Here is a 65000-nt window from a genome sequence, read left to right as displayed (position 1 = left end):
CACGTCTGTGCTTTACACGCTAGACAGGAAAAAAGGTTTTAACAAGTTGGAGTACGATAAAAACTAATGACAGCTCGCAAAACAATTTGCTGTTACAACTTGGCATTAAAAGAGTTGACATTTACGGAGGCTAATTTAAATGACTGCAATTTAAACAGGTAGAGAGCATGAGTGGATTTGTGCGTGGGTCTGGGCTGGGTGAGCCTTTAACAGGCTTGTGGGAGGGCCATCCTGTAAATGAATGAACACCTTGGGTAATAGAGTCACAGACCACAGACATGCTAAGGAGGGAGAATCCCAGCCAAAGAAGCCCTTTTAATCCCATCTCCCAATGTTAGTGCAGTCGAGGAGATCACATTCAAGGTAAACGCTGCAGATGGCGTCTCAATCTGAAATGACCTTTAAATGTCAACCGCGCTACAACGTGGATCTTCCACGGTCCAGATTGAATCCTGGCCTAAGCAACAGCACATCTCAACACATTTGTCCTCCTCTGGTCCTGCTGGTCCTGCCTGCTGGTCCTGCCTGCTGGTCCTGCCTGCTGGTCCTGCCTGCTGGTCCTGCTGGTCTACAGGGGTGGCCGTTGGAGGGGCTACAAGCTTACAGATGGAAGAGGAGAGGAGGCATAGAACCTCTATTGTATTTCCTTTATTCCTGGCTTCCTACCTCCTCGCCTCCTTCTGAAAACCCATTGGATGAGAAGGTCAGAACATTGGATGATAAGTTCCGAGGTCCCTCCCTTCTGACCTTCTCATCCAATGGGTTTTGAATAGGTGGTGGGGGGGGGGGGGCGTGAGGAAATGCAATTGAGATTCTCCCTATGAATATTCTGGTCTCACATTCAAGGTGTCATTTACCTTTCAGAGAGAGAGAGAGAGAGAGACTGAGAGGGATCAAGACAAATAATGAAAATAAGATGAAATTGGTAACGCACACAGGCTTCCAAACACAGTGGTTGGGTAACCCAGCAGGAGAGAGTGATGAAGAGAGGGGTGTTAAGGAGAGAAGAAAGCCACTGTCCTCATTAGCTCATTGAGACCTTCATCTGCCAGCACTCTGGTCACAAACCCCACGGTGTATTAGAGCATTCCAGAAGTCAACAATACAACTTTATAGTACCACACACACACACACTTAGCCTACACACATATACACATGCACGCACACACACTCACACGTATGCATGCATACATGCTCAAACACACACACGCACACGGATGCACTCACACAGTGTGGTACTCAGGGCGACAAATAAAACAAACAGGTCATTCCCAAACTCCAGCTTAATTCTCCTTTCAGACACTGATCTAGGATCAGACAGCAGTAACAAGTACTTTTTATACCTGCAAACTTGACAGACAGCAAAGTTATTATGAATCATAATTGATCAGCAGTTATGATATGTAGTACTGTAGGAATGTAACATGCCTGTGGTCTGCCCCAAATTACACACACTTCACTTGAGTTGACCTCTGTGTTGATTGACATACCAAGGGATATTATTACACTGAATTCCCTTTAAAAGCATTTTAGACAGTAGGTATAGTGTATATGGAACTATGAGTGAGGTACTAGTCACCAAGAATATTCCTACATAGATCCAGAGGAGTAATGCATTTGAGAGCAGATATGCCATTTGTCCATTGCTTTGTTTTATTAATTCACAGGTGATATTTATGGATGATTCTATCATTGTTTGGGGATGAAATAAGTTTAAATTAAATATTCAATGACATCAGCACATAATTGGAGCTGTTATCCAAACGTAAAATCCAATAGATAATTCACTCATCCTTTACCTCCTTTTTAGAGAAAATGTTGTTATTGATCAATGAACTCACCAAATTGTCTCAACGATCTCATACCCCACAAGGGGCCAAAGCTACATGGATTTTCCTCAAAAGGATGGGAAACAATAGACAGCTAGTTGGGTGTGAAACTGTCTATGGATTGGTTGTTCATGCAATTCCCGCCCCTTTCAAAAGACTACAGTGAACCAAATTGATTTCATACACGTGTCGAACTCATTCCACGGAAGGCCGAGTGTCTGTGGGTTTTTGCTCCTCCCTTGTAATTGGTTGATGAATTAAGGTCACTAATTAGTAAGGAACTCCCCTCACCTGGTTGTCTAGGTCTTAATTGAAAGGAAAAAAGAAAAACCCACAGACACTCGACCCTCCGTGGATTGAGTTTGACACCCGATTTAACCTATGATTCTATACAGCAGGGGCATTCAAATCATACACTGGAGGTCTGCAGTACTGCTGGTTTCCTGTTCTACCTGATCATTAATGGCACCCACCTGGTATCCCAGGTCTAAATCAATACCTGATTAAAGGGGAACAATGAAAAATAAAGCAGTGGAACTGGCTTCCAGTCCAGATATGAATATGAGCGCTACACAGTATCAGTTCTAGGTACATGCAGCCACCAAAAAACATGTTGTAGACTAAGATCCCTAAGGGTTTAGATTAAACCACTGAGGTTCTCCCATGTTCAGTTAGCACCGTCTTCACTACCAGTGTAGCTCATGTTCAGTTAGTACCGTCTTCACTACCAGTGTAGGTCATGTTCAGTTAGCACCGTCTTCACTACCAGTGTAGGTCATGTTCAGTTAGCACCGTCTTCACTACCAGTGTAGGTCATGTTCAGTCAGCACCGTCTTCACTACCAGTGTAGGTCATGTTCAGTCAGCACCGTCTTCACTACCAGTGTAGGTCATGTGACAGCAGTACTGTCTTCACTACCAGTGTAGGTCATGTTCAGTTAGCACCGTCTTCACTACCAGTGTAGGTCATGTTCAGTTAGCACCGTCTTCACTACCAGTGTAGGTCATGTTCAGTCAGCACCGTCTTCACTACCAGTGTAGGTCATGTTCAGTTAGCACCGTCTTCACTACCAGTGTAGGTCATGTTCAGTCAGCACCGTCTTCACTACCAGTGTAGGTCATGTTCAGTCAGCACCGTCTTCACTACCAGTGTAGGTCATGTTCAGTTAGCACCGTCTTCACTACCAGTGTAGGTCATGTTCAGTTAGCACCGTCTTCACTACCAGTGTAGGTCATGTTCAGTTAGCACCGTCTTCACTACCAGTGTAGGTCATGTTCAGTTAGCACCGTCTTCACTACCAGTGTAGGTCATGTGACAGCAGTACTGTCTTCACTACCAGTGTAGGTCATGTGACAGCAGTACTGTCTTCACTACCAGTGTAGGTCATGTTCAGTTAGCACCGTCTTCACTACCAGTGTAGGTCATGTTCAGTTAGCACCGTCTTCACTACCAGTGTAGGTCATGTTCAGTTAGCACCGTCTTCACTACCAGTGTAGGTCATGTTCAGTTAGCACTGTCTTCACTACCAGTGTAGGTCATGCCCAGACAGCACCGTCTTCACTACCAGTGTAGGTCATGTTCAGTTAGCACCGTCTTCACTACCAGTGTAGGTCATGTTCAGTTAGCACCGTCTTCACTACCAGTGTAGGTCATGTTCAGTTAGCACCGTCTTCACTACCAGTGTAGGTCATGTTCAGTTAGCACCGTCTTCACTACCAGTGTAGGTCATGTTCAGTTAGCACCGTCTTCACTACCAGTGTAGGTCATGTTCAGTTAGCACCGTCTTCACTACCAGTGTAGGTCATTCCCAGACAGCACCGTCTTCACTACCAGTGTAGGTCATGCTCAGACAGTACTGTCTTCACTACCAGTGTAGGTCATGTGACAGCAGTACTGTCTTCACTACCAGTGTAGGTCATGTTCAGTTAGCACCGTCTTCACTACCAGTGTAGGTCATGTTCAGTTAGCACCGTCTTCACTACCAGTGTAGGTCATGTGACAGCAGTACTGTCTTCACTACCAGTGTAGGTCATGCTCAGACAGTACTGTCTTCACTACCAGTGTAGGTCATGCTCAGACAGTACTGTCTTCACTACCAGTGTAGGTCATGTGACAGCAGTACTGTCTTCACTACCAGTGTAGGTCATGTGACAGCAGTACCGTCTTCACTACCAGTGTAGGTCATGTGACAGCAGTACTGTCTTCACTACCAGTGTAGGTCATGTGACAGCAGTACCGTCTTCACTACCAGTGTAGGTCATGTGACAGCAGTACTGTCTTCACTACCAGTGTAGGTCATGCTCAGACAGTACTGTCTTCACTACCAGTGTAGGTCATGTGACAGCAGTACTGTCTTCACTACCAGTGTAGGTCATGTGACAGCAGTACTGTCTTCACTACCAGTGTAGGTCATGCTCAGACAGTACTGTCTTCACTACCAGTGTAGGTCATGTGACAGCAGTACCGTCTTCACTACCAGTGTAGGTCATGTGACAGCAGTACCGTCTTCACTACCAGTGTAGGTCATGTGACAGCAGTACTGTCTTCACTACCAGTGTAGGTCATGTGACAGCAGTACCGTCTTCACTACCAGTGTAGGTCATGTGACAGCAGTACTGTCTTCACTACCAGTGTCGGTCATGTGACAGCAGTACTGTCTTCACTACCAGTGTAGGTCATGCTCAGACAGTACAGTCTTCACTACCAGTGTAGGTCATGTGATAGCAGCACGTTCTCCACTTCCAAGAGTGAAGGTCATGTGACAGAATGTGAAGTCAGCACTGTCTTCACTACCAGTGTAGGTCATGTGACAGCAGTACCGTCTTCACTACCAGTGTAGGTCATGTGACAGCACCACTGTCTTCACTACCAGTGTAGGTCATGTGACAGCAGTACTGTCTTCACTACCAGTGTAGGTCATGTGACAGCACCACTGTCTTCACTACCAGTGTAGGTCATGTGACAGAATGTGAAGGCGTGAAGGCAGCACCGTCTTCACTACCAGTGTAGGTCATGTGACAGCAGCACTGTCTTCACTACCAGTGTAGGTCATGTGACAGCATCACTGTCTTCACTACCAGTGTAGGTCATGTGACAGCAGCACTGTCTTCACTACCAGTGTCGGTCATGTGACAGCAGCACTGGCTTCACTACCAGTGTAGGTCATGTGACAGCAGCACTGGCTTCACTACCAGTGTAGGTCATGTGACAGCAGCACTGTCTTCACTACCAGTGTAGGTCATGTGACAGAATGTGAAGGCAGCACTTTCACTATTAGTGTAGGTCATGTGACAGAATGTGAAGGCAGCACAGTCTTCACTACCAGTGTAGGTCATGTGACAGGATGTGAAGGCAGCACAGTCTTCACTACCAGTGTAGGTTATGTGACAGGATGTGAAGGCAGCACAGTCTTCACTACCAGTGTAGGTCATGTGACAGGATGTGAAGGCAGTACAGTCTTCACTACCAGTGTAGGTCATGTGACAGAATGTGAAGGCAGCACAGTCTTCACTACCAGTGTAGGTCATGTGACAGAATGTGAAGGCAGCACTGTCTTCACTACCAGTGTAGGTCATGTGACGCGATGTGAAGGCAGCACTGGCTGCGGTTCAAACTCATAAAAGACACACCCTCGTCTTATGCCCTTGGGTGAATCCCCATCACCCTCTTGGAGGGCGGTCCAAATGATTAGCCAAGCATGGGAAGTTTGTAACGTAAGCCCCTCAGCCCTCGTTTTTAGTCAAGGTTGCGAGTGTACAATTATGTTCACTCCGGGCCCTGAAGCTCCCCATAATTCAATTCACGACGATTGTGCATCCGCTAAGAAAAGTCCGCCAAAAATGTAAAAGTGAGCGCCAATATGGAGTCAACATACAAGTGTAAGTAAAAACAAATGTAAATCAGTTAGAAATTGTTCTACTAATGCACATGACGGCACAAACACGTCTCGTAAAAAGTAAATGTTTTTGAAATTGTAAAAATTAAACATTTCCCTCCAGAAGTTCCAGCTAGGCCAGATAACGTTATTTAGCTAATTAATTTGCTAGCTATCATACAGTAGGCGTATATTAATTATATATTTAATATAAGTAGACATGCACTCATAATTTACTCTAGCGCATTTAAAGCATCCACAAGCTACCGGTGGCGGAATAAACGAGTGACGAATTTTCAGGCAAGGGCGGTCCATTTAAAAACCATTCCTTCATCGCCCCTTAATGTGCAAGTGTATACTCAGACGTCATGACACATCAGAAGTGTCCACTTAATTTGAGGGCTGAGGGGATAGGGTGTGTCAAGTGTTTGGACCTCAAACTGTCTTCACTACCAGTGTAGGTCATGTGACAGAATGAGAAAGCAGCACCTGCTCCCTACCAGTGTAGTCATGTGACAGAATGAGAAAGCAGCACCTGCTCCCTACCAGTGTAGGTCATGTGACAGAATGAGAAGACTGCACTGCCATCTAGTGGACATGTGCATGTAAATCAGGGATCGCCAACTGTGGTTCTGGAGTCTGCAGGTTTTACTTCAGGACTAACCCTAGAGCTGTTCTATAGGATCATTAAATTGCACCCATCTGGTGTCCCAGGTCTAGATAATGATAATCAGTGGACCTGGTGTCGAGTTCAATTGAGATGTGCCTGCCGTATGAAGTACCACCCAGTTGACCAGCGTTACCTGTCAAAACAGGCTTTGGGTAAACTCACCTGCTTCAGTCTGGGATTTAATTAGTCAGGTGTTTTAGCACTGGTGAACACACCTGCAAAGCTTTATGACAAGACCCCCCTGATATAAAATTGTCCTCACTGATGTGATTAGAACAGCTACTTCTGTTATTAGCATGTACTCCTGTCAAAGACAGTGGGCTTTCAGTGTACATTATAGAAGTGGCTTCAACGTGCCTTCATCTATACTGAGATGAAAGAATGTCATACCTGGCCAGCACATCCCAAAGATCTGAGAGATGAAGCCATAAACGTGAGATTCACCAAGAGAATATAACAATGAGAAAACCGTTAGATTCACCCATTTGATTTCTAACCTGCAGTGGGTTCCAGTCAATGACAAATACATTAAGGCAGGGGTGTCAAACTCATTCCACGGAGGGCCTAGTGTCTGCAGGTTTTTGGTTTTTCCTTTCAATAAAGCCCTAGACAACCAGGTGTGGGGAGTTCCTAACTAATTAGTGATGTTAATTCATCAATCAAGTACAAGGGAGGAGCGAAAACCCGCAGACACTCGGCCCCCCGTGGAATGAGTTTGACACCTGTGCATTAAGGCATCATCTGCTGCCATGACAAGAAAGTCAAACATTTCACTTTCCAGTAGATAGATGAGGCAATAGTGCCACCCAGTGGACAAAGTCAGAATCTCAAACCACATCATTCCATGAAATGATCAGTAAATAACAACAAAAAAGAAGTGACAAATGTGTTCTGAACATTTATAACAAGCCTTAATGTTGTAAATACAGACTACACAGAGTATCAGGTTACTGTGGACATTTATTCAATGGCCCAGGAGCAGCTGTTACCTGGTACTGCACGACTAATAGTAACAAATACAACACAGAATGCCACAGCCCTAACACTGCGCCTACCCAGAAACCACCCTGTCACTCCCCCCCCAGGACACAATGTAGAACTGAAACAATATGGCTTTATCTCTACCGTTTAGGATAGGTGGAATTCACTTCTACTCATCTGATCATTTTAGAGCCACACAAATGCTTAGGGGATAGGGGCAAGGTGTTCGCTTCTGGACAGGAGAGCCATCTGAAATAACAGACTCCCTGAAAGGAGTAACACTGAGGTTAAGAGTCGAGGCGTTAGAAACATTTGCGGTGGACAATAGACGGGCCGGATTCCTCATATTCCTGCTTGGAAATCCACATCTGTTGGAAGGTGGAGAGAGAGGCCAGGATGGAGCCGCCAATCCACACAGAGTATTTACGCTCGGGAGGGGCGATGATCTGGAGATGAGACATTCATTAGGAAAACAGGGAGGTCAACTAAAGTTGTTTTAGTGCAGAATACATTAATAAATGTGATTTCTGATCATGATTTCTTATGAGAGTATTTGGGAAGCCAAAAAGAGATCAACTGAGGGAAAAAAATAATAATTTGGGCTAGTCAAGAGATGCCACACTGAATGCCCATGGGCTGAAATTCACAGAATCACACATGAATGACCACCTTAATCTTCATAGTAGGGGGTGCCAAGCTACTGATCTCCTTCTGCATTCTATCGGCGATGCCAGGGAACATGGTGGTTCCACCAGAGAGAACAGTGTTGGCATACAGGTCTTTCCTGATGTCCACATCACACTTCATGATAGAGTTGTAGGTGGTCTCGTGCACTCCAGTGCTTTCCATTCCTACAAAAGCAAGCATGTACATGTTGATGGCAGCCCTAGGAACAGAAATGAACAGGCCTACAAGTACAGCTCTTTTAATAAGGTCAGTGAACACGCAACTGGCAAGAACCTCAGAGCTCCATAGGATTGTGAAAATGGTTTGTGTAGTGGTAAATGATGTCACTAATCTGAGTAACATTGTCTAGACAAGAACATTTGTACATGTATTAAAGAGCGACTCGTGGCCAAATGGAACCTTTGTCCGCTGATTTTCAAAAATTGACCCCCCCAAAAATTGGGTGTTTAGTACCTATGAATAGTCATATCAATACATAAATGAGGGTGCATCTTGTGTGTGACCTCTACCAAGAGGAAACATTCAGCCTCCATTTTAGTAGTGGATAGAAATGTGGATTTCAGGACTAGAATTACTATAGTTGCCAACCACAGACAAATGGCTTTTAACAAGGACATTTTTAGTTGAAGTTCCTCTTTAATACGCAGAAAACATCTCACCAATGAAGGACGGCTGGAACATGGTCTCAGGGCACCGGAAGCGCTCGTTGCCGATTGTGATGACCTGTCCGTCAGGCAGCTCGTAGCTCTTCTCCAGAGAGGAACTGGCAGCAGAGGTCCTCATCTCCTGCTCAAAGTCCAGAGCCACGTAGGCCAGCTTCTCCTTGATGTCCCGCACAATCTCCCTCTCGGCCGTGGTGGTGAAGCTGTACCCACGCTCAGTCAGGATCTTCATCAGGTAGTCCGTGAGGTCGCGTCCCGCCAGGTCCAGACGCAGGATGGCGTGGGGAAGAGCGTATCCCTCGTAGATGGGCACCGTGTGGCTAACGCCATCCCCAGAATCCATCACAATTCCTGTGGTGCGACCAGATGCGTACAAAGAAAGCACGGCCTGGATACCTACATACATGGCTGGGCTGTTGAAGGTCTCAAACATGATCTGGTAGAATAATAGAAGGTGGAAATTAGGACTTTGCGAGACCCTTTATAAAAAGGGTGTTTTAAACACCTACAAATACTGCTAAGAATGTGAGGCCCACCACTAATCAATACCTACCCTCAGGCAAGGTGAACAGAGTAACCCTGATGTCTACTGCTCTACATTCTGCTAGTGGATGAGGAGTCTTCACATGTAGTAAATAAAATGCCTGGGTTTATTTACTACTGCCACAGTGTTTAATTTGTAAAAGACACTAATGCCCCCACTTACCTGGGTCATCTTCTCCCTGTTGGCTTTGGGGTTGAGTGGGGCCTCTGTGAGCAGGACAGGATGCTCTTCGGGGGCCACACGCAGCTCATTGTAGAAGGTGTGATGCCAGATCTTCTCCATGTCGTCCCAGTTGGTAACAATGCCGTGCTCAATGGGGTACTTCAGAGTCAGGATGCCCCTCTTGCTCTGGGCCTCGTCGCCCACGTAGCTGTCCTTCTGTCCCATCCCCACCATCACACCCTGGGGAAAGAGACACTACCGTTACACTTTGTCCCTGCACTTTGCATAAACTCAAGTAACGATACACTACAGAAGTTGTCGTCATCAAATGTTGGCTTGAGTTGCCTGCATGTTTCATATACACATCTCAATCAATTTCTTAACTCATGAAATCACAATCTTTAGTTTTAGGCTACCAATACATTATGCTTTTGGGGAGGGGTGTCCCTTTCTTTTTAATAAGGCATTTTCTGGCCAATATTTGTCCATTTAGTGGACCTCTTGGCCCAAGAGCACCCCCAGAAGGAAGAGCTCTGTAAAGCCTCCTCAAACTATCCCAAAGTCAAATAGAGAAAGAGAACATTACCAAAAGTGGACACATGCTCGTCAATCTCAATTCCAAAATCATGGGTATTAATATGGAGTTGGTCTCCTCCTTTGCTGCTATAATAGCCTCCCCTCTTCCGAGAAGGCTTTTCACTAGATGTTTGAATGTTGCTGTGGGGAATTGGTTCCATTCAGCCACAAGAGCATTAGTGAGGTCAGGCACTGATGTTGAGCAAATAGGCCTGACTCGCAGTGTGTTCCATTTCATCACAAAAGTGTTCGATGGTAGAGATCCGGGCTCTGTGCAGGCCAGTCAAGTTCTTCCATACGATCCACAGACCATTTCTGTATGGACCTTGCTTTGTGCACAGGAGTATTGACATGCTGAAACAGGAAATGGTCTTCACCCAAACTGTTGCCACAAAGACAGGAGCACAGAATCATCCAGAATGTCATTGTATGCTGTAACGTTAAGATTTCCCATTATTGAAATTAAGTGGCCTAGCCTGAACCATGAATAACAGCCCCAGACCATTATTCCTCCACCAAACTTTAGTTGACACTACGCAGTCAGGCAGGTAGCGGTCTCCTGGCATCCGCCAAACCCAGAGTCATCTGTCGGACTGCAAGATGGTGAAGCGTGAGTCAGCACTCAAGAGAACGTGTTGCCACTGTGCCAGAGTCCAATGGCGGTGAGCTTTACACCACTCCAGCCAACGCTTGGCATTGCACATAGTGATCTTAGGCTTGTGTGCAACTGCTTGGCCACAGAAACTCATTTAATTAAGCTCCCAACGAACAGTTCTTGTGCTTATGTTGCTTCCAGGGGCAGTTTGAAACATGGTAGGGAGTGTTGCAACCGAGGTCAGACAATTTTTACATGCTTCAGCAGTCCCATTCTGTCAGCTTGTGTGGCCTATCAGTTCACAGCTGAGCCATTGTTGCTCCTAGATGTTTCCACTTCATAATACCAGCACTTACAGTTGACAAGGGCAGCTCTAGTAGGGCAGAAATTCAACAAACTGACTTGTTGGAAAGGTGGCATTCTAGGACAAACTATATAGCCTATATTAAGTGAATCCGATATCCAAGAGCCCAGTATGGTTCCAACCTGATGTCTGGGTCTTCCAACAATGGAGGGGAAGACAGCACGGGGAGCATCGTCTCCTGCAAAACCAGCCTTGCACATGCCTGAACCATTGTCAACCACCAGTGCAGCAATATCGTCTTCAGCCATTCTGTAAAAAACAAACGAGGATGAATGAATCAAGGCCTAAATAGCAAGAACAAAGCCATACCATTGCCTGGTGCAGGGTATATCGTCAATACAGACCACCAATTACTACAGTATAAATGTGACAAATTAGAAGTCCTCATTAGTAAGTGTAGACATAGGACCATAGTCAACTGTAATTCGTAACAATTATTTAAAATGTTTAACTAGTGACTTAAAGAGCGATAGTCTACTAGCAGAACTTGTAAAGACAGTGGAATTGAACCAAATACAATCATTTGGAACAAAGCGAACACTTCCAATCAGTCATTTATTTTCTCTCAATATACGGTTCCGATCCCAACAGCTCAAACACGTATTCACAGACAAATCCAAGCAAAGCTGTATTTCAAATCAAGTGATTTTAACCATAGCTAGAACACAAACACATTTAGCGATACAACTCGACATTTCAGATTGGCTTTCCCAAACGTCGGGACAGTGGCGTTTGCTTACCTGTCAGTTAGGATGCTTTCTCTTCAAGAATCCGGGAATGATTATATTTTCCACAGTTCAGCAGGAGACTATATACCCCCTTTTCTCCCCAACCGTGCATCATCCTCCGCCTTCGCGTTCACCTGCTCACACCAAATATGGGCATTGTTTTCAAAAAAAGACACCGGATTGGATTGGGAGATGTTTTACGGTGGAAGTGACTGACCGTTGTCATTCACAGGGTCGACGACATTAAAGAGACTGGATGGATTGGAAGGAAACAGGTGCATGTTGGGTTAGCCTACAGGTTTTGGGTCATTTAAATTCAGTAGAATTTGGAAATGTAAGAGACGTCGTTGAATGTGTTAGCAGGCTAACCCACTATCAAGGGAATCCACATTGTGGAAAAGACAATGGGAAAAGAGGTCTGGGGCGCTCATATTGTAGTAAGACAAAAGTAGCCGATAGGGCGCGATCAAATATAATACCTCTATGTGCGCGATCCAATCGTAATTTATGAACATGGCTTGATTATGTTTTGTTTAGTTAAATAAATGTTTGCCAACTATTATTTTGAAAGATCAGCTGCGTGTCATGCATTGCATTGTATTGCATCAGATCTGCCCACCCTGGACCAGTGTTGCATCGAAAGTTTGACGAGAGATAGGCATAGGTGGGCTATGCTGCCCTTCATAGTCGATACATTAATCAAATACATATTAGACCATGTCAAATACGTGACCTGTGCTTAGTTATTCAGTACTTTACAATGCAACCTCAAAGCACCTAGTATACACAGGCAGCCTAATTCTGATCTGATTGGTCAAAATACCAATAATTGGGCAAAATATCAGAATTTGGCTGCCTTTGGGTTTAAAATCTGGTATAATTGCTCCCGTAATACAGGCTAGCAGAAGGCAATTCTTGTAAAAAAAACAACTCAATGTGTGAGAGGCCTGTACTTGTCTGTGGGGCTATAATTGGCTATCAGGCAGTAGTGGTGTGGGTAAAATCACTGGGGAAGCCAAACCTATGTGTTGTGATAATTGCGCTGTTTGCTCTATAACATGTTAGTTCATATGCCTTGCGACCGTGATGTATAGGCCTAATACCCTGACTACCCCGATCGTGTCGCATGCGCGAGCGTTGCAAAATAAATTTAGAAATCTATGTTATTCAATTATTGCACACACACACTGCTCGCAAGCGTCAACGAGCGTCCTCGTTGCCAAGGGCTAAAATAGAAGTAATTCCTATTTCTGACGCAGATAGCGCTGCAAGTCCTGCCTCTCCCATCTCCTCATTGGTTTATAGAAGCAGGTACCCACGTGCCATCTCCTCATTGGTTATACCCACATGGGTGATTGAAAGACGAACTGTGTTGCTGGTTGTCATGGTAATACTATGAAAGTTTAGATGCCAATCACCATATACATTCAACGATGAAAAAGCCTGGAAGGAGGAGAGATGACTAGAAACGATTCGGTTGACTGTTTTTATGTGTGGATTAATTGTCGGAGTAGAGGACCTTGTGCATTTCAGGTAAAATAACAACCTAATGTTTATATCCCAGGACAAATTAGCTAGCAACAACAAGCTAGCTAAATAGGACAAATTAGCTGGCAAGTGCAAGCTAACTAGCTAAATTGCCATACATGTTTAATGTTTTTCGACCTGTCCCCAAATTAATGTCATTGGTTCAGAGTTTGTTTTGATATTTTAACCTGCGTGTCGTGATCGCGTTTGGTGTAGGGGGACAAAATACATTTATGCACAATGTCACACGATGGCGCACACGCGCAGCCGGTTTGGGTTCCGTGTAAGGTCGAGGCAATAAGAAGACACAGTGGCTGAATAAATTCAACAACACCTTTGTTTCATCACAAAACCGGAGAGCAACTTCTGTCCGGTGAAGTCCACAAAGCATATTTCATATAACAAACAGTTACATGATCTACAGCATGGTCAAGCAAGTTAATGTTTCCGACATTTTCGGACTACTAAACAACTGTTGATTTAGATTTAGAACCACAGAGACAGAGAGAGAAAGAGAGAGAGAGAGAGAGAGAGAGAGAGAGAGAGAGTGTGTGTGTGTGTGTGTGTGTGTGTGTGTGTGTGTGTGCATTTGTGCAAGTAGAAAAAAACATGTTGACGAAACAGTCTATGACTCTGTCATACAGTACACACTTTTAGTTTTTGTTTTCCTAGACTACCTGGCTAAAATGTTTGCTCGCAAGCCTAACTTCCTTTCATGGGCAACGATGTGCCGCTAGTTAACATTAGCCCACTACAGTACATTAGCTACATATTGAACTTCCATCCTCTCAGGCCAGGGGCACAATATATGAATTAATGGTTGGATCAAAATCACTGTTATAATCATTGGCCAGTAAGGAGAAATAAGTAAAACCACAAGTCCAAATCCCTATCTCCATCCATGGGTAATTTAGGAAAGGGCCAATTTTAGCTAGTTAGCTAACAAACGGAGGACAACAGCACAACAAGATACAATTCATGTTTCTGTCAATTATGTTTTGCTTTTGATGTGAAATCCAAACTGGCTTCCCTTTACACTTTTTTTGGGTGTGTCAGGACCATTCACAGTTTAGCTCGCTCAGTTTAGCTCTACGCTGATTGGCTATTATTTTATTTTAAAAGTTATCAAGGGAGGCCAAATGCTCGCTGGCTTCCCTTGCATTCAATGCTACGGGCGGCAATAATGTTGACTAGACAGCATCAGATAGATGGCAGCTGTTTCGCTCGCTCGGATGCTTTCTCCGGTGAGATTCGTTCAGCCTCTTGCGAACTGAAGGACACTTATGTATTTTTTTATTGGTCAATGTTTTGGGAAAGCCTGATTTCTCTTGCCATCCATAAATACACACCACTGCTAACAGGGGTAGTAAACTGCTCAACCTGCTTAGAATTCTAAACTCGTACAAACTAACTTCGCTATAGGCCTACAAATAAACTAGTTATTTACCAGTGAAATTGTATTTAATTGTATTGAACCTTTATATAAGCAGGGAGTCATGCTGAGACCATGTTGAGCCCTGCATGAACACATCAATCAACAACAATTACACTATACACACTAATTACACAATACATGAAAAGCAAACACAAAACAGGAAAAGCAAAACACAATCATATGAAACAAACACATTGTTCAGTAAAAAGGCCCTCTAACATCCACCTGAATTGCCTTAGAGGCACCAACTCAACTTTCAGGACTTTTGGAGGTCATTCCACATGCGCAAAAAAACTAAAAGCAGATTTACCTAACAAAGAGATGGAAGGGATCTCTTGGGTTAGCCATCCATGACTCCGGATCTAGTAACTTATACGTCTGAAGGTTAACAGTGAGGTCAGGTATGGTGTAAGTTTATGCAAGAGGGTCAGTAACTGGAATAAATGATTTGTTTTCTGCTATTTAACAAAATAAAGGACCTGTTCCTATAGAAGAAGCCTATTTTAATTCTTAATTTCTTAACTAACTCATCAACATGCTTTTTGAAACATAGCTTTTCGTCAATTCAGATTCCCAGATATTTATACTCGGGGACACGATCAACGAGGGCACCATCCAAAGCACATATGCATAAATGATCAGATACATATTTCTTTTTAATGAATTGAAACCAAACTTTTTGCAGCATAAATGTATCTTCTGCACCATTTCCTCTGCTGGATGTTCCTCATTATAATCCCTCAACAAATGTGAACATGCCATTCCTACTTGCTATGCTCTGATGAAAGAATGCTTTATGGTTCATTGCTATTGAGCAAATGGATGGATCACTGATATCTGAAACCATTTCCTTATATTAATTATAAACTGGGTGGTTCCAGCCCTGAATGATGATTGGCTGACAGCCATGGTATATCATACCGTATACCACGGGTATGACAAAACATGTATTTTTACTCCTCTAATCACGTTGGTATAGTTATAATAGCAGTAAGGCACCTCAGAGGTTTGTGATATACTGTATGGCCAATATACCGCGGCTAAGAGCTGTGTCCTGGTACTCCGCATTGTTAGCCGTGGTACAGTATATTGGTCATATACCACACCTCGTCAGGCCTTATTGCTTAATTAGAATAAATAAAACATAGGTGTACATAGCCCACAGGAGCTGTGTAGTAGAAACAGGAGATATTTATTCTGGTGCAATTAACATATAACCTTTAACCTAAGAGGAAGAAGCGGAAACTCTTTATCCAAGGGGTTATTTGTCACATAAATGGAATGTTTTTGTGACAGAAGAAGCCGTTTAGTAGTAAAGAGGATTAATGTCTGTGTACGTACTCTAATGGTCTTGCTGGAGACACTTTTACAGTTATAGTCAGTCTGTCTTCAGAAAAAATAGATCTATAGATCTGTGTCATATCTATGCAACAATTGAGGTTTCCCATTTTAACTTCCTTTTCTAAAATGCAGATATTTTCCTGTGTATGACCACTAAGGGGCAATGCAGTTCAATCTACCGCAGACCTGGCTACCTACCAGATGGTCGTCACTGTAGTTACCACAGCCACAAAGTCATAAACCACACCTATTTCTATAATTTTTTACGATAGACAATGTTGACTTTGTGGCTGTGCTATCTAGTGGAAACCCTACCAGACAGCGCTCATCTTACTGCTGTCCCCCACCCACTCAGCAACGATGGTAGTTAATGCCATTTTAGGTTTTCTGCTGTGTGCCTCTCCTCCATGTTCTGTGGTCAGTAGTAGCCTACTTGGGACTTCATTTCCCAAGTGCTCATCAATGTGATGGGTTGCTGCAGTGATGTATTACAGCATGTTCATAGACATCCAACAATCTGTTGCGCCACATATGGTGTTTGAGAGCTGGCGCGTTGTAGGCCTACATGCAGAGCAATCATTGTACAATTTCTCCATCCCGGCCGTCACGGTTTTGGCATCTAGTCTGGTTTGTATTGCCTTACAGGACTTCGCTGCTGTCGCTTCCCTATCTCACTCTCTGACATTTTTTAAACTGTTAACGAGGATGACGTGCTGGGCGCTATAAAAAAGTCATTTTAAAGATGCATATCTCCTACTAACATATCTCCTGCTAACATATCTCCTACTAACATATCTCCTGCTAACATATCTCCTACTAACATATCTCCTACTAACATATCTCCTACTAACATATATCCTACTAACATATCTCCTACTAACACATCTCCTACTAACATATCTCCTACTAACATATCTCCTACTAACATACCTCCTACTAACATATCTCCTACTAACATACAGTCTATTCAGAAAGTATTCAGACCCTTTGACTTTTTCCACATTTTGTTAGGTTTCAGCCTTATTCTAAAATTGATTAAATCGTTTACCCCCCCCCATCAATCTATACATAATACCCCATAATGACAAATCAAAAACGGAAATATCACAGTTATATAAGTATTTAAACCCTTTACTAAGTTCTTTGTTGAAGCACCTTTGGCAGCGATTACAGCCTTGAGTCTTGTTAGGTATGACGCTACAATATTGGCACACCTGTATTTGGGGAGTTTCTCCCATTGTTCTCTGCAGATCCTCTCAAGAGAGACATTTGATTGGGTTCAAGTCCGGGCTCTGGCTGGGCGACTCAAGAACATTCAGAGACTTGTCCTGAAGCCACTCCTGCTTTGTCTTGGCTGTGTGCTTAGGGTTGTTGTCCTGTTGGAAGGTGAACCTTCATCCCAGTCTGAGGTCCTGAGCACTCTGGAGTAGGTTTTCATCAAGGATCTCTCTGTACTTTGCTCCATTCATCTTTCCCTCGATCCTGCCTAGTCTCCCAGTCCCTGCCACTGAAAAAAATCCCCACAGCATGATGCTGCAAGCACCATGCTTCACCGTACGGATGGTGCCAGGTTTGCACCAGATGTGACGTTTGGCATTCAGGCCAAATCAATCAATCAATCAATCAAGTTTATTTTATATAGCCCTTCGTACATCAGCTAATATCTCGAAGTGCTGTACAGAAACCCAGCCTAAAACCCCAAACAGCTAGCAATGCAGGTGTAGAAGCACGGTGGCTAGGAAAAACTCCCTAGAAAGGCCAAAGAGTTCAATCTGGGTTTCACCAGACCAGAGAATGTTGTTTCTCATTGTCTGAGAGTCCTTTAGGTGCCTTTTGACAAACTCCAAGAGGGCTGTCATGTACCTTTTACTGAGGAGTGCCTTCTGTCTGGCCACTATCATAACGGCCTGATTCTCCCATCTCCACAGAGGAACTCTGGAGCTTTCTCAGAGTGACCATCGAGTTCTTGGTCACGTCCCTGACCAAGGCCCTTCTCCCCCGATTGCTCAGTTTGGCTGGGCGGCCAGCTCTAGAAAGAGTCTTGGTGGTTCCAAACTTCTTCCATTTAAGAATGATGGAGGCCACTGTGTTCTTGGGGACCTTCAATGCTGCAGAAATGTCTTGGTACCCTTCTCCAGATCTGTGCCTTGACACAATCCTGTCTCTGAGCTCTATGGACAATTCCTTCAACCTCATTGCTTGGTTTTTGCTCTGACATGCAATGTCAACTGTGGGACCTTATATAGACAGATGTGTGCCTTTCCAAATCATGTCCAATCAATTGAATTTACCACAGGTGAACTACAATCAAGTTGTAGAAACATCAAGGATGATCAATGGAAACAGGATGCACCTGAGCTCAATTTCGAGTCTCATAGCAAAGGGTCTGAATAGTTATGTAAATAAGGTTTTTCTGTTTATAACTTTTTATACATTTGCAAACATTTCTGAAAACCTATTTTCTCTTTGTCATTATGGGGTATTGTGTGTAGATTGATGAGGAAAACGATTAATTTAATCAATTTTAGAATAAAGCTGTAACATAGCAAAATGGGGAAAAAGTCAAGGGGTCTGAATATTTTCCAAACGCACTGTATGCACATGAGTAGATACTGAGTGTGACTGTGTGAGAGCAAAGTCTTGACTAAATAACCACTCACTATAATTTGTACATCAGTCAGTCAGTCACAAGTTACCCCATTTTTATCCTCCCGAACATGGCCATTATCTGCGGTGCTGTTCATGGCACTGTCGTTTTGCTGAGGCTACCCGGAGACCAAAGAGAAAGCGAGACACCGCACTTGTTTTTTACTGGTTCAATGAATGTAAGTCAATGAAGTACTTACTATAAGTAGACCAGACCCAGCTGCTATTGCATTGGTGTCTATAGGAGACACACCCAGTTAAATAGACCGGAACATACTTTTTTCCTCACTGGTAAATGGCCTGAATGAACCATCTTCATTTATCCATCATCTTTGGTCTACCTTTATGTTGTTTATCTACCTCCTGAAAGCTAGTATAGAAAACATTTCCCACCTTTAATATCCAGTCCTACAGGGGTCTCTCATCATTATGAGACATTCAGTCCCTCAGGGGTCACTCATCATTATGAGACATTCAGTCCTTCAGGGGTCACTCATCATTATGAGACATTCAGTCCTTCAGGGGTCACTCATCATTATGAGACATTCAGTCCCTCAGGGGTCACTCATCATTATGAGACATTCAGTCCTTCAGGGGTCACTCATCATTATGAGACATTCAGTCCTTCAGGGGTCACTCATCATTATGAGACATTCAGTCCTTCAGGGGTCACTCATCATTATGAGACATTCAGTCCTACAGCGGTCAGTCATCATTATGAGACATTCAGTCCTTCAGGGGTCAGTCATCATTATGAGACATTCAGTCCTTCAGGTGTCACTCATCATTATGAGACATTCAGTCCTACAGGGGTCTCTCATCATTATGAGACATTCAGTCCTACAGGGGTCTCTCATCATTATGAGACATTCAGTCCTTCAGGGGTCACTCATCATTATGAGACATTCAGTCCTACAGGGGTCTCTCATCATTATGAGACATTCAGTCCTACAGGGGTCACTCATCATTATGAGACATTCAGTCCTACAGGGGTCAGTCATCATTATGAGACATTCAGTCCCTCAGGGGTCACTCATCATTATGAGACATTCAGTCCTACATGGGTCAGTCATCATTATGAGACATTCAGTCCCTCAGGGGTCACTCATCATTATGAGACATTCAGTCCTACAGGGGTCAGTCATCATTATGAGACATTCAGTCCTACAGGGGTCAGTCATCATTATGAGACATTCAGTCCTACAGGGGTCAGTCATCATTATGAGACATTCAGTCCTACAGGGGTCAGTCATCATTATGAGACATTCAGTCCTTCAGGGGTCAGTCATCATTATGAGACATTCAGTCCTACAGGGGTCTCTCATCATTATGAGACATTCAGTCCTTCAGGGGTCACTAATCATTATGAGACATTCAGTCCTTCAGGGGTCACTAATCATTATGAGACATTCAGTCCTACATGGGTCACTACTCATTATGAGACATTCAGTCCTACATGGGTCACTAATCATTATGAGACATTCAGGGGTTACTTTTTAATGGTACGTTTACAAACATATATTATGATAAATATAATTGAAACTTGTGTCTCATTATGGTAATTGGTGAAATAAATATAGCCAGTTTTAATTGTAAAAATAATAATAAGCAGAGAATAAGAAAAGACAATCACTATTTACCTGGCTAAAAGAGAAGGAATATAATATCTATTGTTTACAGGAAACACATTCAACAATTTTAGATGAAGTTTTGTGGAAAATGGACTGGGGGGGCAAAATATATTTCTCCCATGGGCAAAGAAATTCAAAAGGGGTGATGATAATTAACAGTCATTTTGATCCAAATGTGCAAATTGTCCAAACAGATCCGCAAGGTATATGAATGATTTTAAATATGTTATTGGACCATAAACAGATATGGCTTATTAACCTATACGGTCCGAATAATGATGATCCAAACCTCTTTGAAAATATATATAAGAATGTATCAACTCTACAAGCAACACTAGACTATTATTATGGTGGGAGATTTTAATACAGGTTTAAATACCTCTCCGGACTGTAAAGGAAATCACACTACAAACTATCACACTCAGGCACTTAAGGAAATCATGAATGTCATGCATATATTGGAATTAGTGGATATATGGAGGCTTAAAATACCCTGACCTAGTGAGATATACATGGCGGAGGCTTATTCAAGCTAGTCGTCTTGATTACTTTCTTATGTCATTCTCTCTGGCACCAAAAGTTAAAAAGTGTTGATAGGGGACAGAATGCGGTCGGACCATCACATAATTGGCATATATATTACTCTTACAGAATTTACAATTTAATCAGAGCCTACTGGATGATAACTTGTTTTTAACTAGGACAGAAGAATTTATAACGGACTTTTTCCGACATAACATAGGTACAGCAGATTCCCTTATTGTATGAGACCCTTTCAAATGTGCCTTTAGAGTCCATGCAATTCAGTACAATTTAGGTCAATAGAGTCAAAAGTGGTATATATAAAGATCCAGTCCATTTCAAAAATTGGAGGCCTCTTACACTTCAGTGTTGTGATGCAAAAATTGTAGCTAAATGCTGGGCTCATAGAATTAAAAAGGTTTTGTCAGATATTATTCATCCTAATCAGACAGGTTTTTTACGTGGATGATACATTGGAGATAATTAAGACAAGTACTGGAAACAATAGAATACTATGAAATATCAGGGACACCAGGCCTGGTTTTCATAGCTGACTTTGAAAAGGCTTTTGATAAAGTACGACTGGAGTTTATATATAAATGCCTGGAATATTTCAATTTTGGAGGATCTCTTATGAAATGGGTTAAAATTATGTATCGTAACCCTAGGTGTAAATAGTAAATAATAGCTACATCTCAGAAAGCTTTAAACTGTCGAGGAGTAAAACAAGATTGTCCACTATCGGCATATCTATTTATTATTGCAATTGAAATGTTAGCTGTTAAAGTTTGATCCAACAATAATATTAAGGGATTAGAAATCCGTGGCTTAAAAACAAAGGTGTCATTGTACGCTGATGATTCATGTTTTCTTTTAAAACCACAATTTGGATCCCTCCACTCTTTATAATCATATCACAGTTGACCTATTTTCTTATAATTTTGCCTAGCGACCTGCTTCTGAACTTATTTAAACAAAATAGATGATATTTTATTTGGAATGGCAAGCCAGACAAAATTAAAAGGGCCTATTTATATAATTAGGACGGCAGGTTGCCTAGTGGTTAGAGTGTTGGACTAGTAACCGAAAGGTTGCAAGATCGAATCTCTGAGTTGACAAGGTAAAAATCTGTCGTTCTGTCCCTGAACAAGGCAGTTAACCCACTGTTCCCAGGCTGTCATTGAAAATAAGAAATTGTTCTTAACTGACTTGCCTAGTTAAATAAAGGGGAAAAAATTAAAGCATTAGACCGCTCACTAAAGGCATCAGTCAAACAAAAGTTATACTTAAATCTAAAATGGTTCCTTCTAGGCAGAGTTCATCTGTCCAGTGTCTATGTTCTTTTGCCCATCGTAATCTTTTATTTTTCTTGGCCAGTCTGAGATATGGCTTTTTCTTTGCAACTCTGCCTAGAAGGCCAGCATCCCGGTGTCGCCTCTTCACTGTTGACGTTGAGCATGGTGTTTTACGGGTACTATTTAAATTAAGCTGCCAGTTGAGGACTTATGAGGCGTCTGTTTCTCAAACTAGACACTCTAATGTACTTGTCCTCTTGCTCAGTTGTGCAACGGGGCCTCCCACTCCTCTTTCTATTATGGTTAGAGCCAGCGCTGTTCTGTGAAGGGAGTAGTACACAGCATTGTACGAGATCTTCCGTTTCTTGGAAATTTCTCGCATGGAATAGCCTTCATTTCTCAGAACAAAAATAGACTGCCGAGTTTCATAAGAAAGGTATTTGTTCCAGATGCGCCAGATACTCAACTAGTCTACAGAAGGCCAGTTTTATTGCTTCTTTAATCAGAACAACAGTTTTCAGCTGTGCTAACATAATTGCAAAAGGGTTTTCTAATGATCAATTAGTCTTTTAAAATGATAAACTTGGAATAGCTAACACAACGTGCCATTGGAACACAGGAGTGATGGTTGCTGATAATGGGCCTATGTAGATATTCCATTAAAAATCAGCCGTTTCCAGCTACAATAGTAATTTACAACATGAAATAATATCTACACAGAAACAAAAACATTTGTTTTCCTTCAAGCAAAGTCCTTTGCTCTAATGATCAATTATCCTTTTAAAATGATAAACTTGGATTAGCTAACACAACGTGCCATTAGAACACAGGAGTGATGGTTGCTGATAATGGGCCTCTGTACACCTATGTAGATATTCCATAAAAAATCAGCCGTTTCCAGCTACAATAGTCGTTTACAACATTAACAATATCTACACTGTATCAAATTGATGTTATTTTAATGGACAAAACAAACAAGGACATTTCTAAGTGACCCCAAACTTTTGAACGGTAGTGTATCTCAGAATTGTGTATTATTTACCTGATACAGTCTTTTTTGCTCATCTTTATAAAGGGTGCCAATCATTTGACAGACACAGCATTTCATGTTTCCACCACTTCTTTGAATAAGACACTCGTTATGGCACCGGAAACCTTAGTAAATAAGATTGATAATGCTCTTAGGTAGATGCATCATAATGTGTGCCCTGGAGAAGGTCACAGGTCATGATTGTCCTGTGTGCCCTGGAGAAGGTCACATGTCATGTCTCTGTCTTCTGGGTTTCTGGTTAGGCATCAGACTGTCAGGGGAGAGTGGTAGTGGGTTAGTAGCAGACTGTCAGGGGAGAGTGGTCTGAGGTTAGCAGTAGACTGTCAGGGGAGAGTGGTCTGAGGTTAGCAGTAGACTGTCAGGGGAGAGTGGTAGTGGGTTAGTAGCAGACTGTCAGGGGAGAGTGGTCTGAGGTTAGCAGCAGACTGTCAGGGGAGAGTGGTCTGAGGTTAGCAGCAGACTGTCAGGGGAGAGTGGTCTGAGGTTAGCAGCAGACTGTCATGGGAGAGTGGTCTGAGGTTAGCAGCAGACTGTCAGGGGAGAGTGGTCTGAGGTTAGCAGCAGACTGTCAGGGGAGAGTGGTCTGAGGTTAGCAGCAGACTGTCAGGGGAGAGTGGTCTGAGGTTAGCAGTAGACTGTCAGGGGAGAGTGGTCTGAGGTTAGCAGCAGACTGTCAGGGGAGAGTGGTCTGAGGTTAGCAGTAGACTGTCAGGGGAGAGTGGTCTGAGGTTAGCAGTAGACTGTCAGGGGAGAGTGGTCTGAGGTTAGCAGTAGACTGTCAGGGGAGAGTGGTCTGAGGTTAGTAGCAGACTGTCAGGGGAGAGTGGTCTGAGGTTAGCAGTAGACTGTCAGGGGAGAGTGGTCTGAGGTTAGCAGTAGACTGTCAGGGGAGAGTGGTCTGAGGTTAGCAGTAGACTGTCAGGGGAGAGTGGTCTGAGGTTAGCAGTAGACTGTCAGGGGAGAGTGGTCTGAGGTTAGCAGTAGACTGTCAGGGGAGAGTGGTCTGAGGTTAGCAGTAGACTGTCAGGGGAGAGTGGTCTGAGGTTAGCAGTAGACTGTCAGGGGAGAGTGGTCTGAGGTTAGCAGTAGACTGTCAGGGGAGAGTGGTCTGAGGTTAGCAGTAGACTGTCAGGGGAGAGTGGTCTGAGGTTAGCAGTAGACTGTCAGGGGAGAGTGGTCTGAGGTTAGCAGTAGACTGTCAGGGGAGAGTGGTCTGAGGTTAGTAGTAGACTGTCAGGGGAGAGTGGTCTGAGGTTAGCAGTAGACTGTCAGGGGAGAGTGGTCTGAGGTTAGCAGTAGACTGTCAGGGGAGAGTGGTCTGAGGTTAGCAGTAGACTGTCAGGGGAGAGTGGTAGTGGGTTAGTAGCAGACTGTCAGGGGAGAGTGGTCTGAGGTTAGCAGTAGACTGTCAGGGGAGAGTGGTCTGAGGTTAGTAGTAGACTGTCAGGGGAGAGTGGTCTGAGGTTAGCAGTAGACTGTCAGGGGAGAGTGGTCTGAGGTTAGCAGTAGACTGTCAGGGGAGAGTGGTCTGAGGTTAGCAGTAGACTGTCAGGGGAGAGTGGTAGTGGGTTAGTAGCAGACTGTCAGGGGAGAGTGGTCTGAGGTTAGCAGTAGACTGTCAGGGGAGAGTGGTCTGAGGTTAGTAGCAGACTGTCAGGGGAGAGTGGCCTGAGGTTAGTAGCCAGTGTTAAACTAAATAAAGGATAATTATATATTATCAAGTGGCTGTTTGATGGAAACAGATCAATATATCATTCATAGTAAATAGTATTTGAAGTGAAAGTGCTGAATGGTTCCTAGTGTTAAAGGCACTAATGACAGATGAACTTGTTTAATGTTTTCCACATGGCATTCTTCAGTCAGCCCAGGTCTCTCAGTTCAGGACTTTCAATCTTGTTCTCTTGAATCTCCTGCAGTAGTTTATGGGTGTTAGACCAAACAATGTTCTGCTTTGGTCAATAAATGACTCACACTCTTGAACCTGATAAATTACGGAACTGTATTGTACATTCAAGTTAATCAATCAAGTCAACTCAAGGCATAGTATGACTCAAGGCACACTCTCCCAGTTCATTTAAACAAAAGGAAGAAAGGAAAGAAGTGAAAGAGGGCTTTGTGGACATATTCAAATCCCCTCCTGTTAGCATTGTGTGTACACAAGAGAAAGCTGATTTGAATTAGGGAAATCTAGCGATTCAAATGGTGACTATTGTACAATACATTGTCCCTGTAAAACCCAATCTATCAGATAAAAACCTGTTTGAGCAGGGAAAAGGAAAGAGATGAGAATCTGAAGAGAGAGAGGGAGACGAAGAGCACCTTTACTCGACTGGACGTTTTCCAATTAGGCTGTGGCTCACCAGGAGATCAGTGCTGGGGTAATCCCCATGCTGGATGTGTTTCCAGTATATATGTGCCTAACTATGTGATGGAGAGCCAGCCTGAAGAGATTCAAGGCTGAGAAATGAGAGTGTCATTGTGAGTGATAGAGAGAGTGTGAAATAAAAAAGGTGGGAGATGAGACGAAACAGCGTGAGATAAAGTGTATTTGTAAGAAGAGAATGAAGGCAAGAGGAGAGGTGGGTTTAGTGCACTGGAATGTGACGTCAGCGGCTCGTTGGATTGAGGTCCTGTGTCCTGCTGATTTTAATCCTGGCTGATTAGGTAACAGAGAACAAGCGCCTGTGCAAACCCTCTGGAGGAAGAGAGAGAGGAAGTCAAGCATTTAGACTGAGGGAGGTTGTTAAAGCAGGGGAATTTTGCGCCTGGAGAGAAGAGAAAGGGGCACACTTCCCCCTCTACCCTCCCCCTCGTTCATCCTAAAGGTTTCCACTCCAGACCTCTGCGTGTGTGTGTGTGTGTGTGTGTCTATGGACAACGGATTGACGATGCCCACGAACGGAATTAACAAAGCCTTGAAGCTGCAGTTTGGCCTCATCAACCACGAAAGCCGTTACCTAACGGCCGAGGCCTTCGGCTTCAAGGTGAACGCCTCGGCCTCCAGCATGAAGAAGAAGCAGATCTGGACTCTGGAGCAAGAGGACCAGGACACCCAGGTAGTGTTCCTTCGCAGCCACCTGGGCCGCTACCTGGCCTCCGACAAGGATGGTAAGGTGAGCTGCGGGGCAGAGCAGCCCGACTCGCCCGGCTGCCGCTTCCTGATCGTGGCCCAGTCGGACGGCCGCTGGGCACTGCAGTCGGAAACATACCTGCGCTTCTTCGGAGGCTCGGCTGACTACCTGTCCTGCTTCGCCCAGGCCATCGGGGAGCCCGAGCTGTGGGCCGTCCACCTGGCCCTCCACCCGCAATCTAGCCTGCTCAGCGTCGCGCGCAAACGCTACGCCCACCTGTTTGCCCGGGAAGGAGAGATCTCGGTGGACAGCAACATCCCCTGGGGCTCGGACTCCCTGGTCACCCTGGTCTACCTGGAAGGAAAGTACTTCCTGAAGACGTGCGACAGCCGCTTCCTCAGCAACGACGGGAAGCTGGTCAAAGAGAACACCCCCACCACCAGCTTCACCCTGGAGCTCAAGTCGGGCAAGCTGGCCTTCAAGGACTGCGATGGGAAGTACCTGACGCCCATGGGCCCGACCGGCACGCTGCGCTCAGGCAGGTGCTCCAAGCCTGGCAAGGATGAGCTGTTTGATCTAGAGGAGAGCCACCCACAAGTCATTTTCCAGGCAGCCAACAAAAGATTTGTCTCCGTCAAACAAGGTAATCATCCAGCCAATGTATATATTTATTGCTATAATGCACATTATTTAAGTGTTTTTGTATAGTCTCTACTGAGATGAAAAATCTGAACTAATTTGATGTTTGGACAATATTTTGGGTTGGAAATGTCTTGGGTGATACATTCAGTATCCTCTCTGAAGGTGCACATCTAGCTTCCTGCATTGAAAGGAATAATGTCAGCAGAACCCCATTAGGCTCACTGTAGGGTTTCCAGGAGATTGCTATCAAATTGACTTGCTATACTTTCCTTGGAATCCACCCAGAACTGAGCAAACTAATGCTCTACACTGCTTTCTATTTTCCATTTAGTCTGCAAATGGACTAACCAGGGAGGTTCTGCCTGCTCTATTTTGAGGAAAGAATGGGATGGAGAAAATAGAGTAGGTAGGCCAGCTGTGAACCCATTGGGAAAAAAACAAGTGACATTCTCAGGGAGCTTTAGAATTGCAGAACTTTTGAAAGTATTTTATTTTTTGTTCGATGCTTTTAATTGCTAAAAACCTGACATTACATTAAACACACTGCTCTGAGAAGAGTAGAGTACAAATCCATTTTGTTCAGAAAATAATGTCTTATTGTACTATGCTCAGCATGATCAACCTCCAGTGTAATTGACCTGCAAATCCACACTTCATGCGCTATAGTTGACGTCAAGAAATTCAAAGTAGGAAAATGTTGATGTTTGCATCATTTCCCTGTAGAGGTTGGTTGGTTCTATCACAAGCAAATGGCAGTCCAATAGAACCACCATTAGTTAGCTCAGTGCTGAAGCTCACTTTGTCTTTAGTTACACTCCTTAGCAATTAGATGAAAAGTTAATGCTGTTGAAAGACTCCTCACATCTCAACAAAAAACAACCATATAGAAACCACGTGTTTGATACCATTCCGTTGACTCCATTCCAGACATTATTATGAGCTGTCCTCCCCTCATCAGCCTCCACTGCTCTACTCCCTTAGTGAAGTCTGTCAAAAGCAGGCAGTATATTGAATTCTAATCACAGGTAGGCTCAGTTCAGTCATATTTGTCATTTTCAGAAACCATTCACTCAATTGAGTGAGCATTGAGACATATCTCAAAATACAGTAAGCATGCAGTGTAGCAGCCCACTAGGAATGTTAGCCCACATTGGGGAAGGTTCCCTACTCAACGAGAATCAGAAATATAGTCATCAATTAGGGGATCCAAAAAGATTGTCAGAGACTCTCCTGGAAATTTTCAGAAAGAACATTGTGAAACCATGTGACAAGTACGGTACAACTGAAGGGCAGCCATGCTTGTCTCCTCGCTCTGCACGGTGCATATGGTCAGTCAGCCATTGGGCGCCATTACGCGTGTCATCCGGGTCGTCATGGTAATGGGCTTTGTCATTTCCACTGTGTGTCCCATAGAAGAGATTAGGGAGAGCGCAGGCTGATGACTCCAGGAGGCAGAGGGGTCCTGCTGGTGCTACCAACTAATTCCCATCAATGGGCATTTCAGGATCACAACCATTCTATTATTAAACTGAAACTACCTGCTGCTTTATCTGTGGAGTGAGAGTGAGGAGAGTGAGGAGAGGGAGGAGAAGGAGGAGAGGGAGGAGAGTGTGGAGAGGGAGGAGAGGGAGGAGAGGGAGGAGAGGGAGGAGAGTGTGGAGAGGGAGGAGAGGGAGGAGAGGGAGGAGAGGGTGGAGAGGGAGGAGAGAGAGGAGAGGGAGGAGTGAGGAGAGGGAGGAGAGGGAGGAGAGTGAGGAGAGGGAGGAGAGTGAGGAGAGCGAGGAGAGGGAGGAGAGTGAGGAGAGGGAGGAGAGGGAGGAGAGAGAGGAGAGGGAGGAGAGTGAGGAGAGTAAGGAGATGGAGGAGAGTGAGGAGAAGGAGGAGAGGGAGGAGAGTGAGGAGAGTGAGGAGAGTGAGGAGAGGGAGGAGAATGAGGAGAGTGAGGAGAGTGAGGAGAGGGAGGAGAGAGAGGAGAGTGAGGAGAGTGAGGAGAGGGAGGAGAGAGAGGAGAGGGAGGAGAGTGAGGAGAGTGAGGAGAGGGAGGAGAGAGAGGAGAGTGAGGAGAGAGGAGAGTGTGGAGAGGGAGGAGAGGGAGGAGAGAGAGGAGAGGGAGGAGAGGGAGGAGAGGGAGGAGAGTGTGGAGAGGGAGGAGAGGGAGGAGAGGGAGGAGAGAGAGGAGAGGGAGGAGAGGGAGGAGAGGGAGGAGAGGGAGGAGAGGGAGGAGAGGGAAGAGAGGGAGGAGAGGGAGGAGAGGGAGGAGAGGGAAGAGAGGGAAGAGAGGGAGGAGAGGGAGGAGAGGGAGGAGAGGGAGGAGAGGGAGGAGAGTGAGTGGTTGTAATTGTAATGGGGGCTGAGGTTGTTTGATTGAGGCAGGAAGAGGAAGTCATCTATTAGTCTGGACAGGCAGTGAGAGAGCAGTTAAAATAGGAGAACTAGTCAGACTGATCAGTTACCTACACCCATCATTAGCTCTCGGCAGAGGCTTTCCCTGAGAGAGGAATGAAGGTGGAGAGATCGCCTCTGCTGACAGACCTAGAGACAGGCCAGCAGGCATGGAGGACAGGTTAGAAAGAGATTGAAGGGATATTTTTTGTTCGATGCTTTTAATTGCTAAAAACCTGACATTACATTAAACACACTGCTCTGAGAAGAGTAGAGTACAAATCCATTTTGTTCAGAAAATAATGTCTTATTGTACTATGCTCAGCATGATCAACCTCCAGTGTAATTGACCTGCAAATCCACACTTCATGCGCTATAGTTGACGTCAAGAAATTCAAAGTAGGAAAATGTTGATGTTTGCATCATTTCCCTGTAGAGGTTGGTTGGTTCTATCACAAGCAAATGGCAGTCCAATAGAACCACCATTAGTTAGCTCAGTGCTGAAGCTCACTTTGTCTTTAGTTACACTCCTTAGCAATTAGATGAAAAGTTAATGCTGTTGAAAGACTCCTCACATCTCAACAAAAAACAACCATATAGAAACCACGTGTTTGATACCATTCCGTTGACTCCATTCCAGACATTATTATGAGCTGTCCTCCCCTCATCAGCCTCCACTGCTCTACTCCCTTAGTGAAGTCTGTCAAAAGCAGGCAGTATATTGAATTCTAATCACAGGTAGGCTCAGTTCAGTCATATTTGTCATTTTCAGAAACCATTCACTCAATTGAGTGAGCATTGAGACATATCTCAAAATACAGTAAGCATGCAGTGTAGCAGCCCACTAGGAATGTTAGCCCACATTGGGGAAGGTTCCCTACTCAACGAGAATCAGAAATATAGTCATCAATTAGGGGATCCAAAAAGATTGTCAGAGACTCTCCTGGAAATTTTCAGAAAGAACATTGTGAAACCATGTGACAAGTACGGTACAACTGAAGGGCAGCCATGCTTGTCTCCTCGCTCTGCACGGTGCATATGGTCAGTCAGCCATTGGGCGCCATTACGCGTGTCATCCGGGTCGTCATGGTAATGGGCTTTGTCATTTCCACTGTGTGTCCCATAGAAGAGATTAGGGAGAGCGCAGGCTGATGACTCCAGGAGGCAGAGGGGTCCTGCTGGTGCTACCAACTAATTCCCATCAATGGGCATTTCAGGATCACAACCATTCTATTATTAAACTGAAACTACCTGCTGCTTTATCTGTGGAGTGAGAGTGAGGAGAGGGAGGAGAGGGAGGAGAGGGAGGAGAGGGAGGAGAGAGAGGAGAGAGAGGAGAGAGAGGAGAGGGAGGAGAGGGAGGAGAGAGGGGAGAGGGAGGAGAGAGAAGAGAGAGAAGAGAGGGAGGAGAGGGAGGAGAGAGAGGAGAGGGAGGAGAGAGGAGAGGGAGGAGAGGGAGGAGAGTGTGGAGAGGGAGGAGAAGGAGGAGAGGGAGGAGAGTGTGGAGAGGGAGGAGAGGGAGGAGAGGGAGGAGAGGGAGGAGAGTGAGGAGAGTAAGGAGATGGAGGAGAGTGAGGAGAAGGAGGAGAGGGAGGAGAGTGAGGAGAGTGAGGAGAGTGAGGAGAGTGAGGAGAGGGAGGAGAATGAGGAGAGTGAGGAGAGTGAGGAGAGGGAGGAGAGTGAGGAGAGTGAGGAGAGGGAGGAGAGAGAGGAGAGGGAGGAGAGTGAGGAGAGTGAGGAGAGGGAGGAGAGAGAGGAGAGTGAGGAGAGTGAGGAGAGGGAGGAGAGAGAGGAGAGGGAGGAGAGTGAGGAGAGTGAGGAGAGGGAGGAGAGAGAGGAGAGGGAGGAGAGGGAGGAGAGGGAGTGGTTGTAATTGTAATGGGGGCTGAGGTTGTTTGATTGAGGCAGGAAGAGGAAGTCATCTATTAGTCTGGACAGGCAGTGAGAGAGCAGTTAAAATAGGAGAACTAGTCAGACTGATCAGTTACCTACACCCATCATTAGCTCTCGGCAGAGGCTTTCCCTGAGAGAGGAATGAAGGTGGAGAGATCGCCTCTGCTGACAGACCTAGAGACAGGCCAGCAGGCATGGAGGACAGGTTAGAAAGAGATTGAAGGGACTTTGGCTGTGTCTGGTCACAGGTTTGGAGGAAGTTCCAAACAAAGACGTGTCATTCAGTGAGGGTGTCACCCTGCCACAGCTACATTCACAATGACATAACGTACAAGTACCAAGATGATTTTATATAGGTTTTATTCATTACAATTTCTCCCAAATGTACTAGGGAGATGCATTCTTCCCTCCCCTGCACAGGCCTCCCCTGGTATGCTATTTCTTACGATTTGGTAAAAATACAGAGGTAAATGTGATTGTACGAATTCAGGATGACTTTACAGATCAACAAAATAAATATTAAATAGTGCAGCGGTCTAAGGCATTGGCCCAGCGTCATCCGGGTTTGGCTGGGGTAGGCGTCATTGTAAATAATCATTTGTTCTTAACTGACTTGTCTAGTTAAATTAAGGTTAAATAAAACATTTAAATAGATTAATAAATAATGTATGTAGGCTACTGGCTCAAATATTGATCAGGCATGAAATAGTATATTTGATCACAAAAAAATAGCACTCATTATTATCCCCAGTTCATTCTACTCTTCCTTTGGTTAAAATCTTCAACAAGTGGCTTTTCATAATGTCCAATATGGCAACCCAACCCATAATGTTGTGCTTGGTCTCTCTGAAGAGGAGTGTTTTTGCCTGGGGTGTATTCACTAGGAAACAGACTGAAGCAAACGGGACGAAACTGGGAGAGACTAACCTGAACTTGTCCACTAAGAAACTCTCATTTTCGTTTTGCTACAATGTGCACTAATGAATACACCACGGGTGTCTCCTCTCCCCCGACATTTGTTTTAGGAAAGAGGCAGGCACCAGAAAGCTGCTTAGTGGGCCCTGTGGTGCAGATTTGCATTGCACCACCGAGGGAATTACAGCAGGCGAATGAGCAGGATGGGTGGAGGGGTGTGTGTATGGGATTAGGGTGGTAACAGGCTTAAGAGAAAGGTTGAGGGATATTTCTGTGGTATCTAATTTGAACTCCAGCAGACACAATCTGCTATATACAGTGCATTCGGAAAGTATTCAGGCCCCTTGACTTTTTCCACATTTTGTTACGTTACAGCCTTATTCTAAAATTGATGAAATTGTTGTTGTTTATTACTCATCAATCTACACACAATACCCCATCAAGACAAAGCAAAAACAGATTTTTTGAAATATTAGCACATTTATAAAAATAAATGTATAAAAATAAAAATAAAAATACATTTATATAAGTATTCAGACCCTTTTCTCAGTACTTTGTTGAAGCACCTTTAGCAGCGATTACAGCCTCGATTCTTCTTGGGTACAAGCTTGGCACACCTGTATTTGGCGAGTTTGTCCCATTCTTCTCTCCAGGCCCTCTTCAGCTCAGTCACGTTGGATTGGGAGCGTCACTTTCAGGTCTCTGCAGAAATGTTAGATTGGGTTCAAGTCCGGGCTCTGGCTGGGCCATTCAAGGACAGTCCCTACGGGATGTGTATAGGACAACCCTTAATGTCAGTCCCTACGGGATGTGTATAGGACAACCCTTAATGTCAGTCTCTACGGGATGTGTATAGGACAACCCTTAATGTCAGTCCCTACGGGATGTGTGTAGGACAACCCTTAATGTCAGTCTCTATGGGATGTGTGTAGGACAACCCTTAATGTCAGTCTCTACGGGATGTGTATAGGACAACCCTTAATGTCAGTCCCTACGGGATGTGTGTTGGACAACCCTTAATGTCAGTCCCTATGGGATGTGTATAGGACAACCCTTAATGGCAGTCCCTACGGGATGTGTATAGGACAACCCTTAATGTCAGTCCCTACGGGATGAGTATAGGACAACCCTTAATGTCAGTCCCTATGGGATGTGTATAGGACAACCCTTAATGTCAGTCCCTATGGGATGTGTATAGGACAACCCTTAATGTCAGTCCCTACGGGATGTGTGTAGGACAACCCTTAATGTCAGTCCCTACGGGATGTGTGTAGGACAACCCTTAATGTCAGTCCCTATGGGATGTGTGTAGGACAACCCTTAATGTCAGTCTCTACGGGATGTGTGTAGGACAACCCTTAATGTCAGTCCCTATGGGATGTGTAAAGGACAACCCTTAATGTCAGTCCCTACGGGATGTGTGTTGGACAACCCTTAATGTCAGTCCCTACGGGATGTGTGTTGGACAACCCTTAATGTCAGTCCCTACGGGATGTGTATAGGACAACCCTTAATGTCAGTCCCTACGGGATGTGTGTAGGACAACCCTTAATGTCAGTCCCTACGGGATGTGTATAGGACAACCCTTAATGTCAGGCCCTACGGGATGTGTGTAGGACAACCCTTAATGTCAGTCCCTACGGGATGTGTGTTGGACAACCCTTAATGTCAGTCCCTATGGGATGTGTATAGGACAACCCTTAATGTCAGTCCCTACGGGATGTGTGTAGGACAACCCTTAATGTCAGTCCCTACGGGATATGTATAGGACAACCCTTAATGTCAGTCCCTATGTGATGTGTATAGGACAACCCTTATTGTCAGTCCCTACGGGGGTGTGTATAGGACAACCCTTATTGTCAGTCCCTACGGGGTGTGTATAGGACAACCCTTAATGTCAGTCCCTACGGGATGTGTATAGGACAATCTTTAATGTCAGTCCCTACGGGATGTGTGTAGGACAACCCTTAATGTCAGTCCCTATGGGATGTGTGTAGGACAACCCTTAATGTCAGTCCCTATGGGATGTGTGTTGGACAACCCTTAATGTCAGTCTCTACGGGATGTGTATAGGACAACCCTTAATGTCAGCCCCTATGGGATGTGTGTAGGACAACCCTTAATGTCAGCCCCTATGGGATGTGTGTAGGACAACCCTTAATGTCAGTTCCTACGGGATGTGTGTAGGACAACCCTTAATGTCAGTCCCTATGGGATGTGTATAGGACAACCCTTAATGTCAGTCCCTACGGGATGTGTATAGGACAACCCTTAATGTCCGTCCCTACGGGATGTGTGTAGGACAACCCTTAATGTCAGTCCCTACGGGATGTGTATAGGACAACCCTTAATGTCAGTTCCTACGGGATGTGTATAGGACAACCCTTAATGTCAGTCCCTACGGGATGTGTATAGGACAACCCTTAATGTCAGTCCCTACTGGATGTGTATAGGACAACCCTTAATGTCAGTCCCTACGGGATGTGTATAGGACAACCCTTAATGTCAGTCCCTACGGGATGTGTATAGGACAACCCTTAATGTCAGTCCCTACGGGATGTGTATAGGACAACCCTTAATGTCAGTCCCTACGGGATGTGTATAGGACAACCCTTAATGTCAGTCCCTACGGGATGTGTATAGGACAACCCTTAATGTCAGTCCCTACGGGGTGTGTGTTGGACAACCCTTAATGTCAGTCCTTACGGGATGTGTGTAGGACAACCCTTAATGTCAGTCCCTACGGGATGTGTGTAGGACAACCCTTAATGTCAGTCCCTATGGGATGTGTGTAGGACAACTGTTAATGTCAGTCCCTACGGGATGTGTATAGGACAACCCTTAATGTCAGTCCCTACGGGATGTGTGTAGGACAACCCTTAATGTCAGTCCCTATGGGATGTGTATAGGACAACCTTTAATGTCAGTCCCTACGGGATGTGTATAGGACAACCTTTAATGTCAGTCCCTACGGGATGTGTATAGGACAACCTTTAATGTCAGTCCCTACGGGATGTGTATAGGAAACCCTTAATGTCAGTCCCTACGGGATGTGTATAGGACAACCCTTAATGTCAGTCTCTACGGGATGTGTGTAGGACAACCCTTAATGTCAGTCCCTACGGGATGTGTGTAGGACAACCCTTAATGTCAGTCCCTATGGGATGTGTGTAGGACAACCCTTAATGTCAGTCTCTACGGGATGTGTGTAGGACAACCCTTAATGTCAGTGTGTAGGGTATCTCGTGCATCTCATTTTAAGGCATATAGTCTCCCCCACTCCTAGATATGATGATGTCATTTAAGACTAGACTTGTTTGAATAATGCTCCAAAGTGAAGGGTTTGGTTTGTAATGTTGCAACATTTAGAAAATGACTATATTTTATACTTTGGAAGCTCAGCTATATATAGTCTTCATTAAAGATGCACTCTCAAACTTCTGTATCATTTCAGCCAGTAGTTTTGAAAGTGGTGCTCACGAGCCAAAAGTGGTCCCTGTTTTTTGTGTACTACGTCATCAAATGACGTACTACGTAGTCCATTTCGTATAATATGTTAAATCCTGCAAACAATTTTTATATATATACATTGTGAAAATCGTATGATATGTTACGATTTTATTGTGCTTAAGATCCTGGAGTGCATCTTTAATGATGTCATTGGTGCTTACTTGTTATTTATTGTGAAATCTGTGCTTTTCAATCATATTTGTGTCCTCAGTCAATATCTATGCCTTTTGGATGATGGGCCATTCCCAACAGTTATTTGGTCGCATCAGGTTTCTCCAAATACATTTCCAGTTCTTCATTTGAGTATTTCTAGAACTTTTGCAGTAGCTGTGCTTCCCTACAGTACCACATGTGGGAGATAATTCTATCACACAGTGATATTACACCACTATGGGTGGAGTGGGGGGTCAGTGGTGAAAAGCACGAGCTGGATTCAGTATTTATTGTCTATTAAATACTTTGGGCTGCGCTTGATGAAGCTTAAGCAACAGTACAAACCCATCTGGCACTCAGACTCAATCAAACACTCAAGGCACTTAGAAGCTTTCAAACAGATCTGATCTGAACCCAGATCTGGAAACACCTGAAGGAACTGTGGGGACAAACACATACAGATCTGATCTGAACCCAGGTCTGGAAACACCTGAAGGAACTGCGGGGACACTGGCAAACACATACAGATCTGATCTGAACCCAGGTCTGGAAACATCTGAAGGAACTGCGGGGACAAACACATACAGATCTGATCTGAACCCAGGTCTGGAAACATCTGAAGGAACTGTGGGGACAAACACATACAGATCTGATCTGAACCCAGGTCTGGAAACATCTGAAGGAACTGCGGGGACAAACACATACAGATCTGATCTGAACCCAGGTCTGGAAACACCTGAAGGAACTGCGGGGACAAACACATACAGATCTGATCTGAACCCAGGTCTGGAAACATCTGAAGGAACTGCGGGGACACTGGCAAACACATACAGATCTGATCTGAACCCAGGTCTGGAAACACCTGAAGGAACTGCGGGGACAAACACATACAGATCTGATCTGAACCCAGGTCTGGAAACATCTGAAGGAACCGCGGGGACAAACACATACAGATCTGATCTGAACCCAGGTCTGGAAACATCTGAAGGAACCGCGGGGACAAACACATACAGATCTGATCTGAACCCAGGTCTGGAAACATCTGAAGGAACTGCGGGGACAAACACATACAGATCTGATCTGAACCCAGGTCTGGAAACATCTGAAGGAACTGCGGGGACACTGGCAAACACATACAGATCTGATCTGAACCCAGGTCTGGAAACATCTGAAGGAACTGCGGGGACAAACACATACAGATCTGATCTGAACCCAGGTCTGGAAACACCTGAAGGAACTGCGGGGACAAACACATACAGATCTGATCTGAACCCAGGTCTGGAAACATCTGAAGGAACTGCGGGGACACTGGCAAACACATACAGTGCCTTCAGAAAGTATTCACTCCCCTTGACTTTTTCCACATGTTGTTGTGTTACCGGCGGAATTTAAAATGGATTATAGTGAGATTTTTTTGTCAGTGGCCTACACACAATACCCCATAATGTCAAAGTGGAATTATGTTTTTCGAAGTGTTTACAAATTAAATTTAAATTAAACGCTGAAATGTCTTTAGTTAATAAGTATTCAAATCCCTTTGTTATGCAAGCTTAAATACGTTCAGGAGTAAAAATGTGCTGAACAAGTCACATACGTTGCATGGAATCACTCTGTGTGCAATAATAGTGTTTAACGTGATTTTTGAATGACTACCTCATTTCTGTACTCCATACATACAATTATCTGTAAGGTCCCCCAGTCGAGCATTGCATTTCAAACATAGATTAAACCACAAAGACCAGGGAGGTTGTCCAATGCCTGACAAAGGGCACCTATTGGTAGATTAGTACAAATATAAAAAAGTAGACATTGAATATCCCTTTGAGCAAATTACACTTTGGATGGTGTATCAATACACCCAGTCACTACAAAGATACAGGTGTCCTTCCTAACTCAGTTGCCAGAGAGGAAGGAAACCGATCAGGAATTTCACCATGAAGTTAATGGTGACGTTAAAACAGTTACAGAGTGATTAGAGAAAAGTGAGGATGGATCAACAACATTGTTTCTCCACAATACTAACCTTATAGACAGAGTAAAAAGAAGGACGCCTGTACAGAATAAAAACATTCCAAAACATGCATCCTGTTTGCAACAAGGCACTAAAGTTATACTGCCAAGAAAATATGGCAATACATTTTTTGCCTGAGTACAAAAGTGTTATATTTGGGGCAAATCCAATAAAACACATTACGGAGTATCACTCTCCATATTTTGAAGCATAGTGGTGGCTGCGTCATGTTATGGGTATGCTTGTAATCGTTAAGGACTGGGGAGTTTTTCAGGATGAAAACAAACGGAATGGCGCTAAGCACAGGCAAAATCCTAGAGGAAAACTTGGCTTAGAGTGCTTTCCACCAGACACTAGGAGATTAATTTACCTTTCAGCAGGACAATACCACAAAAAAGGTGAAATAAAGGCAAAAAAGGTGAAATAAATAAATAAATACAAAATTGTGCACAATCCAGGTGTGGAAAGCACTTAGAGACTTACCCAGAAAGCCTCACAGCTGTAATTGCTGCCAAATATGCTTCTACAAAGAATTGACTCAGGGGTTTGAATACTTATGTAAATGAGATATTTCTGTATTTCATTTTCAATAAATTTGCAAAAATGTCAAAAACATGTTTTCACTTAGTCATTATGGGGTATTGTGTGTAGATAGGTGAGAAAATGTTTAATGCATTTCAAATTCAGGCTGTAACATAACAAATTGTGGGATATGTTGAGGGGTGGTAATCATTTCTGAAGGCGCTGTACATAGGCCTACAGTACATGTGTTACCCAACATGTCATCTTGGCACCCAGAACCTAATCCCGCATGTGCACTGCTTCGTCTGTCACAACACAACCAGACATGTTAATTTAATCATTTTTTTATCACAATGTAAGTGTCACAACTTGCGGTCACCTCGGGACACGTGTAATCTGCTGTGCGAGATAAACTGGCAGGATAAGACAGGTCGTGCAAATGACAGGCTCATCCGACCAGCGGGATACCTCGGGGCAAGGCGGTGCCAAGGTCAACTCTCACACCACCTCTCCTGTGGTCGTGTTCATTAGGGCATGCAATGCAATGTTTCATTCAGTTTTATCCCGTTTAGTTTCTAATGAACACCACCCTGGTCCTCTCACCTCCGGGGACTTCCTCTTTGGACGTTCAAACCTCAGGGAGATCCCAAATCAGGAGGAAACGCATGCTGTGTATAGAGGCCAGGAGTTTTTCCTGTCCGCATTACCTAATTAGAAGATAAAGCCTAAAACTAGGACCAGGAGTTATCTATGGCCGAGAGTTTTAGGCTATACATAGAAACCAGAGTTTTTCCTGGCCAGGTCACGTAGTCAGGAAAAACTCCTGCCCCTTTTCATGCACCAAACCAATAACACACGATACAGCTGAACCCAAAACCAATAACACATTATACAGCTGAACCCAAAACCAATAACACACGATACAGCTGAACCCAAAACCAATAACACACTATACAGCTGAACCCAAAACCAATAACACACTATACAGCTGAACCCAAAACCAATAACACACTATACAGCTGAACCCAAAACCAATAACACACTATACAGCTGATCCCAAAACCAATAACACACGATACAGCTGAACCCAAAACCAATAACACACTATACAGCTGAACCCAAAACCTATAAAATATTATACAGCTGATCCCAAAACCAATAACACACGATACAGCTGATCCCAAAACCAATAACACACGATACAGCTGAACCCAAAACCAATAACACATTATACAGCTGAACCCAAAACCAATAACACACGATACAGCTGAACCCAAAACCAATAACACACGATACAGCTGATCCCAAAACCAATAACACACGATACAGCTGATCCCAAAACCAATAACACACTATACAGCTGATCCCAAAACCAATAACACACTATACAGCTGAACCCAAAACCTATAAAATATTATACAGCTGATCCCAAAACCAATAACACACGATACAGCTGATCCCAAAACCAATAACACACGATACAGCTGAACCCAAAACCAATAACACACTATACAGCTGAACCCAAAACCAATAACACACTATACAGCTGATCCCAAGACCAATAACACACGATACAGCTGAACCCAAAACCAATAACACACTATACAGCTGAACCCAAAACCAATAACACACGATACAGCTGATCCCAAAACCAATAACACACTATACAGCTGATCCCAAAACCAATAACACACTATACAGCTGAACCCAAAACCTATAAAATATTATACAGTTGATCCCAAAACCAATAATACACTATACAGCTGAACCCAAAACCAATAACACACGATACAGCTGAACCCAAAACCAATAACACACTATACAGCTGAACCCAAAACCAATAACACACTATACAGCTGATCCCAAAACCAATAATACACTATACAGCTGAACCCAAAACCAATAACACACGATACAGCTGATCCCAAAACCTATAAAATATTATACAGCTGATCCCAAAACCAATAATACACTATACAGCTGAACCCAAAACCAATAACACACGATACAGCTGAACCCAAAACCTATAAAATATTATACAGCTGAACCCAAAACCTATAAAATATGATACAGCTGAACCCAAAACCTGTAAAATATTATACAGCTGAACCCAAAACCTATAAGATATGATAAAGATGAACTCTATAGTGATCCAGCCTGGTCTCAGAGCAAAACGTATTATACAGTGCATTCAGAAAGTATTCATAACCCTTTACTTTTCCCACATTTTATTACGTTACAACCTTATTACAACCAGTGGGGCTCCCGAGTGGCGCAGCCCTCTATGGCACTGCATCTCAGTGCTAGAGGCGTCACTACAGACCCTGGTTTGATTCCAGGCTGTATCACAACCAGCCATGATTGGGAGTCCCGTAGGGCGGCGCAAAATTGGCCCAACATCGTCCGGGTTAGGGTTTGGCCCGGGGTAGGTCGTCATTGTAAATAAGAATTTGTTCTTAACTGAGTGGCCTAGTTAAATAAAGGTTAAAGAAAAAAGAAAAAAACATTTCTAAAATGGGTTAAAGAAAAAAATGTCCTCATCAATCTACACACAATAACCCATAATGGCAAGTGGAAACAGGTTTTTAGAAATTTTTGCAAATGTATGAAACAACAATATTTGACACCTTATTTACTAAAGTATTCAGAGCCTTTGCTATGAGCCTCAAAATTGAGCTCAGGTACATCCTGTTACCATTCATCACCGTGAGATGTTTCTACAACTTGATTGGAGTCCACCTGTGATAAATTCAACTGATTGGACATGATTTGGAAAGGCACACACCTGTCTATATAAGGTCCCACAGTTGACAGTGCATGTCAGAGCAAAAACCAAGCCACGAGGTCAAAGGAATTGTCCATAGAGCGCCAAGACAGGATTGTGTCAAGGCACAGATCTGGGGAAGGGTACCAAAAAATGTCTGCAGCATTGAAGGTCCCCAAGAACACAGTGGCCTCAATCATTCTTAAATGGAAGGAGTTTGGAACCACAAAGACTCTTCCTAGAGCTGGCCGCCCAGCCAAACTGAACAATCAGGGGAGAAGGGCCTCGGTCATTGAGGTGACCAGGAACCCGATGGTCACTCTGACAGAGTTCCGGAGTTCCTCTTTGGAGATGGGAGAACATTCCAGAAGGACAACCATCTTTGCAGCACTCCACCAATCAGGCCTTTATGGTAGAGTGGCCAGTCGGTAGCCACTCCTCAGTAAAAGGCACATGACAGCCCACTTTGAGTTTGCCAAAAGGCACCTGAAGGACTCAGACCATGAGAAGCAAGATTTTCTGGTCTGATGAAACCAAGATTGAACTCTTTGGCCTGAATACCAAGCGTCACGTCTGGAGGAAACCTTGCACAATCCCTAAAGTGAAGCATGGTGGTGGTAGCATCATGCTGTGGGGATGTTTTTCAGTGGCAGGGACTGGGAGAGTAGTCAGGATCGAGGGAAAGATGAACGACGCAAGGTACAGAAAGATCCTTCATGAAAACCTGCTCCATAGCGCTCAAGACGTCAGACTGGGGTGAAGGTTCACCTTCCAACAGGACCACAACCCTAAGCACACAGCCAAGACAACGCAGGCGTGGCTTCGGGACAAGTCTCTGAATGTCTTGGAGTGGCCCAGCCAGAGCCTGGACTTGAACTCAATCGAACATCTCTGGAGAGACCAGAAAATAGATGTGCAGCAACGCCTCATCCATCCTGACAGAGCTTGAGGATCTGCAAAGAAGAATGGGACAAACTCCCAAAATACAGGTGGGCCAAGCCTGTAGCATCATACCCAAGAAGACTCAAGGCTGTAATCTCTGCCAAAGGTGCTTCAACAAAGTACTGAGTAAAGGGTCTGAATACTTATACAAATGTCATATTTCTGTATTTCTTTTGTTATAAATTTGCAAAAATGTCTAAAACCTGTTTTTGCTTTGTCATTAGGGGGTATTGTGTGTAGACTGATCAGAGAAAAAAATATTTAATTAATTTTAGAAGGCTGTAATGTGACAAAATGTTTGAAAAAGTCAGGGGACCTGAATACTTTCTGAATTGACTGTATTTGACTAAAATCTGTGCCACTCCATTTAGTATGATATGTTGCTTTACGTTAGGTTACATTACATTGGCCCATGTAAATCCGATACACTCATATTAGTATGATACGTTTGGGATGACAGTAGGTTACTTAAGGCAAAAACGAAAGGAGGGTGATTGGTTGGGGTGAATGGGTGGGTGTAATACACCAACATCTAGCAACTCATAATGTTGTGTGTTTGAATCTTATCACAGACAACTTTAGCATTTTAGCTAATTAGCAACTTTGCAACTACTTACAACATTTTAGCTACTTTGTAACTACTTAGCATGTTAGCTAACCCTAACCTAAACCCTATAACCCAACTTCTAACCTTAACCCCTAACGTAGCATATCATACTACAGCAGTTGAAGATAATATATCATACTGTACTAAACGGGTTAAAGAAAACTGGTACGATCAAGACGTAGAATACTATACGTCCTACAATTCGTATTATGTTATATTGTATGGCCGCTATTACATTGTAGGCCAATGTAAAGTAACCTATCATTCTAAATGGAGCGGCACGGATTTTGGGCAAATTTAATACGTTTTCCTCTGAGACAAGGTTGCAGCGGCTATGCCTCGGTAATTCACATTCAAATTGTTGGTGCAATGTGTTTATGTCCTCGTAATTTTTTATTTAGGTATTGTGTGTTTTATGAGCTCACAGTCCTGCAGTAGTGGTGTTTGCATACTGTAATATCCCCCCTGCTCTCAACATGAGGGTTTACTTGCAGAGTTACACATCGAGAAGACCAGGACTATTATACTGTTTAACATGACACGTTGGCAATGTTCTGTCCTGACAGTCCTGCACTATAAAGGAGCAGAGTGCATTTATGAGTGGAAGTGATAAAAAGATGTGGGCTTGTATCAAGGGAGGAAATGTGGATGATTGGAAGGAGCTCATATTTGGGTTTGGATGATACAGAAGTGCAAGAGATTGAAAAAAAAATACATTAAAATCACAAAATGAAAAGGATCATAAATCTGTTGACTTTGTGTGTGAACCTACCCTGTTTTTTCTGATCCTTTATATCCAATCTAGGTCGGTGGAGCTCGGTGACCTACTCCTTAAAAAGAGAGAGATATACTCTCGAATAGTCAGCTTTCAGAGAAGCTCTATAAGGAAGAACTCATCATCCTAAATGAATAGGATGTCTAAAGCTTCGGCCTACACGACATGATCCAGCGTACCTCACCTTAACCACACAGCCCATTTAGACAAGGCCAGGGTTATAAGAATAGCACTGTCTTCTGAACAGGTTTTGTGCTGTGAGTCCCTGAGCTGTGTAACACTAGAGGAGAAGAGACGAGAGACAGACAGTTCTTTAATGAGCTGTCACATCACTGCTGTGTCCATGGTTCTCCTGCAAATCACCTTTGAGTGTAAATGGCTTGTGAGAAGAGCTTGTAATCATCGTCATTGTAATGCCCTTCGACTCCGAGCCATGGCATTCTATTCTCAACTGTCTTTTTCTCTTTTATTTCCCTTTTGTTGTTGTCTCTGTATAATGGATAAATAACGTTTTGTTGTCTCTGTATAATGGATAAATAACGTTTTGTTGTCTCTGTTTAATGGATCAATAAAGTTTTATTTGTTGTCTCTGTATAATGGAGCAATGAAGTTTTGTTGTTGCCTCTGTACAATAAAGTTTGTCGTGTTGTATCATAGGTGTGAGCATCTCAGCCAACCAGGATGTGGAGACAGACATGGAGACCTTCCAGATGGAGATTGATAAGGAGAGCAAGAAGTGCATGTTTAGGACCAACGGCGGTAACTACTGGACACTGGTCTCCCACGGAGGGATCCAGTCCACAGCCACAGAGGTGTAAGTAGATCTATTTTACACTCACTAGTTTGCCATGAGAATGCACACCACAGAGTTGGCTACAGACGGCTTCCCAATTCATTCTTTTGGACATTCTTGCTAACATGCTAACATTATCTGTTGGACATGCAGATGTTGTTTTGTCTGAACAAGCACACCTGATTGAACTTGTCAACGACTAAACCAAATGAATTTAACCTTAGTGTTCTTGTTCTGGAATAGAACAAAAATGTGCCACAGTTTAGTGTGCCTGAAGAATGGACAGGGAAACACCTCTACTAAACAGACCTGCGACCAGAGGATATGAACCGTTTTATGTAATGGACAGGGAAACACCTCTACTAAACAGACCTGCGACCAGAGGATATGAACCGTTTTATGTAATGGACAGGGAAACACCTCTACTAAACAGACCTGCGACCAGAGGATATGAACCGTTTTATGTAATGGACAGGGAAACACCTCTACTAAACAGACCTGCGACCAGAGGATATGAACCGTTTTATGTAATGGACAGGGAAACACCTCTACTAAACAGACCTGCGACCAGAGGATATGAACCGTTTTATGTAATGGACAGGGAAACACCTCTACTAAACAGACCTGCGACCAGAGGATATGAACCGTTTTATGTAATGGACAGGGAAACACCTCTACTAAACAGACCTGCGACCAGAGGATATGGACCGTTTTATGTAATGTCGCTTATGAGGGCATTCATCAAAACACTTTGCTTTAAACAATTATACTAGATTTAAACAACCTTCCATGAAATTCTTTTCAACTTAACCCCCCCTCTTTTCATTCTTCTCTTTCATCCCCTTATCCGGACAACCACAGGGAGGCCAACACCATGTTTCACATTGAATGGCTCGGCCGCAGTGTAGCACTGAAGGCAAGCAATGGGAAGTACGTGTGCACCAAAAAGAATGGGCAGCTTTCAGCCGTCAGCGATTCCGTAGGTAAGTGCTTCGAGATCCAAATCTCTGATGTGATTCAGTTAGCATAGAGATCACGTTGAATGTGTCACATGGAATGTGCTCAACAGGACTGAGGGACAAATGAGCACATGTCATGTGTGAAGAGAATTGGCATGTGATCAGAGGACGGAAGAGAAGATGAATAGAAGATTAATGGTGATCAAAGGACAGGGATGGACTGGGACCAGACATCAGCCTGGGAATTTCTCACACTGGCCCATTTTTTTCCTTTAGGGCCCCATTACAAAAAAGGACTTAGGAAAATTGCAATTGGCTCAGAACAGGGCAGCACGGCTGGCCCTTGGATGTACACAGAGAGCTAATTTTAATATGCACGTCAATCTCTCCTGGCTCAAAGTGGAGGAGAGATTAACTTCATCACTACTTTTATTTATGAGCGGTATTGACATGTGGAATGCATCGACCTGTCTGTCTAAACTACTGGCACACAGCTCCTGACACCCATTCATACCCCTCAAGACATGCCACAAGAGGTCTCTTCACAGTCCCGAACAGAACAGACTATGGGAGGTGCACAGTACTACATAGAGCCATGACTACATGGAACTCTATTCCACATAAAGTAACTGACACAAGCAGTAAAATTAGATTTAAAAAACAGATGAAAAAACACCTTATGGAACAGCGGGGACTGTAAACTATCACAAACATTGGCACAGACACACACACACACACGATAACATACACACTACACATACACATGGATTTAGTTCTGTAGATATGTGGTAGTGGTGGAGTAGGGGCCTGAGGGAACGCAGTGTGTTGTGAAATCTGGGAATATATTGTAATGTTTTAAATGGTATAAACTGCCTTCATTTTGCTGGACCCTGAAGAGGAGCTGCTGCTTTGGCAACAGCTAATGGGGATCCATAATAAATACAAATAGAAAATACTAGCTCAAAAAATATAATTCTGACGGGTCCACTGGGCTAAAATCCAGAGTCCCATCTGGCATTTGGCCTTACTGCCCTATGTCTCTACCGCCCCATGTCCCTACCGCCCCATGTCCCTACCGCCCCATGTCCCTACCGCCCCATGTCCCTACCGCCCTATGTCCCTACCGCACTATGTCCGCCCCATGTCTCTACCGCCCCGTGTCCCTACCGGCCTGTCTCCCTACCGCCCTGTGTCTCTACCGCCCCGTGTCCCTACCGCCCTGTGTCTCTACCGCCCTATGTCTCTACCGCCCATGTCCCATCCGCCCTATGTCTCTACCACCCCATGTCTCTACCGCCCTACATCTCTACCCCTTTATGTCCCACCCGTCCTATGTCCCTACCGCCCCATGTCCCTACCGCCCCATGTCCCTACCGCCCCATGTCCCACCCGTCCTATGTCCCTACCGCCCCATGTCCCTACCGCCCCATGTCCCTTCCGCCCCATGTCCCACCCGCTCCATGTCCCACCCGCTCTATGTCCCACCCGCCCCATGTCCCACCTGCTCTATATCCCACCCGCCCTATGGCTCTACTGCCCTACCCCCCTATAGCCCTATGTCCCACCCGTCCTATGGCTCTACTGCCCTACCCCTTTGTCTCTACCCCCCATGTCCGCCCTACCGCCCCATGTCCCTTCCGCCCCATGTCCCTTCCGCCCCATGTCCCTTCCGCCCCATGTCCCACCCGCTCCATGTCCCTACCGCCCCATGTCCCTACCGCCCTATGTCCCTTCCGCCCCATGTCCCTACCGCTCCATGTCCCTTCCGCCCCATGTCCCTACCGCTCCATGTCCCTTCCGCCCCATGTCCCTTCCGCCCCATGTCCCTACCGCCCCATGTCCCTACCGCTCCATGTCCCTACCGCCCCATGTCCCTACCGCCCCATGTCTCTACCGCCCCATGTCCCACCCGCCCCATGTCCCACCCGCCCCATGTCCCACCCGCTCTATGTCCCACCCGCCCCATGTCCCACCCGCTCCATGTCCCTACCGCCCCATGTCTCTACCGCCCCATGTCCCACCCGCTCTATGTCCCACCCGCCCCATGTCCCACCCGCCCCATGTCCCACCCGCTCTATGTCCCACCCGCCCCATGTCCCACCCGCCCCATGTCCCACCCGCCCCATGTCCCACCTGCTCTATGTCCCACCCGCCCCATGTCCCACCCGCCCCATGTCCCACCTGCTCTATATCCCACCCGCCCTATGGCTCTACTGCCCTACCCCTTTGTCTCTACCCCCCATGTCCGCCCTACCGCCCTACCGCCCCATGTCCCTTCCGCCCCATGTCCCTTCCGCCCCATGTCCCTTCCGCCCCATGTCCCTACCGCCCTATGTCCCTACCGCCCTATGGCCCTACCGTACTATGGACAGTCCGGTTCTGTCAAAAGGACATGTGTTATTAAAGCCTCACCTGGCCGGAGTTGGGTGCAAAAAACGTCTGAATCAACATTGTTTCCACGTCATTTCAACAAAACAAAGTTGAATCAGCCTGGAAAACTGATTGGATTTACAAAAAGTCATCAACGTAAATGTATTTTGTCATTTTTTTCTCAACTTTTAAACTAAATTCAATGTCATGGTGACATTTTTTGTTGAATTCACGTTAGTCAACCAAATGTAAGTCAAAAATAGATGTTGAACTGACGTCTATGCCCAGTGGGTTCCAATTCACACATGCGTATTAACACACTTGTAGATGTGTGAAATGGGACAAATATAAGCACCCACCAAATTATCATTAATTTTGTCATTATTATTTATTGTTATTGTCATTATTATTATTGTTATTATTGTCATTATTATTTTATTATTATTATTGTACTTATTATAATTATTATTATTGTCATTATTATTTTATTATTATTATTGTACTTATTATAAATATTATTGTCATTTTTATTTTATTATTATTATTGTACTTATTATAATTATTATTATTGTAATTATTCTGTATTGTTATTATTACTGTTATTATTTTATTGTCATTATTGTTATTGTCATTATTAATATTATTGTCATTATTATTATTAATATTATTGTCATCATTGTTATTCTACCTTCCTGTCGTTGTGTTGCAGGTGATGATGAGCTCTTCCTGATGAAGCTCATTAATCGGCCCATGTTGATCCTGCGAGGGGAGAACGGTTTTGTGTGTCATCACAAGAGCTCCAACACGCTGGATGCCAACCGATCCGTCTATGACATCTTCTCACTGCTCTTCAGCGATGGCGCCTACCACATAAAAAGTCAGTGTGTGTGTGTGTGGGCAGATGCATGTTTGCATTTGTCTTCATGTACCATGTATGTGTAAATGTTCTATCTGCATGTGTTCTACTGTCTTAGAGTAAAATGTGTCATAGTTCTATCAGCATTATTGTGTTCTACTGTCTTAGCGTAAAAGGTATAGTGCTATCAGTATTACTACAAAGTACACCAAACCAAGTATGTCACTCTTTATCTCTAACTAACAATAACGTTGTCCATCTCCACTCAGGCGTGGGTGGAACGTTCTGGTATGTCTCCAGCAGCGGCCTGGTGTGCTCAGACGGAGACAAGCCTGAGGACTTCTTCCTGGAGTTCCTGGAGCACGGGCGGGTGGGCATCAAGGGCAAGAACGGCAAGTACCTGCGCGGGGACAGCGGCACGCTGAAGGGCGACGCTGCAACCGTGGACCCCTCCTGTCTCTGGGAGTACTAACCTGCCGCGACCTCCGACGACCCCTGAAGCCTGTGGAGGGGTGGAGGGAGAAGGAGAGCGGGAGTACCTGGTTCCCACCTGGGTTCACAGCTCAACCAACAACGAAACAGTACACAGACTGACTGGGGAACATTTTCACTACTCTCTTTTCTACTTAAGCTGCAAAGGAGAGGCTGTTCCCACTTCTTTGTTTTGGCAAAAAGTGAAAATGTGTAGAAAATTATTTCTTTGTGTTTATTATAATTTATTTGTTTTCCAAAAAAAGCATTGGTTACCTAAATATAGTTTTTTTCAAAGTGACATTGCCAACATTAACAACAGCGAATACTTAATAAAATCTGCTAATTTTGGTCACTCACACAGCCTATACAAAAAGCATCAGATACTGTATACCGGTACTTCAATTATTATCTGGATGCCTGAATAAAGGCAGCTTTTCACGTCAATATGTCTTTGTTGTGATGTTTACTGTTGTCTTTAACAACAGTGTATCAGTACAATGATTGCCCAACACTGCTCCAAAACATACTCACTGCTTCCAAAGAGGACACGAATCAGCTTCCAAATTAATGGTGTAGAATACCAGACCCAGAGTAGCTCAAATGGCCCTGTTTGAGTAGCCAGAGTAGTCCAAATGACCCTGTTTGAGTAGCCAGAGTAGTCCAAATGACCCTGTTTGAGTAGCCCAGAGTAGCCCAAATGGCTCTGTTTGAGTAGCCCAAATGGCCCTGTTTGAGTAGCCCAAATGACCCTGTTTAAGTAGCCCAAATGGCCCTGTTTGAGTAGCCCAAATGGCCCTGTTTGAGTAGCCCAAATGGCCCTGTTTGAGTAGCCCAAATGGCCCTGTTTGAGTAGCCCAAATGACCCTGTTTGAGTAGCCCAGAGTAGCCCAAATGGCCTTGTTTGAGTAGCTCAGAGTAGCCCAAATGGCCCTGTTGGAATCATCTTACAATGCAATACGATCCTTCTTCCCTTCCTTGAAGTAATCACTGATTTGACATGACTGATTTAAGCAACCATGCATGTCAGATCAGTGATTACTTGGAGGATGTATTTAAAGAGTAGTCTAGCAGGGCCAATGTCTGGTCCCGCAACAGATTATATAGCTAATTTGAATTAATTATAACAAAGACAGGAAAACATCAGTTGTCCACTATGTGGGATCATTCAGTAGTATCACAGTACTAGATAGTTGTAAGATATCAACATGAGGGAAAAGCAAGAGATCAACATTGTTTGCGAGGGGAGCGAAGGGCCATTTGAAATGTTCTAATCCGGTCAAATTAAACTCTGGACCTCGAAGCCAGTTCCACTGCATTTTTTAAATTGTTCGCCTCTAATCAGAGACTGATTTAGACCTGGGACACCAGGTGGGTGATTCCCCTCTAATCAGGGACTGATTTAGACCTGGGACACCAGGTGGGTGATTCCCCTCTAATCAGAGACTGATTTAGACCTGGGACACCAGGTGGGTGATTCCCCTCTAATCAGGGACTGATTTAGACCTGGGACACCAGGTTTGTGTAATGAATGATCAGGTGGACCAGAAAAGCAGCAGGCTCTGGACCTCGTAGGGTCAGAGTTGACTACACCTGTTCTAACCCTCTGATTCTATGTATTGGTGACTGTATGGGCTGTACTCTGTCATGTCAGTCTACAAGTCTGCAGTCACAAGACGATAAAACCAGCAGGAAAAACTGTGTTTCAGGGAATCCGTTTGACCAAGGCAAAGCACAGAATCATAATTATTTAGGATGCTATTTAGATCAGTGATTCTGGCAGACTGACTGCAATGTTGTGAAACTCAAACACGCACAACATTATCAAGTGCTGCTCTGATTTCCTGCCTTGGGGCTTTAAACATCTTCCATGGTGCAGCCATTGAGTTGCAAAGAGGGCCCACCCCCATTTGCCGTTTTACCATCTGTGACAGCATGGAAAGCGCCATTGAGGGCTATCTCCATTTTAAAGTGGTCAATTTCTTCTTCTACAAGTGTATCTGCGGTGCGTAGACAAACTGAAAAGGTGCATACCACCTACTAAACTGCAATGTATATAGTCTAAACAGGAATAATGCCAAGGTTGGTAAAGTTTGCTGAGGAGTATCATTCATTGGTTGATTCCTCCTGCTGCCGTGGATGGAATTCTGTGATCTTCCTTAATCCATAGGAAGTCCCACCCATTTGACTACTTAAAGACTGTTAAAACCAGTCCATCCAGTAGGTAGTAGTAGTGTGTCACACTCTAGCAGCACAGTCCATCCAGTAGGTAGTAGTAGTGTGTCACACTCTAGCAGCACAGTCCATCCAGTAGGTAGTAGTGTGTCACTCTAGCAGCACAGTCCATCCAGTAGGTAGTAGTGTGTAACTCTAGCAGCACAGTCCATCCAGTAGGTAGTAGTGTGTCACTCTAGCAGCACAGTCCATCCAGTAGGTTGTAGTAGTGTGTCACACTCTAGCAGCACAGTCCATCCAGTAGGTAGTAGTAATGTGTCACACTCTAGCAGCACAGTCCATCCAGTAGGTAGTAGTGTGTCACACTCTAGCAGCACAGTCCATCCAGTAGGTAGTAGTAGTGTGTCACACTCTAGCAGTACAGTCCATCCAGTAGGCAGTAGTAGTGTGTCACACTCTAGCAGCACAGTCCATCCAGTAGGTAGTAGTAATGTGTCACACTCTAGCAGCACAGTCCATCCAGTAGGTAGTAGTGTGTCACACTCTAGCAGTACAGTCCATCCAGTAGGTAGTAGTAGTATGTCACACTCTAGCAGCACAGTCCATCCAGTAGGTAGTAGTAGTGTCACACTCTAGCAGTACAGTCCATCCAGTAGGTAGTAGTAGTGTGTCACACTCTAGAAGCACAGTCCATCCAGTAGGTAGTAGTGTCACACTCTAGCAGCACAGTCCATCCAGTAGGTAGTAGTGTGTCACACTCTAGCAGTACAGTCCATCCAGTAGGTTGTAGTAGTATGTCACACTCTAGCAGCACAGTCCATCCAGTAGGTAGTAGTAGTGTGTCACTCTAGCAGTACAGTCCATCCAGTAGGTAGTAGTAGTGTGTCACAATCTAGCAGCACAGTCCATCCAGTAGGTAGTAGTAGTGTGTCACACTCTAGAAGCACAGTCCATCCAGTAGGTAGTAGTGTGTCACACTCTAGCAGCACAGTCCATCCAGTAGGCAGTAGTAGTGTGTCACACTCTAGAAGCACAGTCCATCCAGTAGGTAGTAGTGTGTCACACTCTAGCAGCACAGTCCATCCAGTAGGTAGTAGTAGTGTGTCACACTCTAGCAGCACAGTCCATCCAGTAGGTAGTAGTAGTGTGTCACACTCTAGCAGCACAGTCCATCCAGTAGGTAGTAGTAGTGTGTCACACTCTAGCAGCACAGTCCATCCAGTAGGTAGTAGTAGTGTGTCACACTCTAGCAGCACAGTCCATCCAGTAGGTAGTAGTAGTGTGTCACACTAGCAGCACAGTCCATCCAGTAGGTAGTAGTAGTGTGTCACACTAGCAGCACAGTCCATCCAGTAGGTAGTAGTAGTGTGTCACACTCTAGCAGCACAGTCCATCCAGTAGGTAGTAGTAGTGTGTCACACTCTAGCAGCACAGTCCATCCAGTAGGTAGTAGTAGTATGTCACACTCTAGCAGCACAGTCCATCCAGTAGGTAGTAGTAGTGTGTCACACTAGCAGCACAGTCCATCCAGTAGGTAGTAGTGTGTCACACTCTAGCAGCACAGTCCATCCAGTAGGCAGTAGTAGTGTGTCACACTCTAGAAGCACAGTCCATCCAGTAGGTAGTAGTGTGTCACACTCTAGCAGCACAGTCCATCCAGTAGGTAGTAGTAGTGTGTCACACTCTAGCAGCACAGTCCATCCAGTAGGTAGTAGTAGTGTGTCACACTCTAGCAGCACAGTCCATCCAGTAGGTAGTAGTAGTGTGTCACACTCTAGCAGCACAGTCCATCCAGTAGGTGGTAGTAGTGTGTCACACTCTAGCAGCACAGTCCATCCAGTAGGTAGTAGTGTGTCACACTCTAGCAGCACAGTCCATCCAGTAGGTAGTAGTAGTGTGTCACACATTAGCAGCACAGTCCATCCAGTAGGTAGTAGTGTGTCACACACTAGCAGCACAGTCCATCCAGTAGGTAGTAGTGTGTCACACTCTAGCAGCACAGTCCATCCAGTAGGTAGTAGTGTGTCACACTCTAGCAGTACAGTCCATCCAGTAGGTTGTAGTAGTATGTCACACTCTTGCAGCACAGTCCATCCAGTAGGTAGTAGTGTGTCACACTCTTGCAGCACAGTCCATCCAGTAGGTAGTAGTGTGTCACACTCTAGCAGCACAGTCCATCCAGTAGGTAGTAGTAGTGTGTCACACTCTAGCAGCACAGTCCATCCAGTAGGTAGTAGTGTGTCACACTCTAGCAGCACAGTCCATCCAGTAGGTAGTAGTGTGTCACACTCTAGCAGTACAGTCCATCCAATAGGTAGTAGTGTGTCACACTCTAGCAGCACAGTCCATCCAGTAGGTAGTAGTAGTGTGTCACACTCTAGCAGCACAGTCCATCCAGTAGGTTGTAGTAGTGTGTCACACTCTAGCAGCACAGTCCATCCAGTAGGTTGTAGTAGTGTGTCACACTCTAGCAGCACAGTCCATCCAGTAGGTAGTAGTGTGTCACACTCTAGCAGCACAGTCCATCCAGTAGGTAGTAGTAGTGTGTCACACTCTAGCAGCACAGTCCATCCAGTAGGTAGTAGTAGTGTGTCACACTCTAGCAGTACAGTCCATCCAGTAGGTAGTAGTAGTGTGTCACACTCTAGCAGTACAGTCCATCCAGTAGGTTGTAGTAGTATGTCACACTCTAGCAGCACAGTCCATCCAGTAGGTAGTAGTAGTGTCAAACTCTAGCAGTACAGTCCATCCAGTAGGTAGTAGTAGTGTGTCACACTCTAGAAGCACAGTCCATCCAGTAGGTAGTAGTGTGTCACACTCTAGCAGCACAGTCCATCCAGTAGGTAGTAGTAGTGTGTCACACTCTAGCAGCACAGTCCATCCAGTAGGTAGTAGTGTGTCACACTCTAGCAGCACAGTCCATCCAGTAGGTAGTAGTAGTGTGTCACACTAGCAGCACAGTCCATCCAGTAGGTAGTAGTGTGTCACACTCTAGCAGCACAGTCCATCCAGTAGGTAGTAGTAATGTGTCACACACTAGCAGCACAGTCCATCCAGTAGGAAATAGTGTGTCACACTCTAGCAGCACAGTCCATCCAGTAGGTAGTAGTAGTATGTCACACTCTAGCAGCACAGTCCATCCAGTAGGTAGTAGTGTGTCACACTCTAGCAGTACAGTCCATCCAGTAGGTTGTAGTAGTATGTCACACTCTAGCAGCACAGTCCATCCAGTAGGTAGTAGTAGTGTGTCACACTCTAGAAGCACAGTCCATCCAGTAGGTAGTAGTGTGTCACACTCTAGCAGCACAGTCCATCCAGTAGGTAGTAGTAGTGTGTCACACTCTAGCAGCACAGTCCATCCAGTAGGTAGTAGTGTGTCACTCTAGCAGCACAGTCCATCCAGTAGGTAGTAGTGTGTAACTCTAGCAGCACAGTCCATCCAGTAGGTAGTAGTGTGTCACTCTAGCAGCACAGTCCATCCAGTAGGTTGTAGTAGTGTGTCACACTCTAGCAGCACAGTCCATCCAGTAGGTAGTAGTAATGTGTCACACTCTAGCAGCACAGTCCATCCAGTAGGTAGTAGTGTGTCACACTCTAGCAGCACAGTCCATCCAGTAGGTAGTAGTAGTGTGTCACACTCTAGCAGTACAGTCCATCCAGTAGGCAGTAGTAGTGTGTCACACTCTAGCAGCACAGTCCATCCAGTAGGTAGTAGTAATGTGTCACACTCTAGCAGCACAGTCCATCCAGTAGGTAGTAGTGTGTCACACTCTAGCAGTACAGTCCATCCAGTAGGTAGTAGTAGTATGTCACACTCTAGCAGCACAGTCCATCCAGTAGGTAGTAGTAGTGTGTCACACTCTAGCAGCACAGTCCATCCAATAGGTAGTAGTGTGTCACACTCTAGCAGCACAGTCCATCCAGTAGGTAGTAGTAGTGTGTCACACTCTAGCAGCACAGTCCATCCAGTAGGTAGTAGTAGTGTGTCACACTCTAGCAGCACAGTCCATCCAGTAGGTTGTAGTAGTGTGTCACACTCTACCAGCACAGTCCATCCAGTAGGTAGTAGTAGTGTGTCACACTCTAGCAGCACAGTCCATCCAGTAGGTTGTAGTAGTGTGTCACACTCTAGCAGCACAGTCCATCCAGTAGGTAGTAGTAATGTGTCACACTCTAGCAGCACAGTCCATCCAGTAGGTAGTAGTGTGTCACTCTAGCAGCACAGTCCATCCAGTAGGTTGTAGTAGTGTGTCATACTCTAGCAGCACAGTCCATCCAGTAGGTAGTAGTAATGTGTCACACTCTAGCAGCACAGTCCATCCAGTAGGTAGTAGTGTGTCACACTCTAGCAGCACAGTCCATCCAGTAGGTAGTAGTGTGTCACTCTAGCAGCACAGTCCATCCAGTAGGTAGTAGTGTGTAACTCTAGCAGCACAGTCCATCCAGTAGGTAGTAGTGTGTCACTCTAGCAGCACAGTCCATCCAGTAGGTTGTAGTAGTGTGTCACACTCTAGCAGCACAGTCCATCCAGTAGGTAGTAGTAATGTGTCACACTCTAGCAGCACAGTCCATCCAGTAGGTAGTAGTGTGTCACACTCTAGCAGCACAGTCCATCCAGTAGGTAGTAGTAGTGTGTCACACTCTAGCAGTACAGTCCATCCAGTAGGCAGTAGTAGTGTGTCACACTCTAGCAGCACAGTCCATCCAGTAGGTAGTAGTAATGTGTCACACTCTAGCAGCACAGTCCATCCAGTAGGTAGTAGTGTGTCACACTCTAGCAGTACAGTCCATCCAGTAGGTAGTAGTAGTATGTCACACTCTAGCAGCACAGTCCATCCAGTAGGTAGTAGTAGTGTCACACTCTAGCAGTACAGTCCATCCAGTAGGTAGTAGTAGTGTGTCACACTCTAGAAGCACAGTCCATCCAGTAGGTAGTAGTGTCACACTCTAGCAGCACAGTCCATCCAGTAGGTAGTAGTGTGTCACACTCTAGCAGTACAGTCCATCCAGTAGGTTGTAGTAGTATGTCACACTCTAGCAGCACAGTCCATCCAGTAGGTAGTAGTAGTGTGTCACTCTAGCAGTACAGTCCATCCAGTAGGTAGTAGTAGTGTGTCACACTCTAGAAGCACAGTCCATCCAGTAGGTAGTAGTGTGTCACACTCTAGCAGCACAGTCCATCCAGTAGGTAGTAGTAGTGTGTCACACTCTAGCAGCACAGTCCATCCAGTAGGTAGTAGTAGTGTGTCACACTCTAGCAGCACAGTCCATCCAGTAGGTAGTAGTAGTGTGTCACACTCTAGCAGCACAGTCCATCCAGTAGGTAGTAGTGTGTCACACTCTAGCAGCACAGTCCATCCAGTAGGTAGTAGTAGTGTGTCACACACTAGCAGCACAGTCCATCCAGTAGGTAGTAGTGTGTCACACACTAGCAGCACAGTCCATCCAGTAGGTAGTAGTGTGTCACACTCTAGCAGCACAGTCCATCCAGTAGGTAGTAGTGTGTCACACTCTAGCAGTACAGTCCATCCAGTAGGTTGTAGTAGTATGTCACACTCTTGCAGCACAGTCCATCCAGTAGGTAGTAGTGTGTCACACTCTTGCAGCACAGTCCATCCAGTAGGTAGTAGTGTGTCACACTCTAGCAGCACAGTCCATCCAGTAGGTAGTAGTAGTGTGTCACACTCTAGCAGCACAGTCCATCCAGTAGGTAGTAGTGTGTCACACTCTAGCAGCACAGTCCATCCAGTAGGTAGTAGTGTGTCACACTCTAGCAGTACAGTCCATCCAATAGGTAGTAGTGTGTCACACTCTAGCAGCACAGTCCATCCAGTAGGTAGTAGTAGTGTGTCACACTCTAGCAGCACAGTCCATCCAGTAGGTTGTAGTAGTGTGTCACACTCTAGCAGCACAGTCCATCCAGTAGGTTGTAGTAGTGTGTCACACTCTAGCAGCACAGTCCATCCAGTAGGTAGTAGTGTGTCACACTCTAGCAGCACAGTCCATCCAGTAGGTAGTAGTAGTGTGTCACACTCTAGCAGCACAGTCCATCCAGTAGGTAGTAGTAGTGTGTCACACTCTAGCAGTACAGTCCATCCAGTAGGTAGTAGTAGTGTGTCACACTCTAGCAGTACAGTCCATCCAGTAGGTTGTAGTAGTATGTCACACTCTAGCAGCACAGTCCATCCAGTAGGTAGTAGTAGTGTCAAACTCTAGCAGTACAGTCCATCCAGTAGGTAGTAGTAGTGTGTCACACTCTAGAAGCACAGTCCATCCAGTAGGTAGTAGTGTGTCACACTCTAGCAGCACAGTCCATCCAGTAGGTAGTAGTAGTGTGTCACACTCTAGCAGCACAGTCCATCCAGTAGGTAGTAGTGTGTCACACTCTAGCAGCACAGTCCATCCAGTAGGTAGTAGTAGTGTGTCACACTAGCAGCACAGTCCATCCAGTAGGTAGTAGTGTGTCACACTCTAGCAGCACAGTCCATCCAGTAGGTAGTAGTAATGTGTCACACACTAGCAGCACAGTCCATCCAGTAGGAAATAGTGTGTCACACTCTAGCAGCACAGTCCATCCAGTAGGTAGTAGTAGTATGTCACACTCTAGCAGCACAGTCCATCCAGTAGGTAGTAGTGTGTCACACTCTAGCAGTACAGTCCATCCAGTAGGTTGTAGTAGTATGTCACACTCTAGCAGCACAGTCCATCCAGTAGGTAGTAGTAGTGTCACACTCTAGCAGTACAGTCCATCCAGTAGGTAGTAGTAGTGTGTCACACTCTAGAAGCACAGTCCATCCAGTAGGTAGTAGTGTGTCACACTCTAGCAGCACAGTCCATCCAGTAGGTAGTAGTAGTGTGTCACACTCTAGCAGCACAGTCCATCCAGTAGGTAGTAGTGTGTCACACTCTAGCAGCACAGTCCATCCAGTAGGTAGTAGTAGTGTGTCACACACTAGCAGCACAGTCCATCCAGTAGGTAGTAGTAGTGTGTCACACACTAGCAGCACAGTCCATCCAGTAGGTAGTAGTGTGTCACACTCTAGCAGCACAGTCCATCCAGTAGGTAGTAGTAGTGTGTCACACTCTAGCAGCACAGTCCATCCAGTAGGTAGTAGTGTGTCACACTCTAGCAGCACAGTCCATCCAGTAGGTAGTAGTGTGTCACACTCTAGCAGTACAGTCCATCCAATAGGTAGTAGTGTGTCACACTCTAGCAGCACAGTCCATCCAGTAGGTAGTAGTAGTGTGTCACACTCTAGCAGCACAGTCCATCCAGTAGGTTGTAGTAGTGTGTCACACTCTAGCAGCACAGTCCATCCAGTAGGTTGTAGTAGTGTGTCACACTCTAGCAGCACAGTCCATCCAGTAGGTAGTAGTGTGCCACACTCTAGCAGCACAGTCCATCCAGTAGGTAGTAGTAGTGTGTCACACTCTAGCAGCACAGTCCATCCAGTAGGTAGTAGTAGTGTGTCACACTCTAGCAGTACAGTCCATCCAGTAGGTAGTAGTAGTGTGTCACACTCTAGCAGTACAGTCCATCCAGTAGGTTGTAGTAGTATGTCACACTCTAGCAGCACAGTCCATCCAGTAGGTAGTAGTAGTGTCACACTCTAGCAGTACAGTCCATCCAGTAGGTAGTAGTAGTGTGTCACACTCTAGAAGCACAGTCCATCCAGTAGGTAGTAGTGTGTCACACTCTAGCAGCACAGTCCATCCAGTAGGTAGTAGTAGTGTGTCACACTCTAGCAGCACAGTCCATCCAGTAGGTAGTAGTAGTGTGTCACACTCTAGCAGCACAGTCCATCCAGTAGGTAGTAGTGTGTCACACTCTAGCAGCACAGTCCATCCAGTAGGTAGTAGTAGTGTGTCACACACTAGCAGCACAGTCCATCCAGTAGGTAGTAGTGTGTCACACACTAGCAGCACAGTCCATCCAGTAGGTAGTAGTGTGTCACACTCTAGCAGCACAGTCCATCCAGTAGGTAGTAGTGTGTCACACTCTAGCAGTACAGTCCATCCAGTAGGTTGTAGTAGTATGTCACACTCTTGCAGCACAGTCCATCCAGTAGGTAGTAGTGTGTCACACTCTTGCAGCACAGTCCATCCAGTAGGTAGTAGTGTGTCACACTCTAGCAGCACAGTCCATCCAGTAGGTAGTAGTAGTGTGTCACACTCTAGCAGCACAGTCCATCCAGTAGGTAGTAGTGTGTCACACTCTAGCAGCACAGTCCATCCAGTAGGTAGTAGTGTGTCACACTCTAGCAGTACAGTCCATCCAATAGGTAGTAGTGTGTCACACTCTAGCAGCACAGTCCATCCAGTAGGTAGTAGTAGTGTGTCACACTCTAGCAGCACAGTCCATCCAGTAGGTTGTAGTAGTGTGTCACACTCTAGCAGCACAGTCCATCCAGTAGGTTGTAGTAGTGTGTCACACTCTAGCAGCACAGTCCATCCAGTAGGTAGTAGTGTGTCACACTCTAGCAGCACAGTCCATCCAGTAGGTAGTAGTAGTGTGTCACACTCTAGCAGCACAGTCCATCCAGTAGGTAGTAGTAGTGTGTCACACTCTAGCAGTACAGTCCATCCAGTAGGTAGTAGTAGTGTGTCACACTCTAGCAGTACAGTCCATCCAGTAGGTTGTAGTAGTATGTCACACTCTAGCAGCACAGTCCATCCAGTAGGTAGTAGTAGTGTCAAACTCTAGCAGTACAGTCCATCCAGTAGGTAGTAGTAGTGTGTCACACTCTAGAAGCACAGTCCATCCAGTAGGTAGTAGTGTGTCACACTCTAGCAGCACAGTCCATCCAGTAGGTAGTAGTAGTGTGTCACACTCTAGCAGCACAGTCCATCCAGTAGGTAGTAGTGTGTCACACTCTAGCAGCACAGTCCATCCAGTAGGTAGTAGTAGTGTGTCACACTAGCAGCACAGTCCATCCAGTAGGTAGTAGTGTGTCACACTCTAGCAGCACAGTCCATCCAGTAGGTAGTAGTAATGTGTCACACACTAGCAGCACAGTCCATCCAGTAGGAAATAGTGTGTCACACTCTAGCAGCACAGTCCATCCAGTAGGTAGTAGTAGTATGTCACACTCTAGCAGCACAGTCCATCCAGTAGGTAGTAGTGTGTCACACTCTAGCAGTACAGTCCATCCAGTAGGTTGTAGTAGTATGTCACACTCTAGCAGCACAGTCCATCCAGTAGGTAGTAGTAGTGTCACACTCTAGCAGTACAGTCCATCCAGTAGGTAGTAGTAGTGTGTCACACTCTAGAAGCACAGTCCATCCAGTAGGTAGTAGTGTGTCACACTCTAGCAGCACAGTCCATCCAGTAGGTAGTAGTAGTGTGTCACACTCTAGCAGCACAGTCCATCCAGTAGGTAGTAGTGTGTCACACTCTAGCAGCACAGTCCATCCAGTAGGTAGTAGTAGTGTGTCACACACTAGCAGCACAGTCCATCCAGTAGGTAGTAGTAGTGTGTCACACACTAGCAGCACAGTCCATCCAGTAGGTAGTAGTGTGTCACACTCTAGCAGCACAGTCCATCCAGTAGGTAGTAGTAGTGTGTCACACTCTAGCAGCACAGTCCATCCAGTAGGTAGTAGTGTGTCACACTCTAGCAGCACAGTCCATCCAGTAGGTAGTAGTGTGTCACACTCTAGCAGTACAGTCCATCCAATAGGTAGTAGTGTGTCACACTCTAGCAGCACAGTCCATCCAGTAGGTAGTAGTAGTGTGTCACACTCTAGCAGCACAGTCCATCCAGTAGGTTGTAGTAGTGTGTCACACTCTAGCAGCACAGTCCATCCAGTAGGTTGTAGTAGTGTGTCACACTCTAGCAGCACAGTCCATCCAGTAGGTAGTAGTGTGTCACACTCTAGCAGCACAGTCCATCCAGTAGGTAGTAGTAGTGTGTCACACTCTAGCAGCACAGTCCATCCAGTAGGTAGTAGTAGTGTGTCACACTCTAGCAGTACAGTCCATCCAGTAGGTAGTAGTAGTGTGTCACACTCTAGCAGTACAGTCCATCCAGTAGGTTGTAGTAGTATGTCACACTCTAGCAGCACAGTCCATCCAGTAGGTAGTAGTAGTGTCACACTCTAGCAGTACAGTCCATCCAGTAGGTAGTAGTAGTGTGTCACACTCTAGAAGCACAGTCCATCCAGTAGGTAGTAGTGTGTCACACTCTAGCAGCACAGTCCATCCAGTAGGTAGTAGTAGTGTGTCACACTCTAGCAGCACAGTCCATCCAGTAGGTAGTAGTGTGTCACACTCTAGCAGCACAGTCCATCCAGTAGGTAGTAGTAGTGTGTCACACTAGCAGCACAGTCCATCCAGTAGGTAGTAGTGTGTCACACTCTAGCAGCACAGTCCATCCAGTAGGTAGTAGTAATGTGTCACACACTAGCAGCACAGTCCATCCAGTAGGAAATAGTGTGTCACACTCTAGCAGCACAGTCCATCCAGTAGGTAGTAGTAGTATGTCACACTCTAGCAGCACAGTCCATCCAGTAGGTAGTAGTGTGTCACACTCTAGCAGTACAGTCCATCCAGTAGGTTGTAGTAGTATGTCACACTCTAGCAGCACAGTCCATCCAGTAGGTAGTAGTAGTGTCACACTCTAGCAGTACAGTCCATCCAGTAGGTAGTAGTAGTGTGTCACACTCTAGAAGCACAGTCCATCCAGTAGGTAGTAGTGTGTCACACTCTAGCAGCACAGTCCATCCAGTAGGTAGTAGTAGTGTGTCACACTCTAGCAGCACAGTCCATCCAGTAGGTAGTAGTGTGTCACACTCTAGCAGCACAGTCCATCCAGTAGGTAGTAGTAGTGTGTCACACACTAGCAGCACAGTCCATCCAGTAGGTAGTAGTAGTGTGTCACACACTAGCAGCACAGTCCATCCAGTAGGTAGTAGTGTGTCACACTCTACCAGCACAGTCCATCCAGTAGGTAGTAGTAGTATGTCACACTCTAGCAGCACAGTCCATCCAGTAGGTAGTAGTGTGTCACACTCTAGCAGCACAGTCCATCCAGTAGGTAGTAGTGTGTCACTCTAGCAGCACAGTCCATCCAGTAGGTAGTAGTAGTGTGTCACACTCTAGCAGCACAGTCCATCCAGTAGGTAGTAGTAGTGTGTCACTCTAGCAGCACAGTCCATCCAGTAGGTTGTAGTAGTGTGTCACACTAGCAGCACAGTCCATCCAGTAGGTAGTAGTAGTGTGTCACACTCTAGCAGCACAGTCCACCCAGTAGGTAGTAGTAGTGTGTCACACTCTAGAAGCACAGTCCATCCAGTAGGTAGTAGTAGTGTCACACTCTAGCAGTACAGTCCATCCAGTAGGTAGTAGTAGTGTGTCACACTCTAGCAGCACAGTCCATCCAGTAGGTAGTAGTAGTGTGTCACACTCTAGCAGCACAGTCCATCCAGTAGGTAGTAGTGTGTCACACTCTAGCAGCACAGTCCATCCAGTAGGTAGTAGTAGTGTGTCACACTCTAGCAGCACAGTCCATCCAGTAGGTTGTAGTAGTGTGTCACACTAGCAGCACAGTCCATCCAGTAGGTAGTAGTGTGTCACTCTAGCAGCACAGTCCATCCAGTAGGTAGTAGTAGTGTGTCACACTCTAGAAGCACAGTCCATCCAGTAGGTAGTAGTGTGTCACACTCTAGCAGCACAGTCCATCCAGTAGGTAGTAGTAGTGTGTCACATTCTAGCAGCACAGTCCATCCAGTAGGTAGTAGTGTGTCACACTCTAGCAGCACAGTCCATCCAGTAGGTAGTAGTAGTGTGTCACATTCTAGCAGCACAGTCCATCCAGTAGGTAGTAGTGTGTCACACTCTAGCAGCACAGTCCATCCAGTAGGTAGTAGTAGTGTGTCACATTCTAGCAGCACAGTCCATCCAGTAGGTAGTAGTGTGTCACACTCTAGCAGCACAGTCCATCCAGTAGGTAGTAGTGTGTCACTCTAGCAGCACAGTCCATCCAGTAGGTAGTAGTAGTGTCACACTCTAGCAGTACAGTCCATCCAGTAGGTAGTAGTAGTGTGTCACACTCTAGCAGCACAGTCCATCCAGTAGGTAGTAGTAGTGTGTCACACTCTAGCAGCACAGTCCATCCAGTAGGTAGTAGTGTGTCACACTCTAGCAGCACAGTCCATCCAGTAGGTAGTAGTAGTGTGTCACACTCTAGCAGCACAGTCCATCCAGTAGGTTGTAGTAGTGTGTCACACTAGCAGCACAGTCCATCCAGTAGGTAGTAGTGTGTCACTCTAGCAGCACAGTCCATCCAGTAGGTAGTAGTAGTGTGTCACACTCTAGAAGCACAGTCCATCCAGTAGGTAGTAGTGTGTCACACTCTAGCAGCACAGTCCATCCAGTAGGTTGTAGTAGTGTGTCACACTCTAGCAGCACAGTCCATCCAGTAGGTTGTAGTAGTGTGTCACACTCTAGCAGCACAGTCCATCCAGTAGGTAGTAGTGTGTCACACTCTAGCAGCACAGTCCATCCAGTAGGTAGTAGTAGTGTGTCACACTCTAGCAGCACAGTCCATCCAGTAGGTAGTAGTAGTGTGTCACACTCTAGCAGTACAGTCCATCCAGTAGGTAGTAGTAGTGTGTCACACTCTAGCAGTACAGTCCATCCAGTAGGTTGTAGTAGTATGTCACACTCTAGCAGCACAGTCCATCCAGTAGGTAGTAGTAGTGTCACACTCTAGCAGTACAGTCCATCCAGTAGGTAGTAGTAGTGTGTCACACTCTAGAAGCACAGTCCATCCAGTAGGTAGTAGTGTGTCACACTCTAGCAGCACAGTCCATCCAGTAGGTAGTAGTAGTGTGTCACACTCTAGCAGCACAGTCCATCCAGTAGGTAGTAGTGTGTCACACTCTAGCAGCACAGTCCATCCAGTAGGTAGTAGTAGTGTGTCACACTAGCAGCACAGTCCATCCAGTAGGTAGTAGTGTGTCACACTCTAGCAGCACAGTCCATCCAGTAGGTAGTAGTAATGTGTCACACACTAGCAGCACAGTCCATCCAGTAGGAAATAGTGTGTCACACTCTAGCAGCACAGTCCATCCAGTAGGTAGTAGTAGTATGTCACACTCTAGCAGCACAGTCCATCCAGTAGGTAGTAGTGTGTCACACTCTAGCAGTACAGTCCATCCAGTAGGTTGTAGGTAGTATGTCACACTCTAGCAGCACAGTCCATCCAGTAGGTAGTAGTAGTGTCACACTCTAGCAGTACAGTCCATCCAGTAGGTAGTAGTAGTGTGTCACACTCTAGAAGCACAGTCCATCCAGTAGGTAGTAGTGTGTCACACTCTAGCAGCACAGTCCATCCAGTAGGTAGTAGTAGTGTGTCACACTCTAGCAGCACAGTCCATCCAGTAGGTAGTAGTGTGTCACACTCTAGCAGCACAGTCCATTCCAGTAGGTAGTAGTAGTGTGTCACACACTAGCAGCACAGTCCATCCAGTAGGTAGTAGTAGTGTGTCACACACTAGCAGCACAGTCCATCCAGTAGGTAGTAGTGTGTCACACTCTAGCAGCACAGTCCATCCAGTAGGTAGTAGTAGTGTGTCACACTCTAGCAGCACAGTCCATCCAGTAGGGTAGTAGTGTGTCACACTCTAGCAGCACAGTCCATCCAGTAGGTAGTAGTGTGTCACACTCTAGCAGTACAGTCCATCCAGTAGGTAGTAGTAGTGTGTCACACTCTAGCAGCACAGTCCATCCAGTAGGTAGTAGTAGTGTGTCACACTCTAGCAGCACAGTCCATCCAGTAGGTTAGTAGTAGTGTGTCACACTCTAGCAGCACAGTCCATCCAGTAGGTTGTAGTAGTGTGTCACACTCTAGCAGCACAGTCCATCCAGTAGGTTGTAGTATGTGTCACACTCTAGCAGCACAGTCCATCCAGTAGGTAGTAGTGTGTCACACTCTAGCAGCACGTCCATCCAGTAGGTAGTAGTAGTGTGTCACACTCTAGCAGCACAGTCCATCCAGTAGTAGTAGTATGTGTCACACTCTAGCAGTACAGTCCATCCAGTAGGTAGTAGTAGTGTGTCACACTCT

General features: G+C 45.2%; 2 protein-coding genes across 3 annotated transcripts; one reads left to right on the top strand and one right to left on the bottom strand.

Annotated features, from left to right (window-relative positions):
- Nucleotides 1-7656: 7656 nt before the first annotated feature.
- On the bottom strand, nt 7657-11192 carry LOC120042723 (actin, non-muscle 6.2). 2 transcript variants are annotated; one of them, XM_038987523.1, is made up of 5 exons: nt 11067-11192; nt 9410-9649; nt 8701-9139; nt 8024-8205; nt 7657-7800 (listed from the first exon to the last, which is right to left on the bottom strand). In XM_038987523.1, the coding sequence occupies exons 1-5, from the start codon at nt 11190-11192 to the stop codon at nt 7657-7659; spliced, it is 1131 nt and encodes a 376-aa protein (XP_038843451.1). The 2 variants fall into 2 exon arrangements, with proteins under 2 accessions (XP_038843451.1, XP_038843452.1); XM_038987524.1 differs by having other exon boundaries at nt 9410-9520.
- A 14816-nt stretch (nt 11193-26008) lies between these two features.
- Nucleotides 26009-48757, top strand: LOC120042724 (fascin-2-like). Its single transcript, XM_038987525.1, has 5 exons — nt 26009-26834; nt 43965-44121; nt 44962-45083; nt 48139-48306; nt 48555-48757. The coding sequence occupies exons 1-5, from the start codon at nt 26009-26011 to the stop codon at nt 48755-48757; spliced, it is 1476 nt and encodes a 491-aa protein (XP_038843453.1).
- The last annotated feature ends 16243 nt before the right edge of the window (nt 48758-65000 follow it).

The sequence above is a fragment of the Salvelinus namaycush genome, unplaced genomic scaffold (assembly GCF_016432855.1).
Source record: "Salvelinus namaycush isolate Seneca unplaced genomic scaffold, SaNama_1.0 Scaffold759, whole genome shotgun sequence".
Classification (NCBI taxonomy): domain Eukaryota; kingdom Metazoa; phylum Chordata; class Actinopteri; order Salmoniformes; family Salmonidae; genus Salvelinus; species Salvelinus namaycush.
This window is presented reverse-complemented; position numbering and strand designations above follow the sequence as displayed.

Excerpts from the sequence above, each read along its gene's own strand:
- LOC120042724 (XM_038987525.1), top strand. The coding sequence starts at position 26,009 with ATGCCCACGAACGGAATTAACAAAGCCTTGAAGCTGCAGTTTGGCCTC. Across the intron at positions 26,835-43,964 it reads ATTTGTCTCCGTCAAACAAG|GTGTGAGCATCTCAGCCAAC; the intron begins GTAATCATCCAG and ends GTTGTATCATAG. Across the intron at positions 45,084-48,138 it reads AGCCGTCAGCGATTCCGTAG|GTGATGATGAGCTCTTCCTG; the intron begins GTAAGTGCTTCG and ends GTTGTGTTGCAG.
- LOC120042723 (XM_038987523.1), bottom strand. The coding sequence starts at position 11,192 with ATGGCTGAAGACGATATTGCTGCACTGGTGGTTGACAATGGTTCAGGC. Across the intron at positions 9,650-11,066 it reads TTGGAAGACCCAGACATCAG|GGTGTGATGGTGGGGATGGG; the intron begins GTTGGAACCATA and ends CTCTTTCCCCAG. Across the intron at positions 9,140-9,409 it reads ACAGGGAGAAGATGACCCAG|ATCATGTTTGAGACCTTCAA; the intron begins GTAAGTGGGGGC and ends TTATTCTACCAG.